Below are 72,089 nucleotides of genomic sequence, written 5' to 3' on the forward strand. Positions count from 1 at the left end.
TTGATGACTAGACACAAAGATTTAACAAGTGGCTTACATGCTTAGTGAAACTTTAGTCTTCTTTATGTTACTTGATAAGTTCATGTGGTTCATACTTATGTTTAAGATGTCGATAGGACACTTTACATAGAAAGAGTTTTAACTAGCCTTAATGTATGCTTTTGGGGACCTTGGAAAGGGCTTTTTGGGCTGAAATTGAATGTGAATAAGGGTAGTGAACTCAATGCAATGTCAATGAGACTAGGGGTGCCATTTGCAGGGAGTTTGTTAATAAAAAACGTGAAGGAAAAGGGAGATATCTCATGTTTTTTTGTTTGTGAAGAGAAGTACCTCATAGCAGGGTAACACCAAGAAAGAGAAAAGCTTGAAGAGAGAGAGAGTTCTTGGAGGTCTTATATGGATTTTTCTATAGCAGATCATTGCTATAACACAAAGTATACATGCCAAATATTGCAATCCATAGCTTTGGTTGTTAGAGCTCTCTTCATCCATGTGCATTTTTTTACTTGTAGCTATCCTTGTGAAACATTGTATGGATAGAGTTAATTTCTTGATTTGCTACTACAAGTCTAATGTATATAGTATATTTTGGGTTCAAATAAGTGTCTTTTGAAAGCTCCAACACATAGAGTTTGGATTTATGTAGGCTACTATGACTTGAATGAAAGCTATGCATATATGGATTGGATTTTCTTTGTGATAAAGGAGTCTAGGCCTTGATTTTCGATAATGTATACAACAATTAAATTGATGCATATAGGGTACTTTTGAGCTATTATCTTAGACTAAGCTATCATCTTAGTGAAATTATCTTGAGCTATTGTCTTGAACTTGTCTAAATTGGATTCATGCATGATGTATAAGATCTAAATCAAAGACTCTCCTATAACTAGGATTCCAATATTTATTGTGTCTCTATTGCAGAATACGTTCTTTCTTTTAGAGATTTCTTATCTCTCTTCTCTATGACTCTTCTTATTGAATCCCTACGATTAAGACATTTCACTTAAACCTCCCTCCCTCCCCCTCCCCCCCCCCTCCCCCCCCCTCCCCTCCCCCCCCCCCCCCCCCCCCGACAAATGGAATTTAGTGTTCCATGCATGTAGTAAAAAGCACATTGAGATGCACTATGATTATGTACTATCATTATGTCAAGGAGAGACCCTTTATAGGAGAAATTAGCTTGGCCGATGTGGCAACATAAGACAACCTTGTAGATATTTTCACAAAGGCATTGCCTCATGAGAAGTTCAATGCTTTGTGAGGATAACCTTGTAGATATTTTCAAAAAGGCATTGCCTTGTGAGAAGTTAGAAGCTTTTCACAAAGCTTTGGGCATTGACTCATGAGAAATCCACTAGGCATGGCACTTCCCTATACATGAGTGCTAGCTAATATTCACTGCATCACTCCTTGGGGGAGTGGGGAGAGTTGTTACCATGTTTTGGTAGTGGTGTACAAATACACTTAGGACTATCGAGGAACTTTTTTCCCTCTTTAGAGGTTTTTTTCCCTTGACCTTGTACTTATGCCTATGCACTTTTAACATACACAAAGTCTTGAAAATATTCTCTATTGATATCTCTTAATACACTTTAAGTTATGCTCTCTCAAACTTCTTCTTCTCCAAGATATGCACTTATATTCTTGCAACCCTAAATCCAATATAATGAGGCTAGTCTTTTCTACTAATCGAGAGGTCATGGGATCGAATAAGGCACACTCAAGTATCTTAGTGTAAATGAGTCTTTGATGGTTCTTGAGTTGAGCATCCACTTAATCGCTTGAGTCATTGGTGATGTTGCAAGATTCTCAAGAGGTTCCTACAATCAAGGGTCTTGGGTTCTAGTAATCTGAGCACTTGAGTGGTCAAGCATCCCCTAGTTTGATTGTGGGATTGAGTCTTGAGCGGATTTTATTTTGCACAAACATTTTTGCAATACAATTGGTGCAAGGCATGTCAAGTATATTAAGGGATGCTAGAGAAGTAGGTGTGAATGGGATTGCAAACACGATTGAGTGGAGAGTGAGTCTCGCTAGATTGTAACGTCTGGAGTGCACCAAAGGGGTGCTTGATAGGCAAAGCTCTAACTTGGGTGGAGATGGCGATGTGGTGCCGCCTTGTCCCCATAGTCAATTTGGCACTTCTCCTTTGTTCTCCATTTCATGGCTATGGCACTCTCACAATCTTGCAAGAAACTCTAACTCTCGCTCTCACCCTTGTTTCTCTTGAACTCACTCCACTAAGAGTTTTCCCTTCTATTTGTATTTTGGCATTTATATGAGTATACTTTAGTGCATGTAGTCAAGTCAATGAACGTGTCACTCAAGTAAAATGTGAGCTTGAACTTGATCAAGTTAGAGCATGACCATATGAGTAGTTAATGCAATATGGCCTTGATTGATGTTCATAGGCCATGACACATGAGCATTGGGGTAATTAGTGTTAAAAGCTCCCCTTTTAACACATGCCATTAAGGATGTCTTAATGGCGTCACTGACTTGATTATGGTTTTAATATCCTTTGAGTCCTCTCTCACTCGAGCTCAAGCAATGCTCAATTCTAGTTTACCCTTCCTCAAGTAGCACTTGAGTGACTCTGGAGTCAAGTTAATCTCCTATCTTGCCTCTACTCCAGCACTCTAGTGATCGATTGCCTCATGCTTGAGTTGGTTGCCATAGGCAGCCCATGCACCATCATTGGAAATTAGCGTCTCAAGTGATGCGTGCGATAGTGGTTATACAAGTATCAAATCTATCATTTTCTAAATTTTCTCATGTCATGTCTTTTTGTAGATTGAAAAATTAGATCCCCAATCATATCAAATGCATGCTACTTTTATTAGAGGGAATTCACACATGACTCAATATTCCATTTACCATGAATTTTGTAGCTCTGCCTCCATTTGCAAATGATACCTCTGAGATGTAAAGTTTGCAAAAATTTTGCATTGCTTTATCAAGCAAATGAAAGATCTTTGTAGAATTTAATGTCAAGGGTGTTGTTCTGTTCTTTTGTGCAAAGCCCCTCTTAGCCTATTCAAATTTGATATTCCCCCTTTTCCCTTTCTTCTTCTCTCTTTTCTTTTGTAGCCAACCATTTGAGAGCCCTCGAGGGGTCCTCTGCCTCCTTCTCTACTTGAGCTCAAGATGCAAGCACTTGACTTGAGTGCACTCTAGTGGTGGATAGCTTAAGTGCATTCACAAATTGCACATTCTAGAATGTAGATTTCCCTTGTTTACAACAGTGTTTTTTGGCTCATCTTTCCCTTGAATTTCTATAGAGTCCTAGTTGAATAGCTCATACAATACCTTAATGAATGTCCAAACGTCACAAAAATCTCTTTCCTTACTTATGAAATTGAATATAGCAAATTAGCCATTCAATCAGTCCTTGTTCATCAAACAAACATTATCAAATATTCTACTTCTTCTTATTCCTAACCATGCTTAGTTTTAGAGGCCAACTATGCAAGCTTCCTATTTCTAAGCATGATGGAGAAGTGAGCATCTTGGTAGTAGAACCAAAAATGTTGAGCTTCATGTGCACTCAATAGTGGCACATGAGCAGAGCTCTTGTTTGTTCAAGAGTTCAATCCTCGGAGATCTAGCTCTCACCTAATCGCTCTCTTCCCCTTTGCAAAATATCAAGTTTGCTCCTTTAAGTGAGCAAGTAGACCTATGATCTTAAGATTGTAGTAGACACACATTTTTCTTCCTCTCATTATAATTAACGTGATCTAGAGTTGGAGATGGCCTCACAATCCTTGTGATGTCTTCTTGCTCCAAATGCTCGATCTATACCTGTAGGTTGCTTCAAGCTCAAACCACCATTGTAAGAAGAAGAAGAAGAAGAAGAAGAAGAAGAAGAAGAAGAAGAAGAAGAAGAAGAAGAAGAAGAAGAAGAAGAAGAAGAAGAAGAAGAAGAAGAAGAAGAAGAAGAAGAAGAAGAAGAAGAAGAAGAAGAAGAAGAAGAAGATGATGATGATGATGATGATGATGATGATGATGATGATAAGATGATGGAGGTGGAGATGGAGAAATCAATGAGTGCTCCATCCTTGTCCCTCGCACTCTTAGCCTCACTCCCTCACTCTATGTCTCAATGGAAGCAAGAGAAAACACAAGTGTGAGAAATAGAGCATGGAATCAATTGGCACACACAAGAGAATGGCCTTCTATTACTTTTTGTATACATGAATGATCCTATTTGGCTACTCTTCTACATTGGGCACTCACTTCTCTAGTTAGGCCCTTAAGCATGGACTACAATCTATCTTAACTAAAAGGAGCTCTTTACAATTTGCTTGGGAGTGAGCCGACTCTCTCAAAAATGACTTTTATAGTAGATTACATCATGACCAACCAATCGTTAGTTTTTTAGAGTAGGCAAAGTCCCAAAGCATTCACTTGTTGGGTTTGGATCATTGGACTTCTTCCTTGTTCTCTTGTTTGCAGCTCCCAAGAGTAGGGTTAGCAAAATTATGAGTGCTTGAAAAAGTTCTCATGAGATCAAGCCTTCGAAACCTTCTATTTCAAGATTTCTTTCTTATTAATGTGCAATCCTCCTCTCATTAACCAAATTATTTGTGTAATGTTCATGTCTGTTTATAGGACATGCAAAAGAATGGAAAAAAAGAAAAGCTTTATGATAGGGGCATTAAAGATTCCATCTAATATACTAATATGAGGAAAAGAAAGAATGGGAATGCCCATGTCCCACAAGATGCAAACTATTTTATTCTCTAGCTTGAGTGTTGTGTATTTGTTTTCGAATGTGCTCCAAGTGTCACAATGGAGTGAATGTGTCACCTTGGCAGAATTAATGGTGAATTTATTGTAGAAATTTCTATATGCATAACTCAACAATTTTGACATTGTCAATAGCTAGAAATGCCACAAAAGTTGCATTGTGTATACACAATTACTTTTTATGTAGGTGTGTGCATATACACATATATGCACCCTAATGCATGCCTAGATTCTTTAAATACGTAAAGAATAACAAAAAGTGTCAACATCATGCATGTGATTTTCTATTTTGTACATGTACATAATGAGAGCTATTGCGACAAACTATGCTATGCATTTGTCCAATTGTAAGAACCTTTTGCAATAGAATAAATTCATTGCCTTTAGAACTTTATTTTGTGAAAGCCAAAGCTCCTCTTCAACGTTACATTTTCAAAATTGGTGCGACATGGATACCTCAAGAAAGTGACTTGAAAGATTGTCAAGATTTGTCACAAGTGGTAGCTCATTTCACATTTTTTTTTTTAAAAGAAGAAGATTTATGAATAGTGATACAAGGGATTATCAAATATTGTTGATTGCTTCCTTATTTTCTTTACTTCTAGGAAGTAGAAATCATCATACCTCGCCTAACAAAAGAGTAAAAATTATTAAAAGCTAGCTTTCTACTTTCACCTAGTTACTCTCATTTAAGAATACATAAATTCATTTGATTTACATTCCAATACTTGAGGGTGAAGTTATCGTAAAGTACTACAAAGAAGACTACCATCTTGTGCAAGGAACACTAGGCCACTCCATTGCAAGTTTGTGCTACTTCTATCCTCTTCATCCTTTTTCTCAGTCCTCTCCCTTTTCTTTATTATTTCATATATCTCTGTGCTCTTCTACTCTCTCTCTCTACGCCATCTTTTAATCACACACACGCACGCACACGCACGCGTGCACACACACGCACACATATTCACACACACATACACACACACACACACGCACACACACACGCACACACACACACACACACACACACACATATCTCTCTCTCTCTCTCTCTCTCTCTCTCTCTCTCTCTCTCTCTCCCCCCCCCCCCCCCCCCCCTTTGCCTGTTTGAGAGCAAACATAAAGAATTGGGTGGGGGAGAGAGAGAGAGCTCTCCTCTTGACCGATTGAGAGCTGACATAAAGAATAGAGAGAGAGAGAGAGAGAGAGAGAGAGAGAGAGAGAGAGAGAGAGAGAGAGAGAGAGAGAGAGAGAGAGAGAGAGAGAGAGAGAGAGAGAGAGAGAGAGAGAGAGAGAGAGAGAGAGAGAGAGAGAGAGAGAGAGAGAGAGAGAGAGAGAGAGAGAGAGATTTCTTCTTAGAGGTAAAAATAGTCATGTCTTGCCTAACAAAAGAGTAACAATTATAACACATCTTGTTAGACTTCTTTAAGAATGCATAAATTCATTTGATTTACTTTCAAATACTAGAGATTGAAGCTATAGTGAAGTACTAAGATGAATATTATTCAAGTTCTCAATTATCATTTAGCTCCCCTTTGAATAAATATCAATCACACATTCAATAGTCAATTCTAATTCTCAAAACAATCAAGCACAAACCATAGAAATAATAATTTGTACAAGTTTAATAAATGACAAAACTAATTGACTCTAGAAAAGGCATATTGTACACATGGAATACCCCTTTATACAATCAAACCTTTAGTTGCATATTAGGAAGCCTCAAATATATAGCACAAATACTAACTCATTTATTGTGCCTTGAGTTGCTAAGTTTGAAAATTTTAGAAGTGTAACTTATTAAATTGATCTCTTCTATGATTTTTCCTTACTTTGCCATGGTATTTGTCGCATGGACTATGTAGCTGTGTTGTGAGGTTCTTTCCAATTTTGATGTCCTTTCTATAGTAAGGACTAGTGTGCAACAACACACTAGCAAATATTAGCTTGGTGCCTTTTGACTACATAACATCCACTCAATCACAAGAGACAATCTCTTTGTCCCCCCTATCTCTATTTCCACTCCATGCTTATAAGTTTCATACGCCTGTTAGTAAGGGAAAGCACATGACCATGCATGGACTGAGTTCTTGTAAATGAATAGGAAGATCGAGGTGGTTCTCAACCTTGTAAGCTTGTAGTGATAAAGCTTAGCAATGAGCAAAGCAAAATAAAGAGCTTGTATAGTGAAAGAAGTGTTTCTCTAATTATTTGATTGCTTGATGTGTTGTGCTTAAAGGATGATATAATGAACCTTGTGTAATAGGCTAATTAATAAAGCCAATTATACATACAAAAGAATATGGTAGCATAAATGGCTTAGATAACTAAAACTTGTAGGGTAAGTTGGGTGAATGATGGGTGAGTGTGACCCCAATAGTCACATTCTATAGAATAGTGGACCCAATAAGTTACATAGCTTTCCAATATTCAAGCTAGCAATGAACATGATCAAGAAGATTTGAACATTCTAAAATCCTAACTATTTGTTTTAGGGGAATGAAGTGATGGCTTTCGTTGTTACACAAACAAAAACACATCACTCTCCTTAAATTAAGTGTGAAATTGGTTGTTTTTACAAATATAGAGTCACTCCAAGGATACAGAATTCATAGAGACTAGTTAACCATACGATGTTATTGAAAGATCGTAGGAACACTGCGGTGACTTGAAGGGTGGAGTCTTGGTTTCAATCGTGGTTTGTTGTGAGGTGGACTAGGGAATTACCTACTCGAGTAAGTTGATGTATCTAGGAGAAGGCCTAGATGTTATAATTTACTGGTTGGGATAAATAGGAGATTGCAAGCTTCCCTTCCTAGTAATAGTTCAACACTGTGTGCTAGGGCTAAGGAGCCAAAAGCTTAGCACTCAATGAAAGAGTGACCTGGACAGAGCTACATCCTTTTCAAGCTTCATGTAAGTTGAATTGATCATTTTTCCTCATCTTATTGTGATGCTTCTAATTAGTGAGACTTATTATTTTCACATTGGGATATGTTTTTGTCCATTTCCACTCCAATACATCGCTCCTCTATTGTTGAGTGAGAGGACTCTGCTTACACCTGTTACATACATGTCATCCTTGAATAGTCTTAAAAGTGCCCCATTTTGGATGATAGTATATTGGCTCTTTCACCCTAGTTCTATCTTGCTTTTAAAGCCATGACACATGTAAGCCAATTTGATTTGCACCCATAGACAAGGTTAAGTGCATGTGGATGTCATGGTGAACTTTGAAAACAACAAAACTGGAAATTTTCCAAGTATTGTTGGAAAGAGGAGTTCTACGATCTATCTTTACTTGAAGAGAGCTTAGTTGAGATGACACATGGCTATTACTACCAACACATTCTCCCTAGATCTCTCTTTGCTTATGATGTGTTCTCTCTTGTCAATGCCTTGGTTGGGTGGGATTCACGATAGTATTTCCTTGTGTGTTGGTTGAAGAGAGCTTAGTTGAGATGACATATGGCTATTACTACCAACACATTCTCCCTAGATCTCTCTTTGCTTATGATGTGTTCTCTCTTGTCAATGCCTTGGTTGGGTGGGATTCACGATAGTATTTCCTTGTGTGTGGGTGGCTTCACCAGTAACACCAAGTCACTATTACAACACGTATTAAGGCCGGATACACATCGGGCTGTGGACGGACGCAGGGTGGAGAAAGAGGCGTTCGCTGCCCGACGTGTCAAAAGGCCATTGGGCTTGATTTTTGTGGATGGCAGACACTTCTGGGCGGGGGATCTCCCCTGTCTCAAAATTCGGGCGCGCCCAATGTACAAGACAACAACACCTTTTTCCAAAAAGTGGCCTACGGGATTGACAGGAATTGAAACCCCACCAATCCCTTCACATTTCTCATTCATTACCAATGGGCCAACCTCCTTTTGGTGAAATTCATGGGCGCAGTATAGTGTGTAAACAAAGTAATGGACAACTTGCACCTCCTATCCGTCCATAGCCCCGGTGTGTAACCGGTCTAAGTGCAGTGCATGCGGCGGGGCTCTTAGTGTTAAGTGTAAGGTTTCTCCTCTCGACCCCACCTCCAAATTTATAGGTAAACCCAAAGAGTCTCAACATTTGTGCAGTTCAAGGTCTAATTTCTAAAGCATATTTGCGCATTTCAAGGTCTAATGTCTAAATTTTGAGGAGAACAAAAGAAAGCTTTTATGAAACACGTTCACATCCAAACACACTAATACATACGCTCCATTTAGACAAATTGGGCTAGTGGCCGTTACCCAATCCCGGAGAGCCGTTAGATCGAAATCGGACGGTGCCGGTGAGTCTCCTTTTCTCGCTTTCACACTGAGACAACAAAAGGACAGACTGGTTTGACCGGTAGCATCATTTGGCGACGGGCGTTTGCCGGTTGAAGTTTTCCCCTCGAGGGGAACTGAAGCAAAAAAACAAGAAGAGCTGCTTTTCTTTTTGTAAGGAAAAGAAAAGAAAAGACAAGTCAGTCAGAATTCTCGAATTTCAAAGCTTCATTTTCCGCCATAGCCAGCGAGCTTGAAGCTTTCCTCCTCCTTCTTCTTCCTCCACTCCTTCACGTTTTCGGTCTACTGCGAACTTCTATGTCGCGCTTTCTTCTGTCTGCACTTTACATTTGCTCCACTTCTTGTTCTTCGGTGATTTTCCATCTCATTCTTTAAGCACTCTTCATTTGCCTTTCGCATTGCTCCTTCACTTTCTCGTTTTTCTGTGATTTCATATCTCCAGCTTCCTTCATTGCACTCTTCATTTGCTAAGAGCGACTGCTTACATTCTTCTTCTTCTGCAATTTTCCATCTCCTGCTTTGCACTCTACACTTGCGACAGCTTGCTTCCAGCTAGTTGCATTGCCTAGCCTAAAACCAGCCTCGTGCACTTCTTCCGTTTTCGGAGCGCTTCTACTCTTCACTTGCATTTCTTTGCTTCCCTTGTCACGTGCTACCTACATTTTCTGCACGGCAAGCAGCTCGCCGGTTTGTCTCCTCCGTGCCATCCTTCTGCATAATTGCCTCTTTAATATCTGTAGGTCGAGATTTTTGTTCTCGAAGGTCCAGTCTCGCACTTAGTGTGGCTCCAGCTGCCATCACACAAGCTTCCCCTTGCGCCGGAAGTTCTGACGTATGGAATGATCGCATCAATCTGTTGGCGACATGTTTACTGATGGTCTCGATCCCTCTGCCTTGCAATGGGTCCGGGAGGTAAGAAAACGTGATTTTGTGTCCCAAGAAAGGTTTACGATTGTGATGTTTCTTGCCTTGTCTTTATTTCCGATTGGACAAGGACAAGCTTTCTAAATGGCCACTTTCTTTCCAGCTTTTAGTCTTGATTTTCTTCCGTGATGTAATGTCACTCTCTATTGCGCTATGCCAATTTTGAGCATATCCGCATTACGAAGGACACATGGGGAGCTTTTCTCTATGATCTGATTGGTGCTGCAGGGTTTGGAGCAAAAAGAAAGGGCAGTGCCTTCAATAAACGTGGACACTCAGAGTCCGAGGCTTGTAAGAGAAAATATATTGGCAGGAAGGAGAAAAGGCAAAAATGCTTGGGGCCTTCCTCCAACGCAGCTGCCTAATGCACATTTTCATTCAGGTCTACTTCGTCCTCAAATTTCTTCTGCTGGTGTTGATGATTCGAGTGAAAGCATTGGCTCTGTGTCTGCCGACAACCAAGATTATGAGGACTCCACTGATTCGGAAGAGCATGAGTCTGGCCAGTACTCCTTGGATTCATCTCCACAGAGCCATTTTGTAGGGAAAGTAAATCATGCAGAACTGACAGGCAACGGCAAAACAACTTCATGTGGAGCAGCTGATGATTACTACTATGAGTATGACAGGCGTCTTTTAAGTTCTAGGTCCAATTCTAAGTCCAATTCGCGGAGCAACTCGCGGAGAGAGAGCTTTGGACGCCTGGATTGCCGCCAAGCACAGGCATTGCAGAAGGGAAAAGACTCATTGCCATATGGTTGTGGTACTGGTGATAAAGATGATCAGAAATGCTTTTATGATAAGGGGCAATATTCTGATGGTGATTCTTGGGTTAACTCTTCAAAGTTGAACCAAGAATCCTCTGCTGCTGAAGTTGAAGCTGTTGATCGATGCAACAATGCTATTTCTAGGAAAATTGCTGGCTCGGCACCTTACCAGTGGCCCATCTCTGATCACTTTGGGCTTCACGACCTTGGGTCTAATAAGGTTAGTCTAGAAACTCTCAGCTTGATGTGTTCGATCAAGTTGAAGCAATGATTTTTGTGTGAGATAAAATCTAAATATGTTTGATAAAAATTGCAGATGTTTTCACAAGAGAGCAATGTATATATCAGATGCATGTATTGACATAGTCTTAGAAGCAATTGAGACTCTTTTCATTTGCATTCATATGGTCAAAGGTATGAAAATTTTCCATGTAAAAGTTTTCTCCGTACGGTTTGCATTTGCATGGTCCAAGGTACGAAGAGTTTCTTACTTGTCTAACAAAGTTCTTCCTGCTGGAAAGCTTGGATGGATGTTTAAAGTCTCGACTTGAGCAGTAAAGTGAGAAGTCTCTCTCAATGCAAAACAAACTGAATGCATCAAAGGTCTAGCAAACATGAAAAGTCTAATATCATGCCAGAATGATATGATGTGGAAGCGGAATGGAAGATCCAACAGTATAGAGATGAAACAGCATAGAGATGAAGAACAAATGAGAGCAATGGAATAGAGTCCTCTAGCGTGCAACCTAAACTCAGAGATAGACAAATCAGGCAATGGAATCCATATAACAAAGTATGAAATTATGTACAAACCACATTTGTTGTAGCAACCATTGGAGTGCTCCTAGTCTCCACGTGTCTAGTCACGAATGTTGACATGTTGAATGATGTGACAAGTGGAGTAGGAGATGGAGCATAATATATAGGGTATTAATGGAGATGATTTGGATCAGGTTGTCTAGGAAGAAATAGGCTAGATATGCATGTCAACTGAGAAAAAGAATTTGCCCGTAACTGGAGAAATGCACTTGATGCAGCTGGTGCCCACTATAGAAATGCCCATACCACCCATGATATGTACAATGTTAATAGATTATTCATTCTCTTTCCCCTATTTGTGTTTTGGTTCACACTTGTATTTACTCTGTGTGTGTAATTTGAGAGAGGGTTCTCTAGTGTTGATTTGAATTTAGTGTTATCATTAAACTCCATGTGTTGCCGGGCTTGTTCTTGATGTATGTGCTTATCATGATGTGTCTAGGATTTTGCCTTGTTTGACCTGCATTTCCTCTAAGACTGTTGAACTTGAGTATCAATTGTTGGCTCATTAAGGATCTCTCGATGCCTCTAGATATCTCTCGTTTTCTCTATTTTGTTACATTGCTTTCTACTTTGCATAGACCTTGTTCCTTTGTAGTTTTCTTTGAGAGCTAAGTTTCTGTTCGAGCTAATGTGGTCTTCAATTGTAGGAATCTTCTCTTGTGCTTGGATCAAGGCCTTGACTTTGTGGATCTCTTTCACTTCTCTAGTGCTTTCAAAGAGTTTTTTGAAGGATGGTCATTGTTGGTGTGGGTCCTTGAGGCTTCTGGATGATCCTTATTCTATGGTAGTGGTAGTGGTCTATCCAAGCTATGTTGATGAGCTGCTTCCTTTTGGCAATGATTGTGCAATTAGATTAGTGGTGGTGTTCTCTTTAGATAGGGTCTTTGGGCTCTTTTTTGGCATGGCTAGTTCTATAAAGATGGTGGATAGATTGTTGCAACATTGAGCTATGACTCCTCCACTTGACTTGGATGCTTCATATTCTTGTCAATGCCTCTTATGGTGGCTTTTGTGATAGAGAGGGATAGATGCATCTCCTATGGCATGACCGTGCATGTGTGGCTCTTTGATAGCTTAGTATTATTGCGAGTGGGGTTCTTCCTTGGTCTCTTCTATAGTGATGTTGATACTCCTTTGATAGATTTCCTCGTTGGCAAGGATGCTTGTATCCTATAGTAGTTGAGTGATGCCTCTCACATGTTCCCAATCTAGAGATGCAACGAGAGAGTAGTAAGGTGGCCTTGTTGATTGACTATATGATTTGATGGACCATTGTATGTGGCTTTCTACATGCATTACTTATTGGGGGTTATGAAACCCCCTCAAGTTGGTTTGATCCTAGGTCCATGATAGATGAGGTGACATCGTGTGGTTTGGTTCATGTCTTGTATCCACAGTGTTAGAAGTGAATGCAGTGATGGAAGTGTGGAAACTGTTGTAATAAACTGTTGAACTCAAGAGACAAAGGAAAGAGAAAGAGAAACACTGCAAATGAAAAGAACACTACACAAGGAACTCAAAAGCAAAGAGATTCTTGGGAGATGGAATCCATATACCAAGACATGAGACAGTACAGAAGTGATGTGAGTCACCGGTTGTGAAGGCATTGGCACCTGCTCCTCTCCCTCCACTAGAACTAGTTAGGTGATGAATGATATGTGGAGGAGAAGCTTGAATAAATAGGCAATAATAATGCCATAAATCATATCAGGTCAATTAGCATTTAATGCTGGTCGGTCAGCAATAAATGTTTAAATGACCATCATAAAATGCCAGGAAAAATGCCTAAATAATTAGGATAATATCTTGGTGCCCTAGTTCACTGAATCACATGCACAGACTCAGCCATGAATTGACATATCTGGTAACACAGGGATTGACACTTTGGTAGTATTGCTAAAGGAGGGGAATCCATAGTACATGTTGAGCTTTTGTAGGGCTATGCATTACTTCTCTCTCATTAAGGGCTACAATATGATTGACATTGAATTAATGCATCTTTTGAGGCGCATCCAATATTGGTGCACAATGGTGCATTTGTTTGTCATGGTTGTGTGTACTATGATGCTGGGGGTTTTCTAGTGTCAATTGTGGTATTGACATGGTGGACATTCTAAGGATATTCTTTAGTTGATTACGAGCACTACATTGTATATTTCATTGTAGTATGTACTAATTACCCATCATCTAAGAGAGGGTGGTAGCATTATGCATATTTCATCGTTTGTCATGGTTGTATGTACCATGATGCTGGGGGTTTTCTGGTGTCAATTGTGGTATCGACATGGTGGACATTCTAAGGATATTCTTTGGCAGTGGATTATGAGCACTACATTGTATATTTCATTGTAGTATGTACTAATCACCCATGATCTAAGAGAGGGTGCTAGCATTATGCATATGGTGGCATCCCATTTTCTCACACTATATATATTTGTGCCTCTACTCTCACTCGTTGATTTGATCACATTGTTGGAGGGGGAGAGCTGGGAGTGCTAGAGGATGTCCACCCATTGTGTGGTGTGCCTCCACTCTTGGTTTGCTTTGTGTCTTTGGTACATTTTGCCCATCATTGAGATCTTGTGTTCATTGTCTTTGTGCCATTGTCTTGCATGCTTATTACTTCTGAATGCAAATTCTTACATGTACACATGAAGATCTTGATCTTTCTATGGCTTGTGGCACATAGGAGTGTGAATGTTGGTACATGGCTAGGATATGGTAAGTTCAGAGTAGTAAATATAATTGTGGAAAGATAGGAGACATGTAGAGACACTAGTTATGGGCTTCCCTAGAGCACGGGAGGTCTAGAGGAGAGCTTTGAGATTGGTCTTATGGCATAGGTCGGGTCATGAACAGAGGTTCAGCATGCAGCTATATGCATATATAAAGGAACCATTCTTTTCTTCTTACTGAGCAGCAGCTGAGCTGAGCATTCCTGCACACTAGACTTCTCACATGTGGAGTCTTATGGCATAACTTGGGCCACGAATAGAGCTTCAAGGGAGCCATTCTTTTCTTCTTATTGGGCAGCAGCTGAGCATTCCCGTAGACTAGACTTTTCACATGTAGAGTGGACTTTAGGACCATGCTACAAATGGGAGCTCATTGTTAGCATTTTAGCTTGGTATATCTGGACTGTAAAGGCAAGATACAAAGTTTAGTGCTTTTCCTTCTCGTATTGATAAGGTTTCCAATCAAACAGAACACATTTTGAAGTTTGCTAGCAAGTATTTGTGGTGTCTTAAGGTTGAATGGTGGACAAAGGTTACCCGATGTTAGAGGATCTTACTTCTTTTTTCAGTCTAATGATGAATTGCTCAGGTTTTCAACTAAACAGACTTTTACATGCCATTTACACATGATTCAAGTTTGCTGGCAAGTATTTGTGCTATTTTAAGGTTGGATGGTGGACAAAGGTTGGTTTACTCAATATTAAAGGATCTCCTTTCCTTTCAGTGTAATGATGAATAAAATGTTTTTGAAATATGCATTTTGCTTATAGGAAAAACGATGCACACATTTTGTATGATGCACCTTGAGTTGTCCATGTATGTCAACTCCTCTATCTCACGCTCTTTTAATTTTGTGTACAAGGTGCTTAAGGGAGCTTGTGACTCTTTTTGGTGACACGATTATGGTCATGTTTATGGATGCTGATGCCATATGAACCTTGAATCCAATAAGAATTTTATTTTCTTATGACATGAGATATATGCTTGCTTCTGATCTTTTTCATTGCCTTCAAGTGGACATTGTACTTGAATCAACCAATTCTCAAACTACTTTGGTACATTTTCAGGATGCAATGAATGAGAGTGACCACTTTCAAGAGATGGGAGCTCCACCAAGTGCACCACCTATGATGAAGAATGATGTAAGTAGAGTTGAAAGCAACCTTTCTTCAACATATCCAGACTCTGGGAGAAAATCGTTTAGTGATGAACTCCTGCAAGGGAATGGTGTATTTGAAGCAGCTAAACATAACAACATTTTTTCCACGACTGAAAGTAACAAAGGGGAATGCGGCCTTGAGCAGCCCTTTGAAGCAAGGAAAAGGTGCGTAGCTGAGATTTATTATGTTTGAAATGTTCAAGCATTTATCGCAGGCCATGCCTAGATCATGTGTAGAAGTGCACTGTAGCATGTGGCACATGCATAACCATGATGACTGAATTAAGCTGCAAAGAAGTTGACCAAGTATTGATGGTGCCAAGTAAGACTTGTAGTTTTGCAAATTAGTTGACCTAATTCGGACTTGTTGATGCACATTGATTCACCTTAAGACAAGGGAAAGCATCATGATGCTCAATAGTGTGTATTAGTAAGTTATCAAACGATTGTTATCTCAATTGTGGTACTGCTAATTCAGAAAGGGCTTTATTTTTAAGGGCTCGCCTTTGATTTTTCAAAATCTTCAGAGCAAGTTGGCATAATTTTTTTGTTAATTGTTTAATCGGTTGTGTGTTTTTGCTGATTGTATGTTTCTTGTATGTCTCTTTACTTAAACAACCATGAGTCTAACAGAGTTGAGTTTTAGAGACCATGAAGGGGGCCCCTCGACCAAACAAACCAATGTTTCAAGCCAACAACCCCTTGCCTTTACCAGGTAGTTTGCTTTTCTGTTTCATACTTTTTCAAGGCAAATTATTTATTTATTTGTTTGTTTGCATTGGGAAATTGGGAAATTTGGTTTGAAACACAAACTTCATGTTCTCCCTTATTGTTGAAACTTTGATCTGGCCAGATGCAGCACAAACGCGGTGTCACTCTTATTTTTCTCCCTGATGTTTTACTTGAACATAGAAATTGTAATCAGAAAAGGAAGGGGATAATTGATAGAACATTGCTGATTTATTGTGCTAAATAGGTTTGCCCAAGTAGGCAACTTTGAAGAGGTTGGAGTGATAGTGGCCCAGGTTGTGAAGCAATTTGTTTAGGATGGTCTAGTCTTACCAGACAATTCAAAAGGTGAAGGTCAGCCTTAGGAGGCCATTCCAAATGGGAACATTATCATGAACTTTATTGGAATCTTTCCAGCAGCAAATCAAGACACAGAACACTTGGTGTTTGACTCTATTGACCAATGTAATAAGGTCCTCATTGTCATTCCTTGCAAGGAGTCAGCAATAGGAGAAGCTGAGATAGTGTTTGTTAACAAGTGCGCGTGTAAGACCAGCACCCAAACTGTAAACAGGAGCAACTTCTTTCTGTTCAGCCAATCCTGAATGACGTCAATTCTGGCATTGGTAGGATTCCATATGTCACGACATTTGGGAAGAGTCATCAGATAGAGAAATTTTGGGTGTCTAAAGAAATGCTGGGCCCTGGCTAAAGCTTAGGAGGATTAGGATTATGTTCTTTTAGCTCTTGCTGTCTACACTGAGCCAGGCCTGCAGTAGCTGTGTCTCATTCAGACTCAGGGTGCCCTGAAGTGCATCATCTGAGGCTCTATTCGCTGATTAGATGTCTTTTCAGGGCTCACCATAGGACAGAAATAGAAACTTGATTTATGTGGATTGGGTGCTAATCACCCCAGAGCCTATTGGGATCTTGGAGGCATTGTTGTCATAATAGGAGGTTCAACTTATCAGGACGTGTATCCTGGCTGCCAAAGTTTTTTGCTGAACGTAGCCTCAGTCTAATAGCCAGTGATAGTACAAATAAGGGATTGGTAGGCTGTTCATGCATGTTGCCAAATGACAATATATTGGGTGACCTGCCTAGGATCTGCTCAGTATTCAATTCCAAACAGTTCGGTTTAGTTATTGCACAAATGAGGGGTCAGTAGATAGGTGTTCATGAGTTCTGCCAAAATACCATAAGTGGGTTGATCTAGTGTTCAACTCCAAACAATTCACTTTTTGTGCAAAACAATGAATGCTTTGCTTGGTTTTGTTTCAATGAAACAAGCATGCCACCCAGTGAATGCTTGCTGTTTTTCTGCTGATGGCTGATTGTGTTGTTGTTGTTGTGGTTGTGTGAACCAAACATAATGAATGGCATGGTGTTGGAAGTTTATATATGTTAACTGTAGAATCCAATGATCCTGCTTGCCCTTGCTACCTGCTAACCTAATATACTAGATGTCCTGGATTTCAATGGTTACAAATAAGTAATTCTTCTCTGATGTCATCCTCGTATATTCCATGCAGTGGTTATGCAGTTTGGCCAACTGTTATAGCATATGATGCTTGTGTGCGGTTATGTCTTCGAGCTTGGGCAAGGGGGTGTGTGGAGGCTCCAGAGTTTCTAAATGACGAGTGTGTGCTACTACGAAGTTCTTTTGGGTAAAGCTTGGCATGGCTTCTTACTGGTTTCTTTCTTCTTCAAATTATGCTACCTGAAAATAATGATACCAATTCTGAATTCGATTTCAGTTTAGAGCATATTCTTTTGCAACCACATGATAGTGTCCTACAAAAACCGGCCATGGATAATTCTGAAGCCATTGCTGCATCTAAGCGAAACAAAGATGCAGGAAAGATCAGAGTTCAAGGTGAAATGTTCATGCTGTGTTGTGTTACTTTTCAAGTCGCGTTACATGTTTGGCATACTCATTTCATACTACATTTCGGCTGTATCTAGTGCGGAAGGTGAGGATGACAATGAAGGTGTCCTCTAGATGCAGTTTTGCGTCATTTGATGCTGCTCGTGCAAGCCTAGAATTTAAGTCTGACCTTCTAGCTGGATGGGAAAGTGTGAAGAAATTCTGTCTTAATCCTCGTCGGATTTCACAAGGCAACTCATCACGTGGGGCTACTTACATGCAAGCTGGAGCCCATTATATGCGACAAGTATCAGGGTTACTGAAAGCAGGAGTGAGTTCACTTCGCAGCACAACCATGATGGATGTATCTGAAGGTATATCATACAATTACTACATTGGTTGTTGATAGCTTTATGTTTTCAAAAGTTCACATAAGATCCTTTGCTGTGACTGATTCTCATTAATGTTTCTAACAAATGTTTTCTCACACACTTTCCATAGGGACCATGAATAAAATTCAATTTGGATGCCTTGCATATGCTTGCATTAAGGGATTGTTAGTAGTGTGCATTTCATGGGTGTTAGGCATGTTTATTAGGCTGTTAATCGGGCACTTATGGGCAGCTGGGCCGCTCATTTAGGGCTGGCCTATTTGTTCTGATTCTCATCTTTAGACCTATATATACACAACGACTCCACTCTATTGTATTGGATCATGTCCATTTGAATTTTGGAGAGAGGGAGATTGGAGGCACTATTGTTCATCGCATGTGCCTTCACCTTTGTGGTTTGCTCAGTACATCTCATTTCTTGCGCTTTGGATTCCATTGCCTGTTCATTAGGGCTGGCCTGTTTATCTCGGCTCATCCTTAGGCCCATATATACTCCACTTCTCCACTCTTTAATTTTGGATCATGTCCATCTAGAGAGAGGGACATTGAATGTACTACTGGTCATCACATGTGCCATCTCACATGTGGTTTGTGCGGTACATCGCAAATTTATTCTTTTGTGTCTTAGGTTGTGCCTTTTATTGTTCATCTGTCTTAGTGTTCAACCGTTGTGTTCTTTTGCTTTGTCTTGACTTATGAATTGCATTGCCCGCTCATTTATTCTTTTGTATCTTGGGTTGTGCCTTTTATTGTTCATCTGTCTTAGTGTCCTACCGTTGTGTTCTTTTGCTTCCGTTGCTTTGCTTATTCTCACACGATGTCAGTCGACTAGTGTTGTGTTGTGTCTTTTATTGTTCATCTGTCTTAGTGTTCAACCGTTGCGTTCTTTTGCTTCCGTTGCTTTGCTTATTCTCACACGATGTCAGTCGACTAGTGTTGTGTTGCCGTTTTTGTTATTAACTGATTTCAGGGCTGAAGTGCTGCGTTTCCTACTGTTGGAGCTGTTGAACCTTGCATTCACTGCCTCTGTACCTTCAGCTATTGCTGGTGACTTGTCAATCAATGGGTGACATGTTTCTTGAGCTGGGCAACCGTATTTTCTTGCTGGGCTGGTCCTGTTCTCCAAGGCTTCTCTACTTGCAGCCTTGCTGTTTTTACCCTCTAGACCCTTGCATATTTGGCTAACCTATGTTATTTCCCTGCTCCACAAAGCTGGAAACCTCCGTTTTTACTGTTGCTGGTTTCATAGGGGGTGTCCTGTTGTCGCCAAGACGTGTCCACTTGCCGCCTACCGTTTTAAGCCTCCAAACTCTTGTGGTTTTGGCCAACTTACAGATTGTGGTAAATCTTGCGTTTTTGCTGATCTGATCTGCTTCACACTTGCGCTTTGCTCTTCAGCTGAAGAGAGGACCCTTTGTGTTGGATGTGATCTCTCATTACACTCACTTCATTGTTGTGTCCATCTCTATGCGTTCTATTGTTAGTGTGTATATGAATTATGTTTGAATTGTGGAATTGTGCGTTGTTTGAGGTTGATTGACCACAAGTGCCCAAGCATCTCTTACTCATCATTGTTATTCTTTATAACTATTCTATTTGATTGGCTTGAGATTCTTTCACCATGGCCTAACCTTGTTCTTCTAAGGCTTTCTTTTCGAGCATGAAGGTTGCTTACCCTCATGTGAGCTCGGACTAGGAGCCAATCCCGATCTTTGTTAAAGAAGCAGCTCCTTATGAAACTAGAGGTCAATCCGAGCTCCAAGATTTGAACTTGCTAGAGATGTGTTAGGGCACGATGCCAAACATCTTGTGCTAGATGTATTCTCTAAAATTGGAGTCACGAGGGTAGTGCGCACAAAGTGAACGCCCTTGTTGTGCTTGTATCTAGTTGATCATCGTGGGCCTATTGATGTCTTGAGAAAGGATGTTACTACCCAATCTTGTATAAGCTTCTAGAACCACCATGTAATAACATAGGGCTTCTTCTCTTGTGAGCGAGGCCTAAGAGCCTCCAAAGCTTGTGATGCACTTGTATGGGAAAGGGACTCCCCCTAATTGGGTGAAGACGGCTCCTCCTCATTGGGGAAGGAAGGCTCTCCCCTCAATGGCTCAACGCCCCCTTGAAGGAATTTGAGGGGATGGGTATGAAGTAGAAATACTCGTAGAAGAAGAAATAGAAGGAGTCGGTAAAGGTAAGGGCATCGAAGGAGGGGGAGGTGTCCAAGGTGAAGAAGAGGTTGTTGCCAACAATGGAGGATGGGGTGGAGTTGAAGCACCATTGAAGGGAGGTTCAAAGGCCATAGCCTCATCAAACACACCATCCTAGCTCATTACTATCTTGCTGGTTTGGGGATCATAAAGCATGTAGCCTTTGGTTATGTAATTATAACCACCAAATATGTGCTTCTTGGACTTGGTGTCAAGTTTTACCCTTGTGTTCCTTGTCAACTATCGCTCCATGACACCATTTTGTAGTGGTGTGTTTGTTTGGAAAAGCTCCATTTTGATCCTAGTTTCGTTCTAAGATCACCTTCCACTCGCAAAAGCTAGAAAATGCCTTGGATTTGTACTCCAAGAAATAGGGGCAGGCACATCCACTTGGAAAAATAATCAATAACAAGCATTTGTTGTTTGGCCTTCTCTAAGGAGGCCGTTATCATAGGTCCACACAAGTCGGTGTACACCAACTTAAGTGGTGCGGAAGCCCATCTAGGAGTTGCCTTTGGAAAAGGTTGGTGATGCTGGTTGCCCCTTGAACAACTAGGGCACAAGGTAGTGATGGAATGGAAATCTAGAAGACCCCCAACAAATTCCATCCATGATGCTTGTTGAATGGAGTTAAAGTTCAAGTGCTCGTATAGCAGGCATGCTAAAGTAGCCCAAGAGTTGAAGAAGACTTGAGTAGCAAGGGTTGCGAGCTTGTAAAGCCCACCCTCTTGTGTACTTGTCTAAAACACAACTCGAATGATTGCATCTTCAACAATAACCCCCTCTTGGGTGAAGGCCATGTAGATCCCTATGTATGTCAAACCATGAACAGAAAGCAAGTTAAAACCTAAACTAGGACCATAAAGTACTTTGGCAGAAGAGTCTTGACAAATTTGTTGGTGATGTTGGTTGCCCCTCGAATAGGTAGAAAATAAGATAGTGATGGAATGGAAATTTAGAAGACCCTCAACAAATTCCTTCCATGATGCATGTTGAATGGAGTTAAAGTTCAAGTGCCCATAGCAAGCATGCTAAAGTAGCGCAAAGCCCAAGAGCTAAAGAAGACTTGAGTAGCAAGGGGTATGACCTTGTAAAGCCCACCCTCTTATGTACTTGTCTATAACACAACTCGAATGGTTGCATCTTCAACAATAGCCGCCTCTTGGGTGAAGGCCATGTAGAATCCTAGCTATGTCAAATCATGAGTAGAAAGCAAGTTAAAACCTAAATCGAGAACATAAAGTACTTCGGTAGAAGAGTCTTGATGAATCGACACCAATTAGTTGCACCCTCTTGATAGAGGTCTTGGATCCAATTGCAACGGCAGGTGATTTGAGACGATGCACCACTATCCACAAGCCAAGGCTTCTTTGATGAGATAGAAGCAAGAGCAGTGCCCTCAAGCTCAAAGAGATGCATGAAGACCGATTTTGACATCGTGGGATGCCTTTGTATCTTTGGTGCCACCTTTGGCTTCAGGGTTTAAATGGGGGTATTTTTGCCAATATTGGTCTTTAGGGTGTGTGCCTTTCTTCCAATGTGGGCACTTGGTCTTCCCTCTAGACTTCTTATCTTAGTGTCCTCAAGCTCAAAGAGATGGATGAAGACTGATTCTGATATCATGGGATGCCTTTGTATCTTTGGTGCCATCTTTGGGTTCAAGGTTTAAATGGGGGTATTTTTTTGCCAATACTAGTCTTTAGGGTGTGTGCCTTTTCCCCAATGTGGGCACTTGGTCTTCCTTTTAGACTTCTCATCTTTCTTGTCCTCTTGGTCCTTGTTGTTGGCCTTTTTGTCCTTGTTGCCCCCTTGCAAAGATGAACTTGCGGCACAAGCATGATTGGTGAATGTGGCTTCATTGGGTCATGTCTCCTTTTGTTGAGCATCTTGTACCAAAATCAAAGCTACAAGCTCCTCCCATAGAATGGTATCTTGAACATTGGAGGCAAGCAAAGCGGTATATAAAACATCATAGCTTGGAGATGGTAGATGGATCAAAAGAGTAATGTCATAATATCATGTCTTTCCATGACGTCTTTTTGCCAAGGGAGGCAAGCTCATCCAATAGTACCTCCATTTTGTTCATATGATCCTTCATGGAAGGAGAATTATCAACAGAAAGTGTTTGGAGTTTCTTCTCGAAAGTAATGTGGTGCACAAAGGTTTTGACTAGGTATAAAGAAGATTACTTGCTCCAGACCCTAATTGCAAAGTAGATTCTTTTGACATGTACAAGGACTGAATCATGGCAGCCCATAAATAGAAGGGAACGGGCTTGGGAGTTGAGCCTATCCCAAAGAGTCACCTGATTGACAATTGATCCAATTTTGGGATCCTCCATTGGATAGCAGATGGGGGCGGTGATGAAGTCCCATAAGTTGAAGTATCTAAGATGCACTCCACTTTGCAAGACCAAAGGGAGTAGCTGGTACCATCCAAACGATCCTTCTAAGATAGTGTGATAGAGAAGGTACCTACACAGAGGGTGCCATGATTGCCAAGCAGGGTCGTTTAGTAGGAGCTTGTGTAGAAACAAAGAGGTGTGGGGGTGTATGAGGTTGGTCTGCTCCAATCTTTTGGACCTGTTAGAGTGCTGATCTCTATTGGATTGGGGCTTTGATCTTTGGTCTTCTTCAGGTTGATCCTTGCGATCTTGTCAATTACGATGGTCTGATCGATGAGAATGTCAGTCTTCTTAGCTTTGATGATCCTCACTAATGTCATGACTAATCAGGCCAATTGAATTGGTAACCCATCTATCCTTTGCAGTATCTGCACGAGCACACAAGAAAATATGCTGTGTTGGGTTGCCCAAATGGAGTAGGTATCAGCTACATTGCTGCAGGGCAGCCTATAGATGCTCTCTACACAGCGCAAGAAGCACGAACTCTGCAAAAAAGTTTGTGTTTTCAGGTTGCTGGGGGTAGAAAGGCTGTTGCCAGCTGTTGGCAGTAGTTCCCCACTGATAGAGGGCTGGAAAACACGAATACCTGCACAACTACAGCAAGATATGTGATGTCTTCTCTTTGTAGAAGCTTGGGGTCCTCTTCTTTGATGATGATTCCATGTGAGAGTGTGCAATGGAAGAGAATCACAGACACGGAGAGAGAAGGGAAGAGATAGGCTGAAATGGACATAGGGAAGAGAAGGAATAGATAACACTCAACTGAAAATGACAGCTGAATATAGAAAAATTCGATTAGTCCCTGCACGCAGTCCAATGTGTCAATGAGGGCATCGGATCAGGCTGATGAGGATGTACATTGGCAGGCTGAATGGAGAGAGTGGCTGTTGCAAAACAGAATGAACTGCAAGAGGGGGCCTGCCATATATAGCAGGCTGCCCCTAAACCTAGCCTACCTGCTGTAGGCATGACCTGATAAAACTGGTCATCAAGCCCCTACGCCAGCCGCTGAGTGTGAATCCAGCCCAAAACCCACTGAAACTGAAATGCAGTGGAACTGGTTCCCTGTCTGGCAGTATGAACAGTCTAAAACAGATTAAAACTGAAATGCACTGAAATACTAAGCCTGGAAACTGAAATGCATGAATTGTTAGAGCACCTATGTCTTCATTGGACTCATATGGAGCTCACAACCAGGAGATGATTAGGATGAAATACACATGAATGCTAACAGATTATTTACAAAGGAGAGGAATAAAAGATCAATATTTAGAAAGTGATCACTGATAAGTGAGGAGGGAGGGATTATGTCCTAGAGAGTGGATGTTGGAAAAATCGGGGGCACAGATTTTGTGAGAGTGTGCAACAGAAGAAACACAAACACGGAGAGAAAAGGAGAAGAGAAAGACAGCAGGAATGGAAGAGAAACCTGCACTAAGTCTGGAAAGAAAGCTGAATACAATGATGGACTGATCAGTCCCTTCATGCATTCCAAAGCATCAGTGAAGACAACAAATTAGGCTGAAGATGATGGCAGCACCATAGATGGTAATGGAGATGAAGGCGCAGCGTGCAACCTACAAAAGACAGAAGAGCACGATCTGCTCTGAAGTTGGAGACAGCTATATACAGGCCAAAAATGGCTGAAACTAGTTGATCAATTGTAGGTGAGTGCAATAAATCCAGTCGGTCAGCTAAGTCTGGCTGACCAGCCAAATTTGGTGGCAAAAATGCTGATGTGACATATGCTGGGCAGATCGCTGATGTCTGAGCTGCATAATCTTTGATAGAGCAAGAAAAAATGGTTGCATGTGTAGTGTGAACACATCTGACATTGATTGACAAAGAAATGCATTGAAAACTGGATGGATAAAATACTAAATAGTCAGAGTTCCGATGTCTCTACTAGACGGTAGACTCTAATGGAGCTCACAACCAGGACCTGACAGGTTGATAGAATAAAATGGCAGGCTAAGAGATCTAGGGAGGGGGAGTGTGACATGATTTGTTAGATGGCTTACATGGTTGGCAAGTGCTACCCACAATAGGCATGACTGTATGGTGTGCACGAGTCATTGTAGTTGTGAGCTTGATGAATGTTCTCTAGATGAGATGTGAAATCTGAGTATGGGTGAAGAACTCATGCTTATGTATGTTTCCTTGGGATATATTGGGGAGTCTTACATGCTAAAAGAGGGAGCTATTATGGATGAAGACTAGGGAGGGGAAGGGATTAAGGAAGGAAGTGGAAGATGAAAAATTTGTCCCTTGGAATATATTGGGGAGTGTTACATGCTAAAAGAGGGAGCTATTATGGATGAAGACTAGGGAGGGGAAGGGATTAAGGAAGGAAGTGGAAGATGAAAAATTTGTCCCTTGGAGGGGAGCGGCGAGTTTGATAAAATTTGTATAACAGCTTACATGGATGACATATGTCTATGCACAATAGGTGTGTGCATGTATGATTGCTTGTGTGAGTGGTTGATTAGTGAATGTTCTTTACATGAGATATCAAATCCAAACACTGGTTGGGTTTTGGGTGGGTGGATGCCTCCATCTATATGAGACAATGGCTTGGTGAAGAACTCATGCTCATGTATTTTCACATAGGGATAGATTGGGGAGTGATAAAGGTGCTATTAGGTGGATAATGACTAAGGATGGAAGTGGAATGGAGAGAGATTGGGGGGGAGTGGGATGGAGAGAGATTAGGGAGGAGTGTTAAGTTAGGTAGGGAGAGTATGGATGGATTTTGAGGATGAGAGGGAGGGGAGAGGGATTATTGATTGATGGTTTATGGTTTTTGGGGTTAGGGGGTGTTTGGGAAGACTAGCTAGGGAGGGAGGAATTATGGATGGATTTTGATGGTGAGGGGGAGGGATTATTGATTGATGGTTTAGGATGGACTTTGGGGGCAAGGGGTGTTTGGGGAGATTAGCTAGGGAGGGAAGAATGGGATTGGGTGGGGAGCATTGGTTAGGATAGGAGATATTATAGAGAAGAGCAAAAAGGGGGATTGGGGAGATTAGGTAGGGAGAGCTCAATAGGTGCGAGGAGGAGGGATTGTGGATGGATTTTGATGGTGAGAGCTCAACAGGGGGGAGGAGGATTGTGGATGTATTTGATGGTGAGGAGGAGTGGTGAGGGATGGTGTTTGGGGAGATTAGCTAGGAAAGGAGGAAAGGGACTGTTTGGGGAGGATTGATTAAGACATGATATAGTAGAGAGAAGAGGGATAAGGGGGATTGGGAAGATTAGATAGGGTTGGGGGGGGGATTATAAATGGATTTTGAGGGTGACGGGGAGGGGAGAGGGATTATGGATGAATGGATTAGGATAGGATATATTAGAGAGAAGAGGAAGAAGGGGAATTGGGGAGATTAGGTAGGGAGAGCTCAATATGGGGGAGGAGGGATTGTGGATCGATTTTGATGGCGAGGGGGAAGGGTGAGGGAAGGTGTTTGGGAGGTTCGCTAGGAAGGGAAGAATGGGGCTGGCTGGGGAGGAATGGTTAGGACATGATATATTAGAGATTGGGTAGGGAGAGCTCAATATGGGGGAGGAGGGATTGTGGATGGATTTTGATGGTGAGGGGGAGGAGAGAGGAATGGTGTTTGGGGAGGATTGATTAGGACATGATTTATTAGAGATTAGGTAGGGAGAGCTCAATATGGGGGAGGGATTGTGGATGGATTTTGATGGTGAGGGGGAGGGGAGAGGGACAGTGTTTGGGGATTGGGGAGATTAGCTAGCTGGGGAGGAATGGGACTGGCTGGGGAGGATTGATTAGGACATGATATATTAGAGAGAAGAGGAATTGGGAAGATTAGATAGGTTGGGGGAAAGGAGGGAGGAATTATAAATGAATTTTGAGGGTGAAGGGGAGGGATTATGGATGAATGTATTAGGATGGACTTTTTGGGGGTGGGGCGTGTTAAGGGATACTAGGTAAGGGGGATTGGGAAGATTAGATAGGGTTGGGGGAAAGGAGGGAGGAATTATAAATGTATTTTGAGGGTGAAGGGGAGGGATTATGGATGAATGGATTAGGATGGACTTTTTGGGGGTGGGGCGCGTTAAGGGATACTAGGTAGGGACAGAGGATCGCGACTGGGTGGGGAGGATTGATTGTGACTGGAGATATCAAAGAGAAGAGGAATAAGGAGCGTTGTGGAGATTAGATAGGGTTGGGGGGAAAGGAGGGAGGAATTATAAATGAATTTTGAGGGTGAGGGGGAGGCATTATGGATGAATGGATTAGGATGGACTTTTTGGGGGTGGGGCGCGTTAAGGGATACTAGGTAGGGACAGAGCATAGGGACTGGGTGGGGAGGATTGATTATAATGGGAGATATCAAATAGAAGAGGAATAAGCAAGTAGGGGGATTGATTAGGACAGGATAGATTAGGTAAAAGAGAAATAAGCAAGTAACATTCAGAACTATTTGTTAGGCGATGGTATGTACTACAGATCAGGGAGTTGTGAGGGGAATGGAAAGAAGAAAGGGGGGGGGGATTTGGAGAGATCAGGTAGGAAGGGAGGGATGTAACCAGGTGGGGGACTGATTAGGACAGGATATATTAGAGAGAAGAGGAATAAGCAAGTAGGGGGGGTTGATTAGGATAGGATAGATAAGGGGGGGGGGGGGATTTGGAGAGATCAGGTAGGAAGGGAGGGATGTAACCAGGTGGGGGACTGATTAGGACAGGATATATTAGAGAGAAGAGGAATAAGCAAGTAGGGGGGGTTGATTAGGATAGGATAGATAAGGGAGAAGAGAAATAAGCAAGTAACACTCATAGCTATTTGTTAGGTAGGGAGTTGGAACTTGGAAGAGGAATGGAAAGTTTTTTTTTTTTTGGGGGGGGGGTGGGTGGTGGATTAGGAAAGGATAGAAGGGAGAAGAGGAATATGCAAATAGCATTCAGAATTCTACATTAGGCAATTTAGGGATGAGGGGTGTGAAGGGAGGGATCATGCAATAGGGAGTGTGCATGAGGGAGGGATAAGGGCAAAGAGAAAGTATGTGGAGTAAAGCCAAAAAGAGACAGTATGTGGAGCAAAAGCTAATAAACAAAAAGGACTGCATGTAATTTCTTTAAAAAAGCTAGAATTACATGTAATTGATCTTAGTCAACCTTTGAATTTACAGAGACATATAGTTGTCTTTTAAGGCTCAAGAGTACAGCGGAGGAGGATGTTTTACGAGTGCACCCTGGCTCTGGAGATTTTCATGTTTTGTAAGTCACATTTACTTGATTTAACAAAACAAAACAAGTAAACCTCTTATTTAAATTAGATTAAACCTTGTTGGTAACCTCTGGTCCAGTTATTTCAAGATATGCACATCTTTTTTTCTTTCAGCCATCCAGAAAGTGCCAATGATGATCTTATTCTGGAAGTAGAAGATTCCAAGAAAAATTTTCAAGGGAGAGTTTATGTGCAGCTTTCATCTATAAGTGATGATCAGGTTGGTTTAAGAGAATGACAATGGTTCAAAAAAAGTGTATTTTGTGTGTATGTGCATTTGTACACATATGTAGCATGGAAGAACATGTGTGCTTGTGCATATTCCAAGAAGAGCAGGCTTCTCTTTATTCTTTGTATTAGATACATGGGAGATGTGGTTGATGAACATTGTACTTCGTTCTCTCTCTTATGTGCAAGTCAGAGATTTGATATCAGTATGCATCATAAAACTATTTTTGATTTCAACTCTTGAAAGGAAGATAAGACTCCAAGATTGGACATTTAGTAAAGATCAACTAAGAACATCCTGTTTCCCTCGTATAAACTTAAAGTAGTCAAAACTTATAAGCTCATTTTCCCTCCTCATAGAGTCAAGCACATAAAAATCAGTTATGGCACATTATTTAGTCAGGAAAATGAATCTGTCCACTACTGTATCAGCTTCTTGTCTGAGATCACCCAAACTTCCGAGTCTGCTTCTTGTTTGTAGCTTGTGTGTGTGTACTGAGGTTATGTAGACTTAGCTTAACACTCGCCAAAAGACAGCAGTGAGCACGGTTGTAATATAGGCAATAGTGGGGTGCTATATGAAACTATCTCCGAAAAGGATGGGCAGCTGTAGAGCAAGTTGCAACCAAAGACCCAAAAATATATGAATATGGACGACTAACTAGCCATGGCGAGAGCTCACAAGGCAGTGATGAAGCTCACACAAGTAGGAGATCGCCATAATGTACATGCACCCTTTTAGTTCTTGGGTGGGCCTGCCACCTCCTAGTCAAGGATGTGCTCCCAGACACAATGGCAATGGGTTGATGTGTTCCATGTGAGTATGAAATACTGGGTCCTAGATAGCCAACCATCTTTGATTATTGCATCATATCAAGGTTGGTTGCTGTTGTGAAAGACCAACCTTTGTGCCTTTGTCAAAGCAAGAGGAATGGTGAGTTGCTTCTCATTACTCCAAGTACTAATGCTTGAGCCAAAAGCGAATATAGATGGGTGAATGTTCTTATTGCTTGCCCAATCAAAATTTTATCAGTTGTGTCACCGCTCTATACATGATCTGATAAGAATAGTTATTAGAGGATCAGAAAGTTGCATGGCATGAAAAGGGAAGGGACAACCCATTTCTGCCTATTGGCGAAATGACAATTGTGAAGCTCTTTCAATGAAAGTTAAGGATATTCCACAAGGGGTGCTAGAGGTTGGGGCCAATCGGCATCGTCTCATTTGATTAGGAACATTGAGTTTGCTGCTATACTATTAAGTTGATTATATTTGTATTGATTATGCTGAATGTCCTTGGTCAATAATGAAGGCTAATTTCATGTATTATAATAAAAGTAAAATGCCATCGGGCTGCCAAAACTTTCAAATGGCTTGTCCAAATGTTAAACCTTAATTGGCTGCCCAAACTTTTGGCCCAAACTAAAACTTTAATGTTTAATTAGTGAAATATATTTTCCTTGCTAAATTTCTGTTATGTTAGCATGCCATGCCATCACTACCATGCCATCATTTGTGCATTTGGTTCCAAAAAAGGATGTCTCATGGTGGATGCACATAGCCTTTTGTGCATTGTGCATCGGATAAGAATACCATCAAGAGTTGGTTTACCATACCAAAGATTGATGATATCTTGGATTGCATAGAGAGATCTCCAATTTTCAGCCAGATAGATCTAGAGTGCACAAGATAGCTTTTCTGACCACATTGGGCTTGTATGTGTGCTTAGTCATGCCACTTGGGCTTATAAATGCTCCTACAACTTTGAACGGAATTATGTCTAGAATCTATTGATATGTAGGTCCTTTCTGGGAAATTTTGTTAATGACATAATAATGTATTCATAGAATGAGAAAAAGCATTGGAAGGATTTGGCTATAGTGTTTGCAGAACTCAAAAAGTATAGGCTGGTTACTGGAAAGAGTGAATTCTTGTTGCTGCAAATTCATATTTTGGCCACATGTCTCTAAGCGTGTACTCATGGATCCTGCTAACTTTTGGGGCTATGTGTGAGAGTTTGCAGTGGAAAGGAAATTGAACACAGAGTGAATAGAGAAGAAGGAGATTGAATGAAACACAGGAGAGAGAATGAACAAACTGATTGATGATCAATTGAGTGTTAGTGTGGATGCTAGATAGAGGTAGGGGGATGAGAGAAGAACGAGGAAGTCTGGCTAATCAAATGAGTGAATGGAGTGAGGAGGGTAGGCTGCCTATAAATAGGCAAACTGAGGACACAATTGGTATACAAACTGGCCAGGCCCAAAATGTTGGTGCCTAGGTCAGCCTGCCCAAGCAAGCGGCGGACAGGTAGTTGCAACAATGACAACCACAGGCAGTGCAACAATGACAACCACAGGCAGTAGTTGCTAACTACAAGTGATAGCCACAGTTGCCAGGAGACATGGGCGAGAGAAGAAACAAACTAATTGATGGCTGAATGACACAAGGCTGCAATACTCAGCCCCAACACACAACATTGAACGTCAGCGTGGGTACTTGATAGGAGGGGGATGAGAGAAGAATGAGGAGGGCTGGCTGATCTGATGGATCAATGGTTGAATCGAGTGAAGGGGGCAAGCTGCCTATAAATAGGCAAATTGAGGCCACAATTGGAACACAAACAGGCCATGCCCAAAATGTGGATACTCAGGTCAGCCCACACAATTGACCAAAATGGTCACTGTACCAAAACCAAAATGTGTTGTCTAAAATATGTAAAATGACAGATAATCAGAGTGTCAAAGCTTTTAACGTCCTCGTCTGAGTTACAGAATATTCATTCATTACTTCTATGAAATCGCTTCACCCTTGCATGCTTTTGTAGAAGAAGGGATCTCCTTTCAGATGGGCTGAAAAAGAAATTGCAGCATTCAATAAATGAAAGAAAATATTTAATCTTACAAGATTTCTACAAAGGTTTCGTCCGGTGTCATGCATGTGAGAAAAGGATTAATGCAGTTTTGATGTAGGATGGGCAAGCATTGGCTTATTAGAAGAGTTTACAAGGTGGTCAAAGGCAATTGCAAGTTTGTGAGAGACATTGCGTTATTTCTGTCAGATGAATGTGGAGCAACGGAAAGAAAAAAATGAAGCTGCTTTAAACATAGAGAACTGAACAAAAGAACAATAATACATGAACTCAAGAATAATGTACTTGGTAAAATGAAATATATATACCAAAGCACAAGAAAGTGTACAAAGGCACATGCTATGGACAACCAACAGAGTGCTTCCAGTTTCCCTCTCCAATAGGATGCAGTGTGCATGTATGAGTCGATAATGAGGCAATAAATGCAGGTCGATGAGGCTGAATGATGCCTCCCACACAGAAATGAAATGCACTTGAATACAGTGCCAATACAATGCTAAAATCCTCTCTTAGAGCATGGGTGATAAGTACAATGAAATATATTGATGAAAGACCCACTATATATAGTACATATAACAATGACAATCGGACAGGATGAGGGATACCCAAGCAGTGGGTGATCAAGCCTCCACCAAGATACCTTGCAAAGACATTGATGTTGATGTTGATTGTACCAATCCCTGACCACACAGAGTAGAAATAGCTGACCATAGGGAGGGAGGGAGGGAAGTAGAGAGCGTGCGTGCACACACGTGTGCATGGGCGTGCAGAGATGTTCACAGTGAAGCGCCTAATATTTTGAAGTTGACATCTTTGAGGAATGTGTGATACATGGATATCTTGTTTGCAGAATGACAGAATACGATGGTGGTCATTATATGATGAGAGATATGAAGAATGTGTTGGAAAGGTGCAGCTTTTCATAAATTATGCCATTGACTCTGGTGTTTCCACATTTAACAAGGTAATTAGTTGTTGTTACTCATAATGACAGGTCTTGTTTGCCATTTTAGCTTTTGATGCGTAGGAAGATTTTGGTTTAATATCAGGTCCCTCATTCTCTGAACTGGCCTGTGTTTGTGCTCATGTGACAGCTCGGTGTCGTTAGTGAAACTTTAGCCTATGACACAGTCTTGGAAGCTGCAATGCAGAGACAACGATTTGGGAAGAGAAATCTACGTTTGCATGGGTCCTGGAAGTGGTTATTATCTCAGTTTGCAGACTACTATGGTGTGTCGGATGCTTACACTAAGCTGAGGTGAGTTCTCACTGATTCTCATAAATCAGACTTTAGTTAGAAGATCCAACTACTTGTTTTGTTTCATTGTTCTGAAAAATTGTTAAACTCAGGTATCTCTCATGCATAATGGAAGTCGCGACACCTACTGAAGATTGTTTCTTACTTATCCACGATCTACTGTACCCTGTGGTTAGCACGCGACACCAAGTTGGACTAAATCGCCAAGAGGTCAGGCAATATTGGCTGTTGGAAATTCTTACTTTAATTTGTTTTGAACTGCCTTATACTTTCAAACTTTTGGGTCTGCAGAAAAGGATGCTGTGTGATGTACAAGATCAGGTAGAACAGCTGCTGGCCTTGGCATTTGAAAACTACAAGTCTCTAAATGAAGCGTCTCCCTCAGGGATATCTGAAGCTCTTACTCCAGTTTCTGGTAAAACTGCACCAGCTGTGGTTCCAGCAGTGCAGCTTTATACACTACTTCATGATATTCTCTCTTTAGAAGCTCAGTCAACACTGCGGACTTATTTCCAGGCGAGTTTTAAGAGTAATTTGCACTGTTAAATGTCTATGATCTAATGCTGCTCTTTTTCTACTACTGCAGAAAAAGGTAACATTATGGGAGTTTGTGAAAGCACAGCTTTGATTTGTACTTTCTTGTGTGAGAGTTTGCTAAAACTGTTGTTAGTAACACTGCTTCTTGTTTCTCATTTATAAACATTTATCCACTGTCCAGCTACAAATTCTTAATCTATTGGGGCAATTGGAGGCTCCAGTCCGAGTCTCTCAGAGATTGTGTGCTTACAGAAAGGAATTCATGGAGGGGCTATTATGTGCCCGGGGTAAGTCTGCAAAAGACATTGAGGGTTTATGAGACCATCCCACATAGGGGTGAGAGAAAAATGTCTTCAAGACACACAGTTGTAATTGGAAGTTTGAAGTTGCTCCATACCTTTCCTTTAGGTCTCCCAGACTGGTTTGTGGGGGGCCTGAAGGAATGAGAAATGCTGGGTCTAAAGCTTGGTCAGGGCTGCTCAAAATTCAAGACCAAGTGTCAGAGCTGGAATGTTTGGGCTGATTGCTGTCCACACCAGTTGACAAGCTGATCTAGTCATTGTACCCAATTCTCTAGCAAGTAAAGAGAAGCAAATACTCCTTTGGGGAATGGCAGGAGGGGATGGGGGGCTTCAATGGGGATTGGGACCCCTTGCAGTATTTGAGTTCTCTCTGAACCCGACACTTAGTTCATTTTCACTTTGTCGTTCTAAACTGTACTACTAAACAACCAAGAAGTCACTCTCAAGTTGTCGGAGAGTGTACCAGTTGTACTTGTGAACGACTCATTAAGCAAGATCTTCTTGTACTTGAGATCTCTCTCCCTCTTGTGCAAACCTTTTGTCACTCTCACTTTGATATTGCAAAACAGTATCAGAGCCATCTCTGATCCAACAAGCTTTCTTCAACTCCATTTCCCACTAAGTGCACATGAGCTTGCCACTTTCTCATAATACCTCTTCACCTCCATAGCTGTCAGCCATACCTACCTCTGTTGGAAGACCTGGAGAGAACAAAAGAGAGAAAATGTCTTATTGGGCTTTCTTCTAGAGATTGCTCCCCAACTCAATGTGCTTCAGCATGCTACAACTAACTCCAACACTGGGCAATGATGAAGGCGGCATTGCGTGTTTTCTCAGATCAGCGCAGTTTTGGATAGCATGGAGATTGAATTGATGGCGCAACCTATATATGGCACATCCATTGCAACCACCATAGGGCTTTGTTAGTCCCCCCAAGTGGGCCCTCTCCACCTAAGAGGGTTTCTTGAAATTCCTTCCCTGATCACACAGAGTAAAATCCTAACTGTGTACCGCGCTGGCAGCCATAGCCCAAGCTTGAAAGCTTGGTTTTTTGAAATTTTCCACTCACTGAAATCATCAATAGTGATTTTATTCATTGATTTAAGTCGTGTGGAATCTGTTGCAAGTTTGGAAGCTTCAACTCAGGTCGAAGTAGACCTTGTGGATATTGTTAAGCTCATTAGAAAGCCGACTTGTGGACATTCACTATGAGATGAGTGCTTGTAAGCACTAATGCTACAATTCATAGTTATGATTTTGATTCTAATTAGTGTGTGGAAGATGTTTTACATTAAATCTAAGTCTTGAGGAGAGTAGTCTCTATCTCTAAGAATCCTCTCAGCTCTAAAGATGTGGGCTGCTCTCCTTGTCTTGATCGATCTCCAATAGATGAAAAGAGACCTTGAATTGGTTGATGACTACTCGCATCTCATATGGTGTCTATATGTCTAGGTACTGAGGTCTCAATAAATCATCTGCAAATTTGCAAATTCTTTGAGCTCTAAGGATATGAGCTGCGCTCTACACTTGCATAGGTAATGCTCTCTACTTTTCACGTCCTCTTGGCGCAATCTAAGAATCCTCTCAGCTCTAAAGATGTGGGCTGCTCTCCTTGTCTTGATCGATCTCCAATAGATGAAAAGAGATCTTGAGTTGGTTGATGACTACTCACATCTCATATGGTATCTATATGTCTAGGTACTGAGGTCTCAATAAATCATCTGTAAATTTGCAAATTCTTTGAGCTCTAAGGATATGAGCTACGCTACTTGTCTTGATCTCCAATAGATGAGAAGAGACCTTGAATCAATGGCAATCGTATCTCTTGTGGCATGTATATGTCTAGGTATCCGGGTCTTAATAAACCATTTGCTATGGTCCTTGTAGTATGAGATTTTTAAGGGGAGGGGACATTGAAGTGAAATCCATGTATGTTGTACGTGTAGCTAATAGAGATCTTGTCTCATGACCAGGTTTTTTTCTGCGTGAAGGGGCAATTTGGGTCATACATGAATGGAGGAACTTGGTTCGTGTGACTTTTATATCCCACAAGCCATTGCTCTCCCTATGCATACCATGAGCTCTCCTAGCTTGCATATGCTATTTGGCTAGAAGTTGCTAAAGCTCTCCTAGGCAATGTATTCGAACGTATATCTCAGACGCATATCATAAAGAGGTATTAAAAAGTTTGCTCTTTGATAATCTCATGTGGTACTAATTGTCACAAACATGCCATGATCAAGTATACGGATTCATTCTTGCTCATGCCATATGTATCCATACCCCATACGAACACATTCTTAACACGACATCCTCGAGTCAACCATGCGAACCCACCCTTGCCATGTCATCATAGAATCTTCTAGGAGATATGTCATGCCATCGCTTGTATCATCAATGATGTCATCATGGAACATTCTAGAATATCTTTAGTGGCCCTCCAACACCTATAAAAGGAGGGGCTTGCCATAGAGCTCCTCACTCTTGCCAATGCCAGTCTTGGGAGCTTGAGGCAAAATTTCCAAGTAAGTAACTTTGAGTTCCAGTTCTAGTTCTTGTCTAGTTATGGTATGTAGTCTTGTCTTGTCTTCCATTATACTTCTATTGTCTTGTTACCTTATAATCTCGTAGTAAGAGATCTTGTCTAGTACTGTCTTGTATCTTGTTCATCCTTGTTGAGAGAGATCTTGTAATTTTGATATCTTGTATTCATAGCTATGGTCGCGATCCTTCGTATCCTATAGAGTCCTGTTGTATATACCTACGGTCTTGGATTGTGGGATTTTCTGTATCTTGTTAATTTATCATTGTACCTTGTGCCCCCATGTGGGATTATCTTGTAATTAGAATTCTTGTATCAAATCTTGCATCTAGTCTAGTCTCTCGAGCACAGTCTAGTGCTCCCATAATAGTTTGACAAGACTCCTTTCTAGCCCTACTGAGCACCATGGAGGTGATTCTTGAAAGAATTGTGGCCTCCCTTCAAAATCTCCAATAACAAATTCAAGACTAGAAATAACGACAAGCATAACTTCAAATAGAACACCCTATGCATCCAGGCTCTACGCTTCAAGAGATGCAAGACCAGATCCGAGACTTACAAAATAATAGAGGAAGTGATCAGATGATTCCACGTATTTATCAACTTCCAACAAGAGAACCCAAGATCAGTATGCCAAAGAAGTTAAATGGTGACTGTTCGAAGTTTATCTGCAACAACAAGCAAAGCTCTATATCCACATGCAGGTGACTGTTTGAAGTTCAGGGAATTCTTGCAACAATAAGTAAAGCTCTATATCCACATGTAATCGGATAGATTCCCAGATGATGTTTCAAGGTGGGATTCATTGGGACTTTGCTTTGTAGTCAAGCTTTATCATGGTTCGTCACAATCTTGGACAAGAATATGTCAGTACTTCATAACTATGAGACATTTCTTTGCGAGCTCATATTCACATTTGGAAATGCAGACACTGGTCGAGTAGTAGAAACAGAACTTCGGAAGCTACGACAAGGTAACCGCCCTGCCTTTGCTTATGCATATGAATTTAGGCAATTAATCTGTGACCTTACTTAGCGTGAGGAGTATTTTATTAGCCAATTTAGATGGGATCTTCGAGAGGACATTAAGAACCTTATGCTCACTATGCCTAAGGCAAAAACACTCAACGATTATATCATGCAAGCTATCCATTGTGATAAAGATTGTTTGAGAGGAAGCAAGAAAAGTGAGAAGAATTAAGGCCTTGTGAATGGAACCCAGCCCCAATCAGAGAAGAAACCAAGCACGAACCAATGCAAATAGATAATGCTAAATTCTAACCCATGATCCCACAAGAAAAGGAAAGACGAAGAGAGAATCATCTATGTCTATATCGTGGAAACCCTAGATACATTGCCCTAAATTGCCCAAATAAGACGGCAAGAACCCCAAGAGTTGCTATAACCATCCTTAAGTAAGAAACAAGGATGTCCGGTTGTAAATGAGACCGAACAACTGGACCTTGATGTAAGAAAGGGTCTCTTGATCCCAACCACAGCCATGGAAACTTCACTTATCACAACCCAGATGATCTTGCTAATGAGAAAGACCCTTTTTCTCAAAGCCCTAGTCAACTCGGAGGCCTTTGCATGTTTGATTAATGATAGCTTTGTGAGTAGACACTAGATCCCAGTACTCCAAAAGACCAATCCTGCATGAGTTGAAGTTGTTGATGGAAGATCTCTAGCATCTGGAGATATTATCAAGGAAACCCGACCATCATGCTGACTCTTGGCGATTACAAATGTGGTGTATGCATTAATGTCATATTCAGTCCCACAAATCTAATCATCCTTGGGATGCCTTGGCTAAAGAATTGATTGGGTTAAGCAAAAGATTACATGTCGTGAAAATTAAGGCAAGTCGGTATATCTAGGAGCCAAAGCCTTTATGCACACAACAAGGAAGGAACCAACCTGCATGATATATCATATACGAGCTCAAGAATCTAGTAAGTATGAGTCAGTTAAGCTACCAAGCTAGTGTCAAGAATTCCAAGATGTCTTTGAAAAAAAGAATGCAGATCTCTTGCTTGAACACATACCATATAATTGTGCTATAGAACTCCATGAGGAGGCTCAACCACCTTTTGGACGCATCTACAAGCTATCCCCTAATGAACTAGCTGAACTACGCAAGAACATTGATGAGAACTTAGCCAAGGCAGTCATTAGGTATTTGAAGTCTCCTGTTGGAGTTTCAATTCTATTCGTGAAGAAGAAAGACGAGTCACTTCGAATGTGTGTGGACTATCGAGGACTCAACAAGATAATAGTCAAGAATCAATATCCTTTGCCATTGATACCAAAGCTCTTGGAAAGCCTTGGAAAAGTCAAGATCTTCACAAAGATTGATCTACGAGGGGCTTACAATCTTGTATGGATCAGAGGAGGAGACGAATGGAAGACAGCCTTCCGCACACAAGGTATGGTCATGAGTATGTTGTTATGCCATTCGATCTCACCAGTGCTCCTACAATGTTTCAACATATGATGAATGATATCTATCTAATTAGAGCATCTAGATGATTTTATAGTTATATACTTGGATGATATCTTGATATTCTCAAAAGATCCAAAGAAGCATGAGTACCATGTACAATTGGTTTTGGAAAAGTTCAGAGAAAAAGAACTTTATGCAAAACTTGAGAAGTTTTTTTTCCATTAGATAGAAGTGGAATTCTTGGGGTACAATGTCTCCCTGAGAAGAATCTTCGTGGATCCCAAGAAGATCAAGACTATTCTTGACTAGTAGACACCCACATGTGTCCCCGATGTCCAATGTTTCCTTGGCTTTACCAACTTCTACAGGATATTTATCAAGGATTACTCAAAGATAGCCACACCACTCACCAGACTCATAGGAAAGTCAAAGTTCTCATGGACCCTAGAAGCCGAGAAGGCCTTCTAGACCCTAAAGACTGCTTTCACCACTGCTCTAATCCGAGTCCACCTAGATCCTACTAAGCCATTTTTCTTGGAGACCGATGCATCAGACTATGCCTCAGGAGCCATCTTGTCCTAGCATGGAGATAATGGTCATGTGTATCTAGTGGCATTTCACTCAAGGAAGTTCTTCCCTCCAGAGATGAACTATGAGATCCTTGACAAAGAACTCCTTGCCGTTGTAGATGCCTTTAATACTTGGTGTCATCATCTAGAGGGTGCAGCCCATAAAGTTATCATCTATACAGATCACAAAAATCTAGAATACTTTATGACAACTTGTATCCTCACTCGAAGACAATTCCATTGGAGTAACTTGTTATCTAGGTTTGACTTTGTCATCACCTATCGCCCACAATGCCAACAATGCCAATCAGATGCTTTATCAAGAAGATTCTACCTGACACCTAAGAAAGAATAAGAAGCTTTTGATCAACAACGAGCAATACTACTCAAGCCACAACACCTCCAGTTAACAGCCATCTCTAGTTGTCTCCAAGACGACCCTACCTTGATTCGGTTAATCCATGAAGCCCTGCCACATGATGATTTAGCCAACAATGTCAAGACAAAAATCCAAGAGGGAAAATAAAATGAAGTTTGTGAGTTTTAGGAAACTAATGAATTATTATACTATAAGAATCTACTTTACATCCCTCAAGGAAAGCCAAGAGTTTGTCATCACCTATTGTCTAGGATGCCAGCAATGTCAATCAAATGCTTTTTCAAGAAGATCCTACTTGGCACCTAAAAAGGGAGAAAAAGCTTTTGATCAAGAATAAGCAATACTGCTTAAGCCAGAGCACGTCCAACCAGCAGCCATCTCCAGTTGTCACCAAGACGACCCTACCTTGATTCAATTAATCCATGAAGCCTTTCCGCATGATGATTTGGGCAACAATGTCAAGAGAAAAAATCAAGACAGAAAAGGAAATGAAGTTTGTGAGTTCTGTGAAACTGATGGATTATTATACTGTAAGTATCTACTTTACATCCCTCTAGGAAAGCTAAGACTCTAGGTACTTCAACGACACCATTACACCCCAGTAGCAGGACGCTTTGGAGTTAATAAGACCTTAGAGCTTATTTCAAGATATTTTTGGTGGCCCCACATGTGGAAAGAAGTTAAGGAATATATAAAATCATGTGATACCTGCGACAAGGCCAAGGTACCTCATCACAAACCACATGGCCTACTGCAACCCTTGTCCATTCCAGCGCGACCCTAGTCTTCTTTGTCCATGGATTTCATAAAAGATCTTCCCAAATCAGAAAAATGTGATTGTCCATGGATTTCATAAAAGATCCTCCCAAATCAGAAAAATATGACTTAATTCTTGTTGTGGTAGATAGGTTCACAAAAATGGCACATTTCATCCCTACCACCAAGACCATCATAGACGCAGCTACCGCTAGACTCTTCCTCAGATACATTTTCAGATTACATGGACTCCCAGACGACATCATCAGTGATTGGGATTCCCAATTCATATCTAGTTTTTGAAACATTCTTTGCAACCTCCCTGGAGTCCAAGTTAAGTTATCCATAGCCAATCATCCACAGACTAATGGTCAAACAGAATGGGTAAATCAAGTCTTGGAACAATATCTCTGTTGCACCATCAGCTCTGCCATCATAATGATTGGTTTGAGCTCTTGCCCTTTATAGAGTTTGCTTATAATAATAGTATCCATGCATCTATCAAGCAATCTCCTTTCTTTGCAAACTATGACCAACATCCAAGGATGGATGTACATCTCTCCAATCAACTAAAGAACCCTACTGCCCAAGATAAAGCTCAATACCTAGTAGATATACACTCAGAACTCAAGTAACAAATCCAAAAGGCTCAGAATTAGTATAAACATTACGCGGACCAACATTGTCTCCAACATCCAACATACAAAGTTGGTGATAAAGTATGATTACTCAAGCATAACCTCCAAACAACAAGGCCCTCCACCAAGCTAGACCACTAGAGATTTAGGCCCTTGACTATTGTGGCCCAGATCAATCCAATTGCTTATTGACTCCAACTCCCCAGCACCATGAAGATCCACCTAGTCTTCCATGTTTTCTTGCTCGGGCCATACCATAGCTCACCACTAAGGGAGGGAGAGATTTAATCCCCCACCAGCTGTGCAGATTGAAGATCATGAAGAATTTGAGGTCAAGCATGTCTTAGACTCCAGGATCTTGCGAGGTCAATTGGAATATCTTGTTCATTGGGAAGGATATGACACCAATGATTGGACTTGGGAACCTATAGAACATCTCCAAAGAGCACCTCTCAAAGATAAAGAATTTCACAAGAGAAATCTAACAAAACTCGGACCAAACCACCAAGCCGCTCCTCATGAAACTCGTCGCTAGAGGAGGGGGTGATGTGCGGACATGCCATGATCAAGTGTATGAATCAATTCTTGCTCATGCCATGTGAATCCATAGCCTATGCAAGCGCACCCTTAACAAGACATCCTCGAGCCAACCATGCAAATCCACCTTTGCCATGTCATCATAGACACTTCTAGAAGATATGTCATGCCATTATTTGCATCATTGCTAATGTCATCATAGAACATTCTAGAAGATCGTTAGTTGCCCTCCATCATCAAAGGAAGGGCTCGCCATAGAGCTCCTTATTCTGACCAATGCTAGTCTTGGGAGCTCAAGGAGTCAAGACCTTCAAGTAACTTCGAGTTCCAGTTCTAGTTCTTGTCTAGTCATAGTATCTAGTCTTATCTTGTCTTCCATTATGCATCCTGTTGTCGTGTCACCTTGTAATCTCATAGTTCAATATCTTGTCTAGTACTATCTTGTATTTTGTTCATCCCTGTCAAGGGAGATCTTGTAATTCTGATATCTTGTATCCATATGTGCGGACCCGAGTTGTGAGATCCTTCATATCCTATCGAGTACTATTGTCTATACCTACAGTACGGTCTCAGGTTGTGGAATTTTTTGTGTCTTGTTAAGTTATCATTGTACCTTATGCCCCTATGTGGGATTATCTTGTAATTTGAAATCTTGTAACAAATGTTGCATGTAGTCTAGTCTCTCGAACACAATCTAGTGCTCCCATAACACTAATGGCTTGCTTCGGATCATCCACAAGAGTATGCAAATCTGTGGTCTCTGAATCTATGTCCATAGAAATGTAGCCAATTAGGGGTCCGAATAAGTGCTTTATACATTGTGGCTTGTGTAACCAATGTATCAAATTACCACTTTTCTGTATGAGGCTCATGGAAGTGTACTTCATGGCGTCGTCTCTCCAACATGGCTATTGCTACATATCCTCATGTGAGCCAATCTTTGGCTACTTAAGACATGGTGAATCTCCCAACGGATGTGGTAAATGTAACCTCGAAATAGAGGTATAATCTACTACCTTCACTTATCCTGCTCCAAGAGCAAAGATAGACCTTCTTTATACTAGGGCTGATGTGTGAAAGATCAGGATATTGGTTTTCCCAAGATTGATGGTCAATCTCCTTTATGTGCAAAAATCATATAGAGAATGGAGATGCCACTATAGACCCTCTAGGGACTCCACCAACATTCTAGGTAGGGTAGTTGTATCTCTAAGAAAGTGATGTTTAACACTTCAATTCAATTCATGAGAGCTTATGAAGGTGGTGCTTGCCACTATAGACCCTCTTGGGACTCCACCACCAACATTCTAGGTAGGGTAGTTGTATGCTGTATCTCTAGGAAACAGATGTTTCAGACTTCAATTCAATTCACGAGAGTATATGAAGGTGGTGCTTGGCATTAGCTTACTTGATGTTAGGGTCTCAACGGCATGTTTCCGCAAATGGATTGAAGGTTGACACTACTTGTAACTTGATGGCACTGCCATCACTATTTAGGTCTTAATGAGTACTTCATGCCATACCTATCTAAGATTGTTAGCACCTTATACCTTGTCATATAGAGGAAAAGGACCTATGTTAATGCACTATCAAAGGGTCCACACCGATATCCATACATTGATATCCATATATCAAAGAGTCATCGTGCCCTTAGAGTCCTTATAAACACTTCTTTGGACATTTAAGATTCCCTTCGTACATGGAGGTTTCCTCACCCAGTCAATTTCATATACAGGACTCCTAAGTCAGTGCTTTGGTTGTAGGATGATCAGACATCTAGTAGCGAAGTGCCCCAAGATACAAAAGTAGCAAAGCTTTTTTAGGGATAAGGGAGGCGGTAGACCTAGGTATTGAAGGAGGAGTGAGACAGAGTGCCATAGATGGTGTAATGCTACACATGGGAACAATGACAATACCGGTGTGAGCATGCAATTGAGGCATAGGGTTAGGAGTAGAGAGGCCTAGAGCCACAAAGACAAGTGGGAGGAACAGATGGTGTAGTGCTAGATAAAGGAGGAGGCAATGATAGTGCCCCCGTGAGCACATAAACGAGGGGCATGGATAGGAGTAGAGAGCCCCAGAGCTACAAAGACAAGTGGAGAGTGATTAGAGACCTCAAACAAGCAGTTTGTGCAATACTAGCTTAGCCTCCTATGGCCTCCATAGAACACTCCCCTAGTCACTGAAGAGCCAAATATTTTACAATCCTAGATAGTAGTTGCTCCTAGATTGTAGTGATGCAACCTAGCGATTTAGAGGCAGTGACACTTGCAACCCCTTAGCAAATACAACAAGCCGCAGACGTGTCACTCTCTAGGATTTTGTGGCCAGCAGATAGAGCAACTAGAGCTAATCCCATCACAAGTCCTAAACACCCAACAAGTGGAGGAAGTTGAGGTGATTTAGGAGAGAATGTAGTAGACGGAGGACGTAGATATATATATTGAGGACTTCCCCTCGTTACATGTTGTAGTAGAGTCAGTGTAGAGAGGAGCCTAGAGAGAGCATATAATAGGAGGTAGAAGAGGCATGTGTGGACTATAGCACCACATTGTTATGAGAGACTTAGACACACCCCATGAGGATCTTCTCAGGGAATGTATGAGGCTTTGGAGCTCGACATTTCTAGTAGGGCCAGAACTTCATGAGATAGGATTTACACAGATTACTAATGGAAGGATTGGTTAATTTTTTCATGTTGCAAGAGCGTGACCTCTTGGCAGAGAGGATATCTCGTTGCTATAGGACCCATGCTAGGATAGAGCCACATCTATTGGTCAATAGTGGTGGGAGTTACAAAGATACATGCATATGTGTTGGGGAGCAGTGGACCCAATTGGTAGCTGATTGGAGTATTGTGGTTTCGCAGAGAGCCATAAGGGTCTTGTGAAAGTGGTGGACACAGTTGTTGGTATGTTGGTTATTTATTCCCCAAATGGCCAACCAGGCAATCAATAGTTTTGGTCTATTGGGTGTAAAGGCCCTTTGCTACACTTCCCGTGTATATATTTTACTTGTACATGTGACCGCACTCTTGTGGGTGTAAATGTACCGTAGCCTAAAACATAAATACATTCTTTCATTCTTTGTGTGTGCCACACTGGTACACACCCAACTCAAGTCTCTACTCTCTCTGCACTCTCTACTGCTGAACACACTCCATTCTCGCTGCGCACACCACTTGGGCATTTTCGCATTCCTTCAAACTGGTATCAGAGCTTCGGCTAAGGTGTGCGCGCTTCCCGGAGCCTGTGCGAGACATCGCCAGCACTTCTCTCGTGAGAAATCAGCAAGTCGTCATCTCTGCTGGTCAGGCGAGAGCATGTGCGAAATAGGCGACAGTGCTGCAGGCTCGTTTTTGCTCAGTCTGTAACCAGACAGGTCAGGCGCAGCCATTCCAGGCCAGCACAGGTCAGGTCGTCATCTTTCTAGATCACGTTTCTGTTCAGGACAGTCAGGCGACAGTGTTCAGGTCACGTTTTACACAGGCGACATCTGGACAAATAGTCACCAGGTCAGAAACAGGTCAGCGTGGACAGGCGACAGCCAAATCTGCTCAGCGACAGTCAGGCGATAGCTGACGTGGTCAGCGTGGACATGCGGCAGTTCGTTTCTGATCAGCGTGATCAGTCGATAGGTCATGACAGTCATTTTTGCAATTTTTTGTGACTTGTCACATTAAAACAGGCCCCGGTTCGCGCGTGCAAGCACAGTTCTTAGATTTGTGCAGATTTGAGCCAGAAAATTTGGGGCTTTTCCAGATTTAGTGCTGTTCATGCATAATATAGACATCTGCGTCAAAATTGCAGACATTGTGCGCGTATAAATTGGGGATTTCGCCAAATTTGGTGAAATTTTGCTCATTTGAGTAAAATTTCTCAACATTGGACCCATAAAATTTGGGCCTTTTGCTGTATTGGTGAAATTTTGCTCAGCTAAGTCAGATTGGTTGACATTCGTGCACACTTGGACCCGGAAAATTTGGGGCTTTTGCAAAATGTTATGAAGTTTTACTGAATTTGCCCGTTTTATGCTCTCGGGAACATGTATTAATGCAATTGGGGCAGATTTATTGCAGAAAATTTGGGGTTTTCACATTAGTGATGTATTTTGAGCCGATTTGTGCTTTGATAGTGGAATTACAACAAATTCACTGCTAAGTGGGAGAAATTTGGACTTGGGATGTATCAAATGTTATGAAAAGGCAGCTTCTCTTGGTACATGTATTGCTGAATGCTCATTGTGCAGTGAAACAGTGGCACATACAGCACTCGGGTTATTGCATTTGGGCATTACGGTGATGTATTATTGAAGTGGGAGCTGTCTTGTATGCATATGTATCAGATTTGCTTTGTGTATATGCTGTAATCAGCCCTTTGGACTGAAATTACAGCAAAATATCTGCTTCTTGGGCACACTTTGAAGTGCAAGTTTGTGTATTTGCTGTTATATACAGCAACCTTGCTATTGGCTGATTGCATTCAGCATTCTATTGCAGAAATTTATTGTTGAAAAATGGCTGGAAGTGCATCCACTGCTGACACAAAGAATCTTTTTGAGATTTGCAAATTTGATGGCAATGGCTTTGATCTTTGGAAAGATCGTATGCAGGGTATCCTTTTTTTGAAGGATTGTGAAGATGCTTTGGCAGAACAAAAACTTGCTGCTTTGTCAGATGAAGATTGGGCTAAAATGAATAAAAAGGCCATTACTTACATCAAAATGGCAGTTATTGATGATATCTTGGTTGATATCAAGGGACTCAACAGTGCATATGCAGTTTGGGAGAAACTCAAGGCTACGTATGAGAATACTACTCCTGTTAATCAGGTCCATCTCATGCGAAAGTTAGTCAACTTAAAGCTTGATGAGTCTAAGTCCGCCTCAGAGCATTTGGTTGCATTTACAGGTATTTTGAGTCAGTTATAGGATGTAGGCTTGCCGGCTTTTGCTCCTAAGCTAAAGGCCATCTTCTTGCTCATGACTTTGCCAGATTCATGGGAAGCATTGGTTGTGTCATTGAGCAACAACCCCAACTTGACATTTGATGGTGTACGTGGATCTATCCTCAATTAGGAGATTAGACGCAAGTCTAGTGGGGAAAACAGTGGATCAGTCTATAATGTTAGAGGACGGACTGAAAAGAAGTCAAATGCTGCAAATAAGCATAAAAATCGCAGCAAAAGCAAAGAAAAACAGCAAGATGTCACTTGCTATCAGTGTGGACGCAAAGGGCATAAAAAGCCCGATTGTAGGTACTATAAGAAGGAGCAAGAACGCAAGAAGTAGGCTAATGTAAAAGGCAAAAAGAATGAGAAGGATAGCAGCTCTACCCCTAAAGAAACAGAAAAGGCAAATATGGTATCTAGTGTTGTCATTGAGGAGATAGAAGAAGATAAAGATGTTGATTTGCTGGTTGCATCTTCAGATCCACATGCTATGACAGTGGAAGACATGTATATCACTAAAAGGGATGTGATAGATGCCTTGTTATTTGCTCATGATGGTTTGTCACAATCGTGGATTGTTGACAGTGGTGCCTCATTTCATGTAACTCCATCTCTGGAGTGTTTTTCTACTTATGCAGCAGGTAATCTTGGGAAAGTTTACCTAGGTAATAATCATGCATGTGATATTGAAGGAGTGGGCACCATACACCTGGCCCTTGAAAATGGCCAGGAATTGATTCTTCATGATGTTAGGTATGTACCTGGCATTAAGAAGAGCTTGCTTTCTGTTGGGCAGTTAGATAGCAGGGGTTACTATACTACCTTTGGTGGTGGAATGTGGAAAATACAGAAAGGATCTATGTTGGTCACTAGAGGTGGTAAAAATGGAACTTTGTATTATCTTCATTGCAAGGCACTTCCTGGAAAGTTTGTTGCAGTTGTAGAAGTACAGTCACACATGGAGCTATGGCATAAGCATCTTGGACACATGAGCCAAAAGGGTTTGGATGCACTTTCTTCACTTAGAAGAGTTGATGTGAAAAACTCAAAGCTTGACTTTTGTGATGATTGTGTCTTTGGAAAACATGTAAAGAGTTCATACTCTCATGGAGCCTCTAGGAAGGCATGTATCTTGGATTTAGTCCATTCCGATGTATGTACCATGCCAATAAAAACTCATAGTGGTTTCCGTTATTTTGTGTCTTTTATTGATGACCACTCTAGAAAGCTATGGGTTTATTTGCTTAAGCAAAAAAGTGAGACATTGGATGCTTTTAAAAGGTTTTGTGTATTTGTTAGTACTCAAAAGGGCTTAAAATTGAAATGCATAAGAACAGATAATGAGGGAGAGTACGTATCTAAACAATTTAATAGTTTTTGTGATGAAAATGGGATTAAACGAGACCTTACAGCCCCTTATAATCCGTCATCTAATGGTGTGGTTGAGCGAATGAATCACACTTTATGTGAGAAGATTCGGTGCATGCTGTCCACAGCTAATCTTCCGCAATTGTTTTGGGGAGAGGCACTTAAAACCGCGGTGCATATTTGCAACCGATCTCCACATTGTGCACTTAATAGTGGCATCCCTGAAGAGGTTTGGTCTGGCAAACCTGCTTCATATGACCACTTACGGATTTTTGGCTGCGAATGCTATGTACATATGCCTGTTGATAGCAGAATCAAACTTGACATGAAATCCCTCAGAGGTATTTTCATGGGTTATGGAGATGATGGTGAAATGGGTTATAGAGTTTGGGTTCCAAGCATGAAAAAGGTGCTATGCAGCCGAGATGTGGTATTTAATGAATCAAAGCTGCTGAAAAATGCCACATCTAGTGATGTAGACAAAAGGAAAGTGAAATTTCAGCATGATCAGCCACTTAAACAGCCATCAGCCACTGAAAATTCAGCTCCATTTGATGTTGGTTATGATAATCAGTGTGTCATTATTGAGCCAGATGCAAATGGGCAGCAAAGGGATGTTGAAAATCAGTTTGGGCAACAAAATCAGCATGCTGAACATCAATTACAGCAGCCTGAAAATTTATTACAGCAACCTGAAAATGCAGTTCAGCAGCCAAATAATGAGGTCATTGACATTCCTTTGGATGTAGATCCATTGCCTGATAACACAGATCATTGGGTGAGAAGGTCTACACGTGTCAGGAGACCCATACAGAGGTTTGATCCCTCTTTGGACTGCATTTTACTCACAAATGAGGGTGAGCCTCTTACATATAAAGAGGCATTGTCATGTGAGTTAAAGAAAAAGTGGGAGCAAGCTATGCAGGAAGAAATGAAGTCATTGTATCAGAATGGAGGATGGTTGGCTCCGATTAGGGGACTTAGACTAGACAGAGTTTAGTGGATGCTCTAAATAGAGGATTAGAGTAGTTGCACACATGGGAGGAAGTGGCACATTGACCCAGACCTAGCCACCTACCTGATAGATGGATGGAGATATTGGGCTTTTCAAAGGATGCCTCTTCAAAGATTACAGTGGGTGTGGAGAGATCCATTGCCTGATAACACAGATCATTGGGTGAGAAGGTCTACACGTGTCAGGAGACCCATACAGAGGTTTGATCCCTCTTTGGACTGCATTTTACTCACAAATGAGGGTGAGCCTCTTACATATAAAGAGGCATTGTCATGTGAGTTAAAGAAAAAGTGGGAGCAAGCTATGCAGGAAGAAATGAAGTCATTGTATCAGAATGGAGGATGGTTGGCTCCGATTAGGGGACTTAGACTAGACAGAGTTTGGTGGATGCTCTAAATAGAGGATTAGAGTAGTTGCACACATGGGAGGAAGTGGCACATTGACCCAGACCTAGCCACCTACCTGATAGATGGATGGAGATATTGGGCTTTTCAAAGGATGCCTCTTCAAAGATTACAGTGGGTGTGGAGAGATCCATTCCTTGATAGGTCATGCGATATAGCCTTCTTTGGCCACACTATTAGTTTGGGGAGAAGGATTTAGATGAGCATGACGAGAGCACATCCAGTAGCCACCTCTGCTTATAGGATCCTAGTGGTTGACATCTGGCTTGGTACGACAAGGACCCATTGGCACGTACAGAGAAGAGCCCTCATGATGATATTCCACAGCACAGCTGAGACCATAGTCGCAACATGGGGGCTTGTAGCTTGGGCCATAGACAAAGGCCTAGCATGTGGGTATGAGGATGTTTGGGGAGCCTTTTTGTCCTCATCATTGTATGACATTTGAGCAGGATTCCCACTCCAGATTACTCACACTGCAGTGGATCCAAGGACACTGTTCCAAATGGGAGCTGATTGCCAGTAATATAGCCTGGTATGTTTGGATTCCTACTCCAGATTGCTCACACTGCAGTGGACCCAACGGCACTGTCCCAAATGGGAGCTGATTGCCAGTAATATAGCCTGGTACGTTTGGAGTGCCAGGTGTAGCCATGCTATAGACATTCAAGCTGTTTCCATAGTGGAGACACTTTCTAGGATTTGGACAGAGATTATCCACTCTCTCCACGGAAGATAGGAGAGGATGCATGGTAGCTTTGGAGGATGAGGAGGAGAGAGGTTTTCCTGCAGAGCTGGGACTACTCAGGCACTTTTTCCATACTGCCCCTCAGATGGTCTGGCATTTTAGCCCAGTTGATTGGTTTTTTACACAATCATTGTATTTGTAATGTACTTAGCTACTCTTTACAGAGTTCCTTGTACTTTGTATTTTACCTCTGGGGATTTTCTTTGTATTTGTACATGGGGTAATACATTGTTACATTTTGAAAGACAAAGGATCCTATATTAGGGAAAGGTTTTTGATTGGAGAGTTCTTATTGGAGGCCTCCATGGTATTGGCCATTGTGTCTTTTTACTACGTGCATTCCATCTTTTTGTTTCATGCCTAGTTGCAAGTCAAATGTGGGATTCCATTTCTAGGGTCTGGACTTCAATGACATTGCGAAGAACTACTAATCAAGCGGGAAGATTACACAGATTGACAGTTTGAAGCTGCAACATTCTCCTTTGCTTCATTTCTTGTGTTGGAATGGGCTTTTGGTTTATCTTGCATAGTAGAAATGCTCTTTATCTTTGACTCAGTCCAACTCATGGCCATATTTGTTGCATTAGAGGCTTATTCTTGTGGGAGGTAGCTCTTATGGCTCTTATGATATCAACAGGGGTTATCTGTGATGTGACTGCTCCATTGTAGGAGGTCATTCACACGACTTCAATTTAGATGATAAAAATCACATTATTTGGAATTCTGGCTTCATGGCTTTGAAGCTCTTGTTGGCATCTATGTCGTGATATCTTCCCAATCATTTCTATTTTTTGTCATGAAGTGTTGTTTAGTTGAAGCATCCCTGTCAGCTATAGAAGGTGTTTCGCTGCAGCAATTCTTGCAGACCAGACCTGTTTTAACTGCCATTTCTAAAGTCAGCAGGGATTCATGCTATATGCTATATATTTTTTATCTTCGATATCATTGATTGTCAAGTCTGTAGTTTTCTAAGAATGCCTTGTTCTTCTCTTGTGCAGACAGCTGCAATGAAAAGATGTAGGAGACATATGGCAGAGACTGATGAGTTTGTATCTAGCAATAATGAAGGCTTTTTGATTGATCCACTTACAACCTCAGGTGCCTATTCTAAGATGAAGTCTTTGTGCATCAATTTGAGCAAGGAAGTGCTGACTGACATCGAGATACATAATCAACATATTCTTCCAAGGTATGCAGATTATATTCAGAATTTTCATCCTAGGTACGCAGATTATATTCAGAAGGTTGGGCAATGGTAGTGAATTGAGCATCCCTGTATTTGTGCAGTGTTGGTTTGCACATAGACTTAGCATGAGCACATATTCTTGCAAAATGATACCTTCCTAGTTCCTGTTTGCCCTAATCTTTATATTCAAGCACCATTTAAGACTACTGAACTTTTTAGTTTGAGAGTATCTGGTCTACTTGAAGTAGTATTTAAGGCACCCTACTGAGCTCCCTGAGGTTGATAGCAGACACTCCGGATATTTAGGACTACAGTGATAGGCATGAGCACATAGACTTCGCATGAGCACGTACTCTTTGCAAAATCATACCTTCCTAGTTTTCAATTTGCCTGATCTTTCTATTCAAGCACTGTTAACACTAATGAATGCTTTAGTTTGGGAATATCTGGCCTTGTTGAAGTCCTGTTTAAGGGTGCACCCTAGTGAGTCTCCTGAACTTGAGGGACACATTCTTGGATGAGATCTTAGGACTATGCTGATAGGTGTGCTCATACACTTAGCATGAGCATGCACTCTTTGCACATTGATACCTTTGGGATTTACCTGATCTTTCTATTCAAGCACCATGTGCCACAAATGAACATTAGTTTGGGAATATCTGGTCTTGAAGTACTATACAAGGTTGAACCCTATCAAGCTTCCTGAACTAGGGGACACTCCTGGATGAGATCGTGGGACTGCACTGAGACAGAAATTAGAAGAGTTGTCTGCAGGATACCATTGTGATGATCAGATTGTCTCTGTAGTTGAAGTTGCACTAGTCACTTGTCTGAAAATCCGTAAATTTTTGAACTTAATACAGGCTACTCCTTGGTTAGTTTTCTTACTAAAACATAGTCATCTTTGATTTTGGTTGCTCTGCTAAAAATCCTGCTCTCTTGGCAGCTCAATCGATCTACCCAACATAGCAACTGGAATCTACAGTGTGGAGCTTTGCAATAGGCTGAGAGCATTTCTGGTATCTTGTCCTCCTTCCAGTCCCTCTCAACCAGTTATAGATCTTTTGCTTGCCACTGCGGACTTTGAAAGAGATCTTGTTTCTCTAAACATCAGGTTGGACTTCTGTCTTGACACAGCTTTTGGTTTCTATCAGAACTATGTTATGGAACTTCCCAATGCTTAACAGACTCTGATCGGTGTTTTACAATAGGCCCTTGAAGGGTGGAGTGGATGCAAAAGATCTGTTCCACTTGTACATAGTTCTTTGGATTCAGGACAAGCGCCTCAATCTTCTGGACTTCTGCAAGCTTGACAAAGTGAGCTGACCCTTGTGGAAAACTAGAACTTTTGCTCTTTTCATTTGAAGAGATCTGTTTAGAGATGTTTGAACATGTTGTTCTGTTTCTGGTTCTATGAGTTTCTGGAACAATTATAACCAGTTTGAGGGATGCTATTATTTCCATTGAAAGGAGTGTTGCATAATGTTGAAATATAGTCTAGAATGTAGCTCATAAATGACATTTTGTCCAAACGCACTGAATCGCCTGGCACATTCAGACAAGGCTCATCACTATATTTATGGTTCAGGTGCGATGGACAGGGGTTACCACACAACATGGCACGTCTCCTTTTGTTGAGGAAATGTATGAGCGCATTAGGGAGACTTTAAACGAATATGATGTTCTTCTTAGTCGGTGGCCAGAGTACACAATTGCATTGGAGAACGTAAGTTTTCTAGTGGTCTTTAGTTGGAACAAAACACTGGGAAGGCGAATGAATCGTAAATAGTGGTGCTCTAACACTATCTGCAGGCCATTGCTGATGTAGAAGCAGCAATAGTAGCAGCCTTGGAGAAGCAGTATGCTGAGGTATTAAGCCCTCTGAAGGATGTCATGGTACCTAAAAAGTTCAGCTTTCAATATGTGCAGAAGTTGACAAGGAGACGCACTGTTGCTGTGTACAGTGTACCAAATCAGGTTTGCTTTCAGAATTGAATGTTGCACGATACTATGAATGGCAAGAATCCTGATTTTGATGTGGTTTCTATTGACAGCTTGGAGTATTCTTGAACACGATCAAGAGGCTCCTTGACATACTGCGGCCCAAAATTGAGATTCAGATGAAATCGTGGGTAGCATGCTTGCCTACAGATGGAAATGAAAGGTTCGGAGAGCGGCTCAATGAGGTTGCAGTGATTCTTAGAACAAAATACAAAAACTTCTTGCAGGCCATTGTGGAGAAGTTAATAGACAATGTGGGATCTATCTGTCCAATTTCTTGATTGAATTTGCTCTTTCTATGGCTATTTGATGAAATGATTTTATTTTGATTTTTCTGAATTTGCACAAGTGATCGGGGGTCAAATCTGACTTGCCTGAGATATTGATTGGCAGGCTTCTATGCAGCGAACAACAAAACTCAAGAAGATACTTCAAGATACTAGGGAAGCAGGGGGGGAGTCAGAAATACGTGATCGGATGCAGCTGTTAAACTCACAACTTATTGACACGATAGGTCACCTCCATGATGTGTTTTCTACTCGAGTGTTCGTGGCTGTATGCCGAGGATACTGGGATAGGATGGGTCAGGTTTGTTTATCTATCATACTGGCCTTATGAAAGACTGCTCTCTCTCTCTCTCTCTCTCTCTCTCTGTGTCTGTCTCTACAGTCTCCATAGGCAGCCTGAACATCATCTTAAGTGGATTTGTGTCTGAAGTGACTTTGGATGTGACCCAGGATGTGCTGCACTTTTTGGAAACTAGGAAAGAGAACAGATCCTGGTACAAAGGGTCATTTTATGCTCTATCGGTAAGCCAGTCACTCACTCAGTCTCTGAACTTTTCAAAGTCTAGCAGAATCTTTTGAACGTTCTAGGTGAGTGTTGACAACTTATTTCAATATCAACTTTATCTCTGAAAATTCATCTGGTTTGATTGTGCAGATTTTGGACGACTTGTTTGCGTCTCAAATGCAGAAGTTGCAAGGACACGCTTTGCAAGAGAAAGATTTGGAGCCGCCCCGTTCCATAATGGAAGCACGCTCAATGCTTTCAAGGGATGCTCAGATGCAGTCAAATGACTCTAATTATCTCTACTTCTGAAATGGCCACTCTTATTTCTATTATTGTTGTTGTAAATCTATACCAGTCACATAGCATTTATCATTCATTCTTTGGTAAAAAAGAATAAAGTTTTCTGCATACAATTCGCAGCAGTTCTCCAAACTTGTACAAGTAAGTCAATCATCCCTGACATTGTACATCAAATGATATATGTAAAAGTATGTAAGTACAACATGAAATGCCTCCATGAGCGATCATTCTCCAAATCTCCTTCATTAGGCAGCAACCGTTTCAGCAGTGCACGTTGCACTCTTTTACATGTTACTTTTTCAGTAGGTGGGCAGTCTATTTGCAACGGGCATCTTTTTAGGTTCTTTTTTTCAAAGAGCTTGAAGGATGAATTGGTGCTTGCACAGGCTTTCTTTTGGCCTGCCCTATGCCATGATGATATATGAGTTTGGGTAAGAAACAGTTAAATCATTTGAAATCTGTCTCTGTTTGTACTCACCAACCACCTGATCAACTCTGATCCAATGGCAATCTTCACCGGGATCAAGGATTATCTTAAGTCTTGGAGCTGCTGCTTCAACTTACAATGCCTATTCTGTGTCATACAATAGTGCTCATCTCTATTGGTTTGCCGTTTGTGTTGATGGCGGGTCTAAAATGCATTTCAACGTCAATGCCGAGTTTATTCTGGATGCGTGATACCCTCGTTTCAGATTGATACCATGAGCGAGTTGAACCCTTTGCCTTATGGAAGCTTCGCCTGAGGAATCCTTTTTGCCCGAGCAAGTATTTTCAAGCCAAACAAAAAACCCAGCAACATGTGGCAAATGGTCCTCTTACTACCATTACAATGTTCTCTCTGTTGGAGGCAGCCACAGACAATAGCCCATATGTCAAATCCATGAGGCTCTCTTGGGACTCTTGGAAATTACACATTATGGGTGAATGGATACATGCAAATGGTTTTTAGATCCTTTGCCTTTTGGCCTGCTCCCTCTCAACTCCCCTTGACCTCAACCGCCGATAGAGGCCCCTTGGCTTGCTTGTGCTTGAAATTTATTTGTCTAAAGCCCCTTCGTGATTAATGCAAATGTTTGATACAAATTGTGTAGTTGAGCCCCTTGTGCTAAAAAACAAATTTAAAAAGGGGTTCAAAGAGGCTTGGCCAACGTGGCCTCTCGCGGTTATTTTGTGCTCGTGTTTGCATTTGCTCATGTTGATTATGCAAGAAAAACTTCACCAATTGACTAAGCTTGGTCCCTTGCAAGTGCAAATTAGTACAATTTGCATGAAGTTATGTAGGCTAGCTCTATATTGATTGATGCAAATGTGTGGTGTAAATTGTATGTGCTATGCGTAACATGCTATTGCAAAAAGGGGCTCAAGATAGCCGTGTCCATGAGCCTTCTGATGGGTTATTTTGCAGTGTATGTTTACGGAGTACTGGGTCAACTGTCTTTCAAAATTCACACTACAGATTATAGTGTTCTCGCAGTGCAGGATAAGCAGACATAAACAAACACACACACACACACACACACACACACACACACACACACACGCATGTGTAAGCTTTAATCGTGGCTAGTAAGGTCATGCACGTGGGTGGATGGAACAATGTGTAATATTTTCCAACACTGCATTCACAACAATAAAGTTGCATGTACTTCTCTAGAGCTTCTAAACCAAGTAGACGAAACCCTTGAAGGCATATCGTTGTAGAGGTTGGTAGCTCCACAGCAAAAGAGAGCGCTTTAAAAATGGGCAACGAGTCATGTTCAATGTCATCATATGATCTAGCTAGATGCACAAGTAGCAGATTGGCGTGGAGAAGATGTTATGGCATGCCACATGTCTATCCCTTGTTGAAAATGTCAGATCTCTTGGCCAAGTCTACCCTTCAGAACTTCATAAATTTCTACCTGTCAAACCGGCATAGGACAATTCCACTCTTTTTTATTCTTGCCCACGATGCATCGCATTTCACTAGAGTCTATAACTTTTTGATTTGCTAAGATGGGGGACTTTACATATTCTCCAACTACCCACCTCGATCTGGGATGAGAATTGATTGCAATGTTGCCATGAGATGGAAATGCATTTGAGAAAAGAAGAGTGGGGTCGAGGGCACGTGCAGCCTTCCTCGGTCCAACTATCAGCAACTATTCCATCACCTCGACCTCTAATAACCTCATTCTTGGTCCACCCAGTCATTGGAAACTGGTTCGTCAAGGTTTTCCACAAAACAAGGTTAAATCTTCTCGAGGGGGTGAGTGCCCATACCCTCCTCAGTCTCCTCTTCCAAATCCTCATTTTTCAGTACGAGGATAATGGGTCTTCTCCAATGGCTGCTCACCTGCCTGGCATCACCCTCGAGAAAATCCTTGGCTTTCATTCAATCAGCAAGTCTCTTGCCACTCCATGTTTTAGGGCACTCAATCTTCTTTTCTAGAGGCAAACGCCCTCTCAGTCCAGTGAGCTTCCTCCTCACTGAAATTATACATTCTTCTCCTTTCAAGTCCATCAATCCAATCAAGGCCCCTTTCATCCCATATATCATTCCACCGTCGGATTCCCTGACAACAAAGCTTTTTTGCCATTTTGGGGTCAATGGCGATTGGAGCTGTTCCATTTTCATATGCTCCTGCAAATTTGTGTATATGATCGGGTTAAGACTGGGGTCACCCCCTCTATCGGTATTGCCACACGAAACAGTATTTTCTATCACCTCAACTACAACCGGGATCTTGATTTGGCATAGAAGCTTAGCCAGATATGATGAAGGTCTGCCATGGCTTAGCCGTAGGAGTATTAAGAAAGGGGCAATTGTTAAGGTACTTTTGGGAAAATCACTCAGGAATTTCCCCTCGATTGTGAATGTGGGCAACGGCATGAAGGTGGTTGAAGTTAGTATATTTGGTGGTGAGAAACCTCGTTGGAAATGCGTACCTATTAGACACCTCTTTCCATTGCTGTTTTCTCCTTCGTTTCTTTTTGCATATCTCATGCCATCCTCTGAAGCCTACACAAATGTGTGATCACCATCCTACGAGATTGAGGATGTTGATCTGCTTGGCATTGGTGATACATCTTGTGTTTTTTTAAAATTTATATGGCTCAATTGTTTGACTCATATTAAACTCATTTATAACTTTTAAAAAACTAGAATGTTGTATCATAATGTTAAGTAGCTTAAAAAGCTACATCATTTTGCTACATTGTCACTCAATTGGGGTGGGGTGCATTTTCTTTTGCTAGGCATCACTTTATTGGCCCCTTTACCCTATGCTTACACATCGAATAGTTTTGTTGTCATTTATTACTCATATCATAAAAATATAAGTTTGGAGAAAATTTAAATATGAATAAAAATAAGAAAGCTTTTGAAATGTGTGACAAAGGGTTTTCTCTCAAGTGCGCTTCCTAGGGTATTCTTCCCACCTTGTATAACTCGAATGAAGCATGTGTGCGTTTGTATTGCTTGTCTTATCTGGTAAAGAATCTAGTTCCCTTTCCCTTTATCATACACTGTGCCATCTTCATGATAGTATAATTGTGTTGCTCCATGATATATTTTGCTAAGGTGTGTAGGAGGTTGTCGACTGAGATTACTAGCTTTGAAACTTCACATACAAGATTCATGGGAGAAGGGGAGTTAACTTGATAAGAAAGTGGTGATAAGTGATAAGTTAAAAAGGTGGAAGTTTATGTAGATTAGCTGAAAAGCTTAATGAAATTCTTTAAACTCTTATTAAGAACATAGTACCATGATCTTGGTGATGGAATGGTGGAGCTTATGGAAAAGGAAATGCTCAAGTAGAGGCCAAGTCCAAAGAGACCATAGAACTAGAAATAATCAAGCAAAAGCAAGCATTACTACCTAAATTCTAAGTGTATGTAATCATGATTTTCTAATAATTAATGCTCCCACTTGTACTTGGAAAAAAATTACAATGTCACAGAAAAAGTTTTTAAAAAAGAATCATTTGGCAAGTAGTCCAAGTAGAAGTTTGCAAATTTTGTAGGCCATCTCATGGGGTATGTAGTGGCCCTTTGATCCATGATCGGGGCTTCGTAGGCATTTAAAGTGTCATTAAATGCAGATGCTACCCTTAGGGTCCTATATACTAAGTGACACTAAAGTTAGGGTTTTGTTTAGTATTTTCTATGACATCTAAGCTATAAGGATTTCATTTTATTAAAAAAAGACACTGTGCGGTATTAGCACACAAGTGTAGCATTTTCGTCGTGATTGCCTTGAGCATTGTATTCACCCTCACTCATTACTATAAGTGCTTTCATTTGTGAGCGAGTATTCTTGTACATTGATTAATTTTTTCATTCTCTTTTAAATAAACCATTCAATTACTCCACACTTGGGCCAAACAATGGCATGAGAGCCACTTATGTTCTTTGCCGTCGCCATTGCTTGCAACATCACCACCAACCATTGCCATGGAGCAGGCCTCCCCCATAAGCCATTGCCCTCGCGCGGGCTCTATGATCTTATTGGCGATCACACTCGACGTCCATTGCCATTGCCATTGCCAAACACCACCCGGGGCTCCACAATACAAATCTCCATTGCATGTGTCCTTGGCGGCATGCGCCGATTGATGCATGCCTGCCTTCAACGCCAGTACTTGCTATGCGCGTGGCCGACACTTTGCCTTTGTACACCCCTCTCTAACACGACACCTTGCTGGTCTCTGTTGTTTGCCACCTTCATCGCGACCTCCTGCCCCACTCCACGATAGCTGACGTGTTTGTCCACATGAGACCACGAACTATCCTCATTTTAAGGATTATACTTTTTGCATTCAATGTCAGCATAATTATTCTATTCATGATACTTGATTTTCTATCATTGTTATGGCCTTTATATGGTATTTCGATAGTGGTGCATCCAAGCAGATCACATCTAGTTGAGCATTATTTTTATCTCTCTCATATACCTAAGGGGGGCATAGTCATGTCTGCTAACAATGCCTCCTATGCAATTAAAAAAGCATCGGTGATGTGCAAGTTGTCTCTATTTTGGGTACTCCTTTGACATTGCATGGTGCTCTCTATATGTCATGCATCAAGAAGAATCATATTTCTATCTCAGCCATTGCAGCTTCATGGTTTCATGTCATTTTCAATGGTTCCAGATGTGCTGTATATGATCATCAAGTTTCTTCTTTCATTTTCTTGACAAGAACCCTCGCTAAAGGTCTCTATCATCTTGATATATATGATTAAAACCTTGTTAAAAGTCCTATTGAGAGTGCCTTGTTAACAAAGGAATCTTTCCAACACACACATTTATGGTATCAAAGGCTTGGCAACATTAACTATGGAGCATTGATAAAGCTTCAAAGGACATGGTCAAAGATCTTCAAAAATTCACTTGCCATCCAACCACATTCATGAAGGCTGTTACTTGGTAAGATGTATCGATTTTCCAATCCTAAGGATTCTCACATTCATTCTCCATCCATTTTGCATCTTCTTCATAGTGATGTTTGTGGTCCTAAACCTATTAGTGGATTCCTATATTTTGTCACCTTTATTGATGAAAAATTCCAATTCACTTAGCTATATGGACTGAAGTCTAGTTTGAAGTCTTCTCTTACTTTAAGACTTTTGTTGCCATGGTGGAGAATCAAAGCAACTTTTATATTCCGATCCTTCACATCGACAAGGGGGAAATATAGTTTTTAGAGTATCTCACATCTATTCATCATTCATCAATGCACCATCTATTACTCCCCACAACAAAATGAAGTAGTGGAAAGGAAGAATAGCTTACTCATGGAGATGGCAAGATGCATGCTGAAGAGTAAGAATTTACCTAATTCTTTTCTATCGGATGCTATTCTAGTATATGTTGCTAATGTTTTGAATAGGTGTCCCACAAGAGCTTTATGCACCACCACTCCTTTTGAGGTATGGATAGTCTCCAAGCCCTCTCTCATATGAGGACTTGTGATTCATTGGCATATGCTCATGTATCTTCTCAGAAAGGGCACAAGCTAGATGATAAGGTTGTTCTTTTTTGGATATAGTCCTAAAAGCAAAGGGTATAGCTTTTATCAACCCTCTAGAAGCAAGATTATAGTCAGCAATAGCCAAGATGTTAACTTCGTTGAAAATGTTTCTCATCACTTGTACTAAATGGTCAAAAATAGCCTATTATTGATGCGTCATACATCTTTGATAGCCTACTATTAGTTTTTTTATATCTGGGCCTTTTCTACAAGGCTGAATCTTCACTCTCTTTGCACGGATATTTTGATAGTGATTGGACTGGATGTTCTTATTGAAAGATAGAGCCCAAGTGGAAACACACAAGTTGAAGCAAGAGCTATGAGAGAGAGAGAGAGAGAGAGAGAGAGAGAGAGAGAGAGAGAGAGAGAGAGAGAGAGAGAGAGAGAGAGAGAGAGAGAGAGAGAGAGAGAGAGAGAGAGAGAGAGAGAGAGAGAGAGAGAGAGAGAGAGAGAGAGCATATGTGGGAACTCCAACATTCACAATGTGTGACTGGCCTTCCCTTATTCAAATGCCATTGAAAGAATAAAGAATGAAGTGATTAGTGATAGGCGCATGTCACTTGTATTGTACACATGTGCATGTATTGTCAATGTAATGAATACACATGTGGTTAGACATAGGTACCTTTACCCCCAACAACCTCCACTGAAAGGCGAATGTGTCCCTAATGAGTAGAGAACAAGGAAAAAGTGACAAAGTACAAATGTACATAAAGGATAACAAGATGAGGAATAGATGTCATCTCATCCTATGCCCATCATCTTCCTAAGGTAAAATGCTCCACTAAGAGACTTTTAGTGAGTAGATCTACAGGATTCTCATCAGTCGAGAACTTGCTATCATCTCCCTGATGAAGTGATAGAGCAACTCAATGTGCTTTTTTTTCACATGGAAAATCCAATTCTTGGCCAATCGGATGACACTCATAGAACCTAAATGCAGTCTAGTGATGACATAAATAATACCAAGATTTGTGCAACCAGACGGCATAACTAGAGAGTCTATTTGCAATCCTCAGTAGCTGCAATATACTCTACCTATGTAGTAGATAGAGTCATGCATTACTGCACTACCATGGACATCCAAGAAACAACATCTCTAGCGAAGGTGAAGACATAGTCAGTGGACTGCATGCCCTATATAATTAGAGTCAGTGTATCCCATGACTCCTATCTCCTGGCCACCATAACATATGCATATATCTACAATGCCCTTAAGATATCACATGATACCCTTCATGGCATCCCAATGCCGCCTGTCGTATGTAGCCATGTAATGTACTACAACTCCCACTGCAAATGTTATGTCATGACAAGTGGGTATCATAGCATACATCAAACTACTGATTGTAGAGATGCCTAAAGAACCTTGACCTTCTCTCATCAAACTACGAACAAACGACTTGACTAATCTTCACATGAGAAGGTAGAGAATAGTCAATAAACTTAACATATTGCATATAAAACTGCTCAAGAACCATATGGATGTACTCTTACGACAAGGAGATACTTAGAGCGATCACGTGTGATGCGCATCCCAAGAATATATGAGACATGTCCCATGTCCTTCATCTCAAAGCTCTTCTTGAGCAGATTTTTCAAGGCATCCAGCTCATCATCATGAGCACTCCTAACAATCAATATAGAGTACCAAAATGATAAGGCTATCATTATGAGCCTCTTTGTGTATAAACATGGATCCATATCACTATGGGTATACCTCTGGGAATGTGTGAAAGCATCAAATTTATGGTACCATTTCCTAGCTGTCTACGTAAGTCCATAAAGGCTCTTTCTCAACTTACACACTAGGTATTCCCTATCTTTTTCCTCAAAGCCCTTAGGCTACTGCATATAAATCCCATCATGCAAGTCCCCATGTAAGAAAGTCGTCTTGACATCCACATGATAGATGTCCAAATCAAGCTATGCAACCAAAGCCAAAACCAAGCATAGGGTAGTTACCTTGAAGAAAGGGGAGAAGACTTCATCAAAGTAACATCGTGCTCCTACTTAAAACCCTTAGCAACCAATCTGGCTTTATCAGCTGGCTTGGGGCATCCAAGGGTACTCTTGAACTTGTACACCCACTTGCATGACAAAGTATGTTTTTCACTAGGCAAATAAACCATATTCTGTGTATGATTTTTCAACAATGAGTCATTCTTTGACTACATGGCCCCTCTCCCAAGAGTGACTATCACCTCTATGCATGGCCTCATCATAGGTAAGAGGTTCACCAACATCTGTCATCATAACATAATCCATAGAGGGTGCAAACCGATCATGCTGACATCTATCCAAAGTAGACGGCTATAAAATAGCATGTCAAGCCTATACCTACTATATAATATTATAGTCCTAGGCCATTTGAGCATCAATTGTACAGGCTATCTAGCTAACTACATAGTAATATGAGGCTCCTTCTAAAATATCACTCTGTGTACCTCAACTACCTGTTTAGGCTCCTTATACATTTTCTCCTCATTGAAAATAACATCATGGTTGTAAATGACCTTTTGATCCTATGGATCCCAGCATAGGCGATAGCTAATCTCCTTGCATCCCCATAACGAAGAAAGATGCATTTCACAAACTTAGGATCTAGCTTATTGCACTTATCATCGGGAACATGGAAGAAAGTCTGATAATCGAAGACACACAAATAAGCATATAATTGAGATTTTCCAAACCATGCCTCCTTTGCAACTTGGTAGTCAATAGCAATTAATGGGGGTTGATTAATCAAATATACGACAGTAGTGACTGCCTTAGCCCAAAAGTGTTGCGGTAAGCTTGCCTAGCTAAGCATACTACGAACTCTCTCCTAAATTGTCATATTTATGTGCTTAGCCACACTATTCTAGGGTGGGGTAGATGGGGCAGTCAACTGACACTGAATATCCTTCTCATTACCAAACTGCTCAAAGTCTTTAGATACATACTTACCCCCATTGTTAGAACATAGGCATTTTAGCCTATACCTAGACTAGTTCTCGACAAAAGCAAGCCGATACTGAACTTTCAATTTCTATTTTATAGGGTATGCCTAGACCTTACGTAGGTAATCATTAATGAAAGTAACAAAATATTTTGCACCACCTAACAACTTGTAAACGATACCATAACAATACATGTGGTATGGCAGCCATTACAAAAACATGGTCGACAGACCCAAATACAAGTAAGCAATAAAGAGTGCTAGACTTGGCATCTTGTGCCATGATAAGGTTCCCATGGGTAAGCTTCCATAAGGAATCACCAAAATATACAACATAACCTGAATCATCCAACTGTCCAGTCGAAAACAAACTTTTGGTCAAAGCTAGAACATTGCGTATATCATGCAAAGTAAATATACAACCTGAAGAAAACTGCAACTAGACATCTCCAGTACCAACAATATCAAAGTCTAGGTTCTTACCCAATGTGATAGATTCTATCATGTTGCGCTAGGAATGGAACCACTCTCTCATTGAGCATAAGTAGACGAGCATCAGCCAATTGTGAAGTCAAGAGAAGAAGCTACAAGTATGTAGTCATCATCAGAATCATTTTGTACGATATTAATCTATTCAATCTTGACACTGGACTTGCTAGGGACAATGTTGTGACCATAATTATTTTCATATACTTTATCCTTTTCCTTTTCTTTGCGCTTGTCATCACACATTTTATCTGCTTCTCACAACAATGACAAGTCAATGTGGACTTATGGTGGCCACGAGACTTACTGTGAGACTATCCACGTGGCTAAGAACAAGACATCTGCAAGTCTCTCCCACATAGGCTAGTATCACTCCTACCATTATTGCCTCAAACTATCAAAGCAATGAGAGGTGGGAGAAGTATTGACATTCTTTCTATTAACCACTTCATTCAAGAGCGCACCTTCTACATCCTGGGACTTTAGTTTATCAATAGGCATATTTACACAAATATTAGTATGAAATGTATCCCATGACTCGGGCAATGTAAGCAATAAGAAAGAACAAGGGAGAATGATTGTCGTTAAATTCAGTTCCTTGTGAAGATAAGTGGCTGAAGATAGAATGGAACTCATTCAAGTGGGTAGACAGTGAAGGTAAGTAATTGCCAAATATATAATCCACTGAGCAAAGCTTAATACATAACCCAAAAGCATATAAATATCACTGACAAACATAAGTTCCAAGTCCAAAGTAAGTGATCAAATTAACCCACTATAGGGTAACTGTATCCAATACATATCAAGAGAGCATATACTTGAAGTAAGTCTTCCACGGTCTTGGAGAAAGTAAGCTCAAGCTCAACTGCATAAATCCAAAGCTCTATGTAACATCCAAAGTAGTGCAAGTAACTCCAAGTGGAACAAAATCAAATGCCAAATGAGCAAATGCAAGCTTAAAATATCAAGTACATGACACTCGAGTATCCAAGATACATGAAGCATAGGTTGAGAGCATAAAACATAATAGATTCTTCAAGCTCGTAATTGTGTAAGCCACTGAAATAACCAAGGCATGTAGCCACAACCAAGACCAATGTAACAAAGTCTAAATCTAAACTCAAAAGCATGCCATAGCATATCAAGAAGTATACATAGCAATGAAGTAGCAGCACATCTACTAAGTATCTCATAAAAAGCATCAATGAGCACTAAGCATAAGCTTTTCATTGATAAATACTTGTTGCCCTATTATTATAGCATTGAAATCAAAGATATTTCAAGCTCAAATCAATCCCAAAAGCATAACCATACTATCCGAGTATCAAAATAACATCCCTGAATATCAAACATGCATTATGGAATTTATTGTTTGTTATTCAAGCCAGAATTGTTATGTTTTGTGTGAAACAAATAACAAAAACATGCATAGAATTAACTTTATGATTCTTAGATCTATAGTTTTCATTGCACTCTTCATTTCTAGCTATAGAATGTCTAAATCTAATACCATATGTAAAAGCTATGCCAAAATACAACACTGATGTCGAGCTATTATAGTTGTCCATAACTTCTATAGCATGCTCTATATCCACTCAAAATGGACAAAATGGTTGCTCCTTAGCTCAATAAGCACTCAATAAGGCTTAGTTAAGCTCTATAGCATGCTCTATATCCACTCAAAATGGACAAAATGGTTTCTCCTTAGCTCAATAAGCACTCAATAAGGCTCAGTTAAGTCTTAGGAAGCTCTCAACAAGCACATAGCAAGTTGAAACAAGTTGGAAGAAGGAAAGACTCAATGTATACCTCAATAAGGCTCAGTTAAGCCTTAGGAAGCTCTCAACAAGCACATAGCAAGTTGAAACAAGTTGGAAGAAGGAAAGACTCAATGCATACCTCAAGAGAAAGAAACAATGGCTACAAAGGATGAAAAAGCTCCTCGATTGGTTGGCTCTGATACCAATTGAAAGGTAGAGCTCGAGTGGAAGCACATAATCAAAAGCAAAAGTAAAGCATGAGCTATGGCGAATGGAGCAAGAGAGTAAGAGAGAGAGACATCGTATGTGGGAACTCCAACAATCACAATGTGTGATCGGTCTTCCCTTATTCAAATGCAACTAAAAGAATAAAGAATGAAGTGATAGTGATGGGTTGCCATCTACTATGTACATGCGTGCGGGTATTTTCAATGTGTAATGAATATGTATGGGGCCGGTTAGGCACATGCGCATTTACCCCCAACACAGATTCTTATATCTCTATGGAAACTACTTCTTTGGTACATCACTTGTTTATTAGTTGAGCAAGAAAAAACTACAGTTGCTACTTCTAAGTATGAAGCTAAGTACAAAGTAGCATTCACAGCCAAAATAAAGTGTGTTTGGCTCCACAAATTACTTATAGATCTTCATGTGCATTAGACAACTCCAACACTTATCTATACAAACTGCCAATGTGCTTTGGAAATCGTGTGGAACCCAATGTTCCATACCCGCACAAAGCATGTAGAAGTTCATCACCATTATGTTTGTGAGTAGATGGTAGTTGGAGATATAGAGCTGTCTTACATACCTACCAAAGATAACTTGGTAGATCTTTTCGCAAGGGCTCTTCCTAAACCAAAATTCTAGGCTTTTCAAGACAAGCCTTGAACTTGATTCCATTTGTTCCATAAATTGTTAGACTCAATATTGTCATAGGTTGATATATCCACTTGGATGAACTTGAGCACCATGACCTTATATTTTCTTTTATTTTCTAGGATACATTGTGATAAGATTGTTGTAGAGTTGGGAGGGATGCATTTTGTAGAGACTGTGCAATAATATCATTGGTATCATTGTGATAAGATTGTTGTAAAGCACTTGAATAATATTACACATAGAACTCTTAGGACCCATATTCATAAGATCGTGAATTTCAAGTATGGGGATGGATTGTACAAGTTATAAGCACCAATAACAATCTGTAGTAGGGGAATATATATTTGGTGAGCATCCTCCAACTTGCTTTAAGTCAAAATACTTAAACTAATTAAGGGGTAGCTTCAATGAAAGGGGAATAGATGTAAAGAGAAATCCATACGGTACGACCTTTTTTAAAAGAGAGAATTGTTCAAGGGAGATGTTAGAAATTAGTAATGATAGTTAGATAAACTTTTTTTTTTTGGCAATGGTAGCATGGTTGACACAGTGAGAGATATTAAAGTGCAATGGTTCACAAACCATACCTTGTCATTCAAAATAGGGATAGATAAAGAGTGTGTAAGAGATGGGATGTCCTTAGTATTATCTAGTGTTTCATAGTGTACCAAGAATAGAGATTACAAATTAGTATCACCGAGATAATTGAGATAAGAAGATATAATGAATTCATAAACCATAGCTTTAAAATATTCTCGCTATGATGGATTTAGGAATGGTTGATGCTAATATGGTTACATTAGCCTCTCAATGGTGTTCTACTTGGGAGAAACATGAACATCTCTTTCAGAAAAGCATTGATATTATGGAACAACTTGCACAGGAGATCCCATAGGACCAATTAAAGAAGCACTAAATACCTCCATCTCATTTGAACGCAACATTAGTAGATTTAGGAGACTCCGAGAATCACTCTCCCTGTGATTGATTTGATCATTCCACTTGGCATATGAATTCGACTATCAAATGCTTGTCTCATGTCTTTAGTGGACTCTAAGAAAATCCATTGGCTTGCTTTCTTCATCCAATGTTAGTAATAGAAGTGAATATACAAAAATGAACTTGCAATCAAGTAACAAAAGGTAGCACTAGAGATCACCATTCTACACTTAAAGAGGTTACTTTTGAGCACCCCACCCACCTCATTCCATCCTTCTTCAAAATTGAAATTAAAAAGTCCTCAATTATGTCCTTATAAATGAATATGGAGGGACATTGATGCATGTTAGTGCTTTTGAATATGTATGCAAAAAGATGAATTGGTACAAACCATGAAAGGCCCACTAATCTTGAAGCTCTCCTAAATCTCAATGAGCTATGAATGTCATGTACAATCTTCATTTTTAATGTCTTAAGTGTCCACTCATCCAAAATGGGCCATTCTAAAGAATTAAGAGAGAGGTGGACAAGTAATTCAAGAGAACCATATAAACCAACTAATGTAGGCACTATATACATGATCTTATAAAAGAAAATCTTGCAATGTAAAAGATATTGTGATGAATTTCCACTGTCTCACCCACACCCACATGCATAGCTTTTTAATTCCCAAACAAGCTTCCCAAAGGCTAATCCTCTGAAATTCAAAGAGAAAATGTTTGATAGGAGAGAAGAGTAAAAACCTCAAAAACATATGAGAAGTTAAGAACATAAAAGTTGTGACTTACAATTCGAGGGGAAGAATTGTCGAGTGGTCCCAAGAGGCAACTTCAAGTCCTTCACACCATACATATATTGAATTGATGCAATAAGACCACTATCTCGAGACTCTTGAAATCAATGCACTTTACCCTTCCAATGATTTTGTAGTACACTATGATGATGAGCTCGATGAGGCCCTATTGCTAAAGGCTACATGTAGACCCATGAATCCTTCTTGAACAATGGTCCCTCCCACTTGTCATGTTCATCCTTTGTATTGTATACATAGACAACAAATATGGAATCACAGGGTTGACTTTGCTGACATGTAGATATCATTGGAATGGTAATGGAAGTAAGCAGGGTTGTGTGGCTATGGTTGTGTGAGCACAAAAAGATAATAAATTTTATGAAATGGAAGAAAGAAAATTACCATGGAAGAAAGAGAGAAGTTGGGTGCTAGTTGGCTATGACTAGGAGAATATGGGGGCTATGTGGCTATGGCTATGCTCAGAAGAAAGAGAGAAGTTGGATGCTGGGAGAAGTTGGGGGTTTTGTGGCTATGGCTATGTGAAGATAGAAAGATGAGAAGATTTGTGAAATGGAGGAAAGAGAATGACCATGAAAGAAAGAGAGAAGCTAGGTGCTATGTGACTATGGCTATGGAAGTTGGGGGCTATGTGGATATGGCTAAGAGAAGCTAGAAGCATAGAGAGCTAAGAAGATTTGTGGAATGGAGATAAGAGAATGACCAAATTGAAAGCATGTAGACTTGCAAAAAGACACAAAAAAATGTATTTTTTGACTATACATGTCTCACGAAGAGGTTTTGGGGGGGCAAAAGCCATTTGTGAGAGGGGGATTTTCAAAAATTGGGTCACCTTTTTAGATGCCCAGTGGGAACCAAACCTTGCTCCAAGAAAAGGTAGCAACATCCTTGGGGTGGAAGTTGGTTGTAGAAAAGGCGATGACACCACACAATTCAAACCCTCTGAATTATTAATTGGGTCACCTTTTTAGACAATTCAAACCCTTTGAATTATTAATTGGGTCACCACACAATTCAAACCCTTTGAATTCAAAATCCATTTGTGAGAGGGGGATTTTCAAAAATTGGGTCACCTTTTTAGACGCCCAGTGGGAACCAAACCTTGCTCCAAGAAAAGGTAGCAACATCCTTGGGGTGGAAGTTGGTTGTAGAAAAGGTGGTGACACCACACAATTCAAACCCTCTGAATTATTAATTGATATTTTCAAGATGCAATTCTGAAGCCACCTCCCTTGATGTACCATATCTTGCACCTCCTCTGTATGTCCAAATCTTTGTTATACTTTCTTTTGCAACTTGCTCCTCTAGTAGATCTTGCAACTCTAAACCTTGTAAAGTATAGGCTCTTTGATATTGCTAACAAATTCCTGATTTATCGACTATCTCCCTGGGTACACCTCTTCCTCAGCACAATCAATCTCTATTGTCATCAACAAGCGGATCATCACTAACAACTAAGTGATGTGATATTTCATCCTAACTAGATGGGAATGTGAGTAAGCATTGCACAAATAGTTTGGGCCCCTCAATGCACCAAATACTAAGTTATTCTATACATGACACTATAATGCTCCCTAGCCTTCTATTTCTCGCATAGTATGTTGGCACAAGGAAGGATGCACTTGTTCCATCTATCCACCTAACACTATCGATATTCTTACTTATCAACACATTTTCCATCACCTTCCTATTTATGTATTCATTCTTAATTCTTGTATATATTTCATTCCTATTTTATATTTCACTCCTGCCACAATCTCTCAAATTCACGTTTTCACTACTTGCAGTTTTATTGCCGATCTTACATCTTCTCCTCCTTCAAATTCTCCTCCAACTTCCCAACCTGCTCCATCCACCTTCTTAGTGGAATCTCTTCAAACATTGTTATTTTCTTTCCCTCCTTTATCAACATGCCTTTCCCTTTACCTATCTTCATTTTATGATTTTTCATATCCGCCCTTTCAATGCTCAACTCTTACTCACTTTCTTAACCCATTGAAAATATCAATCCCCCTCCTCAATCTATTATGGATACACTGGGATTTGACAATGATCTACTCCGTCAAAGGCAATGGACTTTGTAATATTTCTTAGCAAGACCGGTTTTTAATTGGACTCTCATTCCAAGGTCCTAGGAGAATATATAAGCTTTTTTAAATTCTTATATTCAATTTGCTAGGAGTACATGCTCAATTAGAATATATTTCTATGAGATTGGCTACACATTTTTGTCAATATCTTGCTTTTATAGAAAGATACATCCCTCCTTTAACCATCAGTTCTAATGAGGATGTCTCTGAAGCTCAAATGGATATCTTATACTACTTTACACAAGCATTGTTGAGATATCGAGCTCCACTCGTGATATGCCAGGGTGACCGTTGTGCATTTATGTCACCGACTTGTCAGTTTGCAGATGCGGTTGGTACACCGCCCATGAATAATAGCTAGATGACAGCTATCCTTATCTACTCTAGTTCGTGGCTCAGTTAGTATACCACCTTAGTTAGTTGAGTTTGGTTTGAGACCCATATATAGGGTTCTTCTATTTCTATGTACTAGAGTTCTTTTGGTTTACACAACTAAGAAGAGGAAAACTGTTTTCAGCCTCCACCTTTGTGTGTATTCCCCCATTGTGCAAGCAAGAAAGCTACAAGTGAGACTCCTTCCTTCTCTCCCACAATCTTGACATGGTATCAAAGACTTGTTCGTGGCAAGGAGCTCAAGAAAGCAAGCCAAGTTCGCGGTGTTCTGGTAAGAGGACCAGTGTTGCTTTCATTTTTCTGTTTTGGAAACAAGTCTTTGCAGGTAGCACAGTCGGAAAGTGCAAGAGTGTATTGTCTCAGATTGAGACGTCCTTTGCGGTGTAGCAAGAGGGCAGTATATGCTGCGGGATAGGGCTTTAGCCCTAGGTTGCTCTGTTTTTTTTATTTGAGGCCATTTCGGGGCCTGTTTTGGAGGTGGAAGTTTTTTGCACACACTCAGGAAAAGGCCCTGTTTTATGCTGTGCGACCACTGTTCTACAGGTGGGTAAAAAGTTACTGTAGAAATTGCATCATATGCCTATGTGCAAAGACATTGGGAGTTACAGAATCATCCTTGTTGCCTGTTGATACAAAATCGTCACTAGGAAGTGACTGTGTGGTCAAATACCACTTTCGTCAGTTTTGCAGATTTACCCTTGTGAGGCTGAAGCTGTGTTTTTTGCAGTGACATAATTTTTTGCAGTGTTCTGTAATGGCGTCTGATTCTCTTTCACAGATTATCACTGAAAAGCTTGAGAAGAACAACTTCCAAGCATGGAAGTTCAGAATGACGAATTTCCTTATGGGAAAAGGATATTCGGAATTCGTTGCAGGAAATGAAGAAGAACCAGTTCTTCCTGATGTTCCCAATCAACAGCAAATGTAGGCATTTAAAGCATGGTATGAGAGAGCCAGGAAAGTTATGTACTGGTTGTCTATTAGCATTTCAGACTCTATGATTGTGCATATTCAAGATGCAAGTACGCCAAAGGAGGCATGGGATACTTTGTCAAAAATGTATAGCACAAATACGCAAGCCAGGAAAATGCAGCTCAAGCAAGAGTTGCACAATGTGCAAAGAGAAAGTATGAGCATCAATGACTACCACATGAAGGTGAAGAAGATTGCAGATGCACTTGCTTCCATTGGGTCGCCAGTGGAAAATGATGATTTAGTTTCTGTGACTTTGAATGGTCTAGGAAAGGATTATGCACAGTTCCGAACATCCATTTCCATCCGTGAAAGATTTCCTGATTTTGAGGAGTTGATTGCTCTTCTAATTTGTGAGGAGCAGAGAAATGGTGGTGCATCTTCTTCAGGAGAAACTTCAAAAGAAGTTGTCTTCTACTCAAATGCTGGAAGAGGTAGAGGAGGCCGACCTGGAGGCCGTGGTAGAAATCAGAATATGCAGCAATCTCAAGAAAACGAGTCCTATGGAGGAGGATGTGGTAGATCTAGAGGCAGGGGGAGCCAAAGAGGTCATGGTGGATGGCAAAGAGACCAAAATGCAAACAGCAATGTTGAATGCTACTACTGTGGTAGAATGGGTCATATGGCTAAAGACTGCTATAAAAAGCAGAATGACATCATGAATGGAAAATTGCAACAAGGAAAT

At 40.8% G+C, this 72,089-nt stretch overlaps 1 protein-coding gene across 1 annotated transcript; it reads left to right on the top strand.

The window, feature by feature from the left end:
* Nucleotides 1-9,201: 9,201 nt before the first annotated feature.
* LOC148027550 (uncharacterized) lies at nucleotides 9,202-54,634 on the top strand. The gene is made up of 22 exons (XM_087689281.1): nucleotides 9,202-9,947; nucleotides 10,188-10,946; nucleotides 15,351-15,607; nucleotides 16,089-16,157; nucleotides 17,704-17,838; nucleotides 17,929-18,047; nucleotides 18,137-18,412; nucleotides 28,196-28,283; nucleotides 28,408-28,513; nucleotides 32,244-32,357; nucleotides 32,488-32,651; nucleotides 32,744-32,861; nucleotides 32,943-33,167; nucleotides 50,836-51,026; nucleotides 51,970-52,137; nucleotides 52,235-52,340; nucleotides 52,612-52,749; nucleotides 52,836-53,000; nucleotides 53,078-53,278; nucleotides 53,418-53,612; nucleotides 53,762-53,833; nucleotides 53,967-54,634. Exons 1-22 carry the CDS (start codon nucleotides 9,900-9,902, stop codon nucleotides 54,123-54,125), a joined length of 3,873 nt encoding a protein of 1,290 aa, XP_087545407.1. The 5' UTR covers nucleotides 9,202-9,899; the 3' UTR covers nucleotides 54,126-54,634.
* The last annotated feature ends 17,455 nt before the right edge of the window (nucleotides 54,635-72,089 follow it).

The sequence above is a fragment of the Lygodium microphyllum genome, chromosome 12, assembly GCF_053477565.2.
Source record: "Lygodium microphyllum isolate KBCC chromosome 12, Lygodium_microphyllum_v1.1.10, whole genome shotgun sequence".
Classification (NCBI taxonomy): Eukaryota; Viridiplantae; Streptophyta; class Polypodiopsida; order Schizaeales; family Lygodiaceae; genus Lygodium; species Lygodium microphyllum.

What these genes read in the sequence shown, in the direction of transcription:
- LOC148027550 (XM_087689281.1), top strand. Translation starts at nt 9,900, where the DNA reads ATGTTTACTGATGGTCTCGATCCCTCTGCCTTGCAATGGGTCCGGGAG. An exon ending in CCCTTTGAAGCAAGGAAAAG is followed by an intron (nt 15,608 to 16,088) that starts GTGCGTAGCTGA and finishes GTTGAGTTTTAG; the next exon opens with AGACCATGAAGGGGGCCCCT. An exon ending in AGGAAAGATCAGAGTTCAAG is followed by an intron (nt 18,048 to 18,136) that starts GTGAAATGTTCA and finishes GGCTGTATCTAG; the next exon opens with TGCGGAAGGTGAGGATGACA.